This window comes from Pseudochaenichthys georgianus, chromosome 18 (assembly GCF_902827115.2).
Source record: "Pseudochaenichthys georgianus chromosome 18, fPseGeo1.2, whole genome shotgun sequence".
NCBI classification, from domain to species: domain Eukaryota; kingdom Metazoa; phylum Chordata; class Actinopteri; order Perciformes; family Channichthyidae; genus Pseudochaenichthys; species Pseudochaenichthys georgianus.
This window is the reverse complement of record NC_047520.1, coordinates 918293-990381: the sequence shown is the minus strand read 5'-3', so window position 1 is coordinate 990381 and position 72089 is coordinate 918293. Positions and strand designations below refer to the sequence as shown.

The 72089-nt window shown below is 41.6% G+C and overlaps 2 protein-coding genes and 1 pseudogene across 2 annotated transcripts; all 3 read right to left on the bottom strand.

Moving 5' to 3' along the window:
* Positions 1 to 24847: 24847 nt before the first annotated feature.
* Positions 24848 to 29035, bottom strand: LOC117463590 (zinc finger protein 253-like). Its single transcript, XM_034105910.2, has 2 exons — positions 28559 to 29035; positions 24848 to 27215 (listed from the first exon to the last, which is right to left on the bottom strand). Exon 2 carries the CDS (start codon positions 26101 to 26103, stop codon positions 25204 to 25206), a length of 900 nt encoding a protein of 299 aa, XP_033961801.2. The 5' UTR covers positions 26104 to 27215; positions 28559 to 29035; the 3' UTR covers positions 24848 to 25203.
* A 646-nt stretch (positions 29036 to 29681) lies between these two features.
* Positions 29682 to 40487, bottom strand: LOC117463572 (L-amino-acid oxidase-like; annotated as a pseudogene).
* Positions 40488 to 48143: 7656 nt separating this feature from the next.
* Positions 48144 to 62807, bottom strand: LOC117463574 (L-amino-acid oxidase-like). Its single transcript, XM_071206486.1, has 8 exons — positions 62702 to 62807; positions 61270 to 61511; positions 55641 to 55753; positions 55269 to 55470; positions 54932 to 55000; positions 54634 to 54770; positions 50578 to 51061; positions 48144 to 49952 (listed from the first exon to the last, which is right to left on the bottom strand). Exons 3-8 carry the CDS (start codon positions 55661 to 55663, stop codon positions 49647 to 49649), a joined length of 1221 nt encoding a protein of 406 aa, XP_071062587.1. The 5' UTR covers positions 55664 to 55753; positions 61270 to 61511; positions 62702 to 62807; the 3' UTR covers positions 48144 to 49646.
* Positions 62808 to 72089: the final 9282 nt, after the last annotated feature.

Here is a 72089-nt window from a genome sequence, read left to right as displayed (position 1 = left end):
GCTGCACCCTCGCTGCGAGGGGGATCCAAGTTCCCATCAGCAAAAACACGTGGGTTTGCTATCCTGGCTCCAAAATGGTGGAATGAGCTCCCCATTGAAATCAGGACCGCAGAAAGCTTACACACCTTCCGGCGCAGACTGAAAACTCATCTCTTTCGACTCCACCTCGAGCGATAGAACTATTAACAAAGCACTTATATACTAATAAAGGACTGGCTTATCTAAAGCCAGTTGAGTAGCACTTGAAACGATTGGCTCTTTGAAACCTGATGTTCTTATATGATTCTGTTTTCTTCAAGGTTGTGTCTTCCTGGTCGAATGTACTTATTGTAAGTCGCTTTGGATAAAAGCGTCAGCTAAATGCAATGTAATGTAATGTAATATCCTCACTTCCTTTAACACAGCATGTGACCTGTAAAATACTTCCTGTAAAATACTTTTTCATCATGCGGTGATGAATGATAACTGAAACCATGAACTCAGAAAGCAGAACAAGTGACCGCAGCAACATCTGCATGAAAAACTCTCAACAGACATTATTTGATCAGACATCATTTTAAAAGATGTCTGTCTCTGATATTGTGTCATTTAAAAATAGAGTAAAAACACAATATTGCTGCAAAAAAATACTCACAGGATTTCCACATCATTGTCTGAGGATCCATCAGCTCAGCTTTCTGAAGAAGGGAAACAGGAACTAAAGCAGACAGACATCATTACATCCTGTAAATGTACAGTATCTCATCTTGTAAAGTGACGAGACAAACACCGTTTACAGTTATTAAGAAACACACCAGAAGGATCTTTCAGCCGCAGTATTACCTGTGAGTGTGTGTGTGTGTGTGTGAGTGAGTGTGTGTGTGTGTGTGTGTGTGTAGTATATATATTTAAAAGCATATATTGGCTTATGTTTTCCTTTGTTTATCTTGTTTTATACATTTAATGTTTTCATATTCCTCCTCATATATATACATTTATGTTTTCAATAAAGCTTTTAATATTTTATTTCTATTATGTTTACACCAACTCTCCCTTCAGGGTCTGGTTACTTCCAATCTAGGCTGTGTCATCTTTATAAATTAATCTAAGACACATCTTGCAGATAATATATCAATATTTTAACAAACTTAATAACAAATAAAAGTAATCTTACCTTTGTTGGAGCCTAAACAACAGCCGGTGCCGTCACAGAGAGCGGAGGTGGAATGAAGCCCTCCTTTATACCCCAGTCTCCTCTGACCTCAGAGGGCAGGACCTTTGCATCGGCCAAGGTTCTCTTTCCCAAGTCTTCACATTTATGATACATTTAGCAATCAAGTTGATGTCCTCTCGTGTTAACAATTATATTTCTTTAACACCTAGCATGCACTAGAACATCAGTGGAAATGTATTGTTGGGGGGGATTGAGGGTATTCAAACACAAATCAGCCACAAATTATATAATACAACAAAATGATGTGAAAATATTAATATTTTTATTTTGAAGAAGTTATTATTCAACCTCTAGTTCCCTCTATATATCCAAATATATATAATATATTTATATATTGACTTTGTTTTACTAACTATACAACAAAATCAGTCGAATAAAAAACTTAAGATATTGTTTCTATTTACTTATTTTGGAAGACTTTAGTAACTCACTGAACAAAAAATGTAATTCTTACAAAGAAAGGAAGAACAGGTATTAAAAACCTCGCTCAGTAAAATGTTATTTAATCCATGTTATCTTTGACTTGTTTGTATATGTGGTGAAAAGTGCAACTGTTAAAGGACTGCATTATTACAGAGCTTAGATAAATCATTATCAATACAAAATCCCTCAAACGTTCATGTGAACACCTGCTCTTAGTCACCTTTCAAATATAAACTTTTAACACTCTGGAAGCATCATTCAACGTTCACTTTATTAATTAAATATACGTTAAAATCTGGGTTTGTTTTTTCTCATATTGTACTCTCATCAGCTGGTCGACATGTGTTCTTGGTAATTTCTCCAAAAAGTGAACTGAAAAGAGGAAATAAAGGGCAGATTTATTTTATTATGAGTCATTTGGGATTTCCTCCACTGACCAAGAGTTTTTTCGTTTCCTATTTACTTTATTTTTCATTGTGTTTTTTTTTTGCTTATTTATTGTTCTGAGAAAGAATTGTTTCAGTCCTTTTGAACTGGTTGCTCAATATTTTATATATATTATATAAGGATTAATATATAGATATATATATATATATATATGTGAAAATAGGGAAAAACTGTTCAAGTTAAACTGAAATGGTTAAAAGCAATTGTGTGAATTTATCAATATCGAAATACGTGAAATTGAATTAAATAAAAAACCTAAAAAAGGGAAATTAAATTAAGAATGCGCAATAAAAATAAAAACAATTAAATACATATTTTTATTCAAACATAAGAATTACAAATGTGGAGTAAAGATTTGAAAAAAAAGAAAGAATTATACCAACATATAGTACGTTTTAATAAGTTGAATATTTGTAATACAACTATTAAATATATCACGTTTAGATGAATACCATATTGTTATTACTAATATTAGAAATAGGAGTAGTAATTTATATGCAGGAATAAATTACATCAATTCATTTTGCTTTATTGTATTTTTATAAATTAAAAGTCAGTTGACTAAAACACCGCAGATAATACAAACATGAATTGCATTTATAAGATCAAAAATCATCCGTTTGAATTGATTTAAATTCTAAAGTACATCATAACACCAAAAGCCGTAATACAGAGAGAGAAAGAGAGAATACTAAACCCCATTTCGCCATCTTCAGTGAAACTAAAACAAAGTGTTTTTGGAGCCCGTCCCAGAACCAGACGGCTCAGAAATATAATTAAAACATATCACCTTAAATTAAACATTACTCTCACGGGACATATTTAAAGTTAACATGGCCGTAAGCAAATATCAAAAGTGTACATCAGCATCATGTAAATACAAAAATAAAACACATTTTTTCATCTTAACTACATAGACTTGAATAGTGAATTATATGTAGGCAATATACGCCGTCGGAGTCTTTCTGTTCCTGTGAGTAATGTTCAGATATGTTATAATGTTGTAACTTTCTCTCATGTGTTTTTGCTGTTAATCTGCTCCGTCACTTCACACATCGTCTTCACCGAACGGGGACAAGTTCAACAATAACTCCAGCTATGTGTTGCTAGGCAGACAGTGAGCAGAAGTCTATCTGCCCCTTTGATAGATGCAGGGTAAGATAAGCACAATGAGAGCAGAAAGGAGGGTAGTTAAAATATGTCAGGTGATGTTACAACCAGAATGAATCGATGGTGAACCACAGTCTGTCTCCGGTCTTCCAGGGCTTCAGGTCCTTCCACTCCAGCTCAGTGTTAGAACGATTGGGACCATAACCGGCTGCCCACATCTGTCAAATACAAAACCACAGACTTACAAGCAGAATCATTCCATCAAATAAATGAATGCAGGGAAAATGCAACAACACAACGTGAGACAACAAGAAGGACTCACAGTGACACATCTTCCAGCCTTGAGTTTGAAAGATCGATCAAATGTGTACATGCAGGTTTTGGTGTCGTTAACCTGCAGATGTACTTCGAGCCTCCCAGATGTTTGTCCTGAAGGAAGTGAAATCAGGGGAGGGAGGATGAGAGACAGAAAGAGACAAGAGAAAAGGGTTCTTAAGGTTCAAAGGTCATTATGAGAGTTTGAGAAGAAGAAGAATTCAACGGCTCATTTGGAGGATGTTTAAATGATAGTATTCCCTCTCATAAAGCTCTCAGAGATCATCCACACAACATTACCTCAGTCGTAATGTTCTTCAGACCGATACAGATGCCCTGTTGGCGGACCTCAATATGAATCCTGGACGAGGGTTTCTGTGGCAGTAACACAGAAACCCTCCGATGATGATGTGTGGTTCCACAGATTGAGAATTATAAAACTCCTCACATCTTCCTGCCTGAAACTAAGGGGGAGACAACACAGAACATAGGGCACCACTTTACAATAGGACTACCCTTATAAAGGATTCACAAAGGGTTTGTAATTAGGTTGTAAACACTATTAATCTTTAAGAACCATTTATAAACCAGTTCTAACATCAACACAGGCTCACTATTTGGCAAGATGACTAAGCCTTATATTGGCTACTGAGCGAGAATCAACTCAGTGAGCAACAGATACCAAGGATGCTGGCTGATGAAGGAGACGAAGTAAGCTAGGTAGCCAATATAAGGCTGAGCAGTACAGATACCTGTGGGCTCACTATTTGGCAAGCAGCAGTCACAGTTGCCCTGTTTATCGCATGTCTTATAAAAGCTTATTCATGATTTATAAAGTGTTCACAACCTGATTAATAAAATTACAAACTATTCGTAAACCCTTGATAAGAGTAGTCGTATTGTAAAGTGGTACAGAACATATCCATCTCTCTCTCTCAAGGTTAGTTTGATCACTTAGCCTCTTGAAGAATCAATGTCTTTTGGAGAGAGGAAGTAAAGATTTGAATTAAGTTGTCCACCTTCTTGCAAAACCCCAAGCTTCCTTTCCCCTCCGCTTCTTCTCATGGAGGTGCTGGTTGCCCTCGGAGACACCATATAAAGGAGATGAAGCACTGGGAGGAACTGTGAGCTTCGGGTCTTTCTCAGCGTCCTCTCTGCTGGTCTTCTCCTCTGGGACCATCAGAACCTGCAAGATAAGAGAGATACAGACATTTGAACTTTTAACTAATTTAACATGATCCTTGTCTGGGTGAAAGCATATCCTGCTCTGCATCACATTTTCTCTCACAGGACAATACATAATTGATCTGCTTCACAGTAGCGTTTCAGTACAGTTTGAGTTGGTTAGTTTTATCACTTTGGCCTCAGAAAAACATCTGTGTAATACAGAACATTCAAAAATAGTTTTGGTAAGAAGAATAAAGTCTAGGAAGCACTTTAAACTGACTGTGTGCTTCCGTCTTCCTGCAAGCTGTGTCTGAAGGAAGCTGACGGATATGTGAAGCCGCAGCAGCAGCCTCTTCTAAAGGGCGCTGGACGTCTAGTTGATCCTGAACATGAGGCACTGCAGGACCTCATGCTGTGTGTGAAGGACTTTCAGAGGAGACGACAAACCTTTTTCTGCAGCTGCTCCTCCAGGATGTGAACTTTCCTCTCAGCTTCCTCCCTCCTCTGCTCCTCTCCTCCTCCTCAAACTTCTGTCTGGGCACCAGCAGCCGTTTTAACTGAAATACAGAGAGGCCGAGATCAGGAACATGTTGATTGGAGAATGTGACTCAACATGACAAATATCAAATATCAAGGGGTCTGACTTTGTGATTTTTTTTACGATTTTTCGATACAGTTGAGAATAGTTCTACAGCTTGAACAGAAACGGGTTGCTGCGCCCTTAGCATTCGCCTATACTGCCTATACCAAGGGCCGGCCCTGGTGAAAACAATTTGACATCAACAAAAAATAAGACAGACAACTACAGATAGCACCACACACGATGGTTACTTGTTATTATTTAGGGATCAGGTTTTTGCCAAAGCGAGCCCTTTTACTAGAATAATAATATGTTATGTATTATATCAACCGTATTGGTACAATGAGCGACATCTAGTGGCGGATTTTGGAACACTGATCTGATATTTCTCATGGCAGTTAGACTCTCGAGACAAACCAGGGGACTTTATTTTATTTTTTAATCTGTGTCTGTCCATTGATGTAGTATTTGATCCAATATTACATTTGGTTTATATATTAGTCACTTTCTGATGAAATGCCAGGTTTTAGGCCCTGATTTAAACATTCAATCCTGAAAATAAAAATCAACCAGATTAATGTGACTTTAATCCTGACTAGAGGTAAGCAAATCTGTATAGGAAGACGAGTTAAGGGATAGAGGAGAAAAGGTTATAGTAAAATTACAGAGCCTGTCAATTTATAAATTGAGGAAATCAATGTTAGTCTGTTAACCAAAGTGCAGCCATCTATCTATCAACTATCTATTATTAAAGATCAGAGGAAAAGAACGAGAGGGGTAAATCCGGAATAAAAATAAAGAAGCAAAGAGATTGTAGAGCAGTGAGAAGGAAAAAAGCTTGGTGTGTCAATTCATTACATTGCCAGTATTTTTCGTTGTTGTGAAAAAAGAATTGCCCCCTCGGATTTTTAACAGCCCCTCAGTCATTTCATCCTGGAGCCGGGCCTGGACCGATCTGATCGGAGCAACTGTGACAAATAATCCAACTGAAACGGCATGGACAATGACTATGTTTTAAAAATGCGCTTATCCAGAAAAGCCTGGTTTGGACACTTTACGGGCAGAAGAAACATTTATATATATTTATATTAAAGAAGGAATTACATTTCTGTCTTTGTATGCCTTTAATAGCTACCAACTTGAATTTTTATTCAAATGAATTAATCAATTATGACAATCATGTATTGCGTTACAATTATATGTAATAACAAATGTTGTATTTGTAATTGTGATATTTGGCCTCAAATCATCTGGGGCCTGGCGCCCCCCCCCCTCGCTACACTCTCCATCATGACAACACTGCGTGGCACGCTCACGCTAAATACACAGCCTACACGTCACCGCGGCCCGCCCGTCCGTCTAACTGCCTCACAGAAACTAGCTAAACTCCCCTAGTCTTCAGGTGCTAATTACGGCTGGTATTTACGCACTTACTACCGCAAACACCTGCAGCCTCAGCGTGCTCCCGAGCTAATAGCTCCAACCACGTTCACACCACACTACAGCCTCTCATTCACAAACAAGCTGCCTGCTAAGTCACACGACAACACTTACCCTCTTCATGGCTACTCCCAAACAATCAGTTGTGCGCTCCATCATGGCCCGCTGCCACACCGGCTACAGCTGTGTGTTAAGTTCTTCCGCTACACAACAACGGACTCCATTTGCGAAAAACTACCTCCGAATTGACCAGGTTCAAAACCAACGAGGCCCCATGTGTTACAACCCGGCTCTTGCGCTGTAACAAAAAGCTGGGAGGCGAGATGAGGAATATAACGATCCTTTATTAGTGGACACAAAGTAAACAGGCGCGGTGGCTAGCAGCTGCCCAGGAGCAGCTCGTCAGTCCACATTGCCACAATCACCCAAAGCACAGAGAGAGAGAGAGAGAGAGAGAGAGAGAGAGAGAGAGAGAGAGAGAGAGAGAGAGAGAGAGAGAGAGAGAGAGAGAGAGAGAGAGAGAGAGAGAGAGAGAGAGAGAGAGAGAGAGAGAGAGAGAGAGAGAGATGTGAGAGTGTTCTTTGAACCTGAAAAGGAGATGGCTTTGTTTTTGTTACTTTCATTGCAACATGTCTTGCAACGTAACTTCCTGTTTTATTTAGACGTGCTTTTATCTTGAAGGTGACTTTGCGCTATTAGCAGGAAGTTACTGTTCCCAAAGCAAAAACTTGACGGAGAAAAAGAACGGAGATAAAGTACAGATATTAACGGAGATATTGTAGCGCCAGGAAAAGGGAGTCGGAGGCGGTGTATTCAGAACGGAGTTCCACTCTTTATTATCCATTAAATATAGAGAGGTCAACACATCGTCTGCTCTGCTTAATGAGCTAGCAGGAATGGAGGCTAACTCTCCCGGTGTTCCCACTAAAGGGTCCGTGTGGCAACACAATAAGAGAGGTGAATTATGTCCCATAACGTGTCACCACACAAGCCCCCCCAGAATTCACGTGTAAACAAAATCCGTATGGCGGGGAGGAACAATCCGCCTGCCCCCACGAGACCTGCGCACCGGAGTCGGTACAGCGACCTCCGCCCGTGCAACCCCTGACAGAGGAGGGACCGGAACAACAGGTCCACACTCCCTGACAGGAATCAAAGCCGGGGGTCGGCCCCGTCTCGGCGGCCGAGCCAGCACCACCGGCCGGTCCACGTCCAAGTGAGCAGCCTTCACCCGGTCAACCGAGACGTGCTCAGCCTTACCGCCCATGTCGACCACCAGGTGTTTTTCACCGTGTTCCAAAACCCGGAAAGGTCCGTCGTAAGGGGGCTGCAGGGGGCCTCTGTGTGCGTCGTGACGGATGAAGACGTGCCCAGCTGAGCGTAGCTCCGCGGGAACTTGAGACCCTGGCGCACCGTGCTGAGTAGTCGGGACTGGAGCGAAAGCCTCCGCCGCGTCACGCAGAAAAACTCGCTGGGCCGTGGCAGACCAGGGAGCTGAAGCATTTGGGAGGAAATCCCCCGGAACTCTCAGCGGCTGACCGTAGACCATCTCCGCTGTAGAACACTGCAGATCTTCCTTATGTGCGGTCCTCAGGCCCAGCATCACCCAGGGCAGCTTGTCGACCCAGTTACCGTCCGTAAGGCCGGCCTTGAGGGACGCCTTCATGGAGCGATAAAAGCGCTCGCAGAGGCCGTTAGCCTGAGGGTGGTAAGCGGTAGTCCTGTGCAGCTTGACCCCCAAACCGCCTGCCACAGCGTTCCAGAGCTCGGACGTGAACTGAGAGCCCCTGTCTGAGGAAATGTCTGACGGGGTGCCAAAACGACAAACCCACGTTGCAATGAAGGCCCGGGCAACGTCTGCGGCTGATGTCGAAACGAGCGGAACTGCCTCCGGCCAACGGGTCGTTCTGTCCACCATGGTGAGGAGGTAGGAAAACCCCTGAGAGGAAGGCAACGGACCAACCAGGTCAATGTTGACGTGATCAAACCTCCTCTCAGGCACCAGGAAACGCTCCAACGGGGCCTTCGTGTGGCGGTGCACCTTAGCGCGTTGACAAGCCACGCACTCCCTGGCCCAAGTCCTCACATCCTTTTTCAGCCCATGCCAGACGAACTTCGCGGCCACCAAGCGCACCGAAGGTTTAACGCCGGGGTGTGACAGGCCGTGCACCGCTTCGAACACAGAGCGCCTCCAGCTGGCAGGGACGACAGGCCGCGCCAGGCCCGTGGAAACGTCACACAGGAAGGTAATGCCCGCGTCGCCGAACACTACGTCTTCCAAGCGCAGCCCCGCGCCCTCCACCTTCAGAGCCTGGACGCCGGGATCTGTGACCTGGTCCGCCGCCATGCGAGTATAGTCCAGGCCCAACTGGACGGCACCGATGACGACTCTGGAGAGGCAATCAGCAACCAGGTTCGACTTGCCAGCCACGTGCTTAATGTCCGTAGTGAACTCTGATATGTAGGAAAGCTGCCGCTGCTGACGTGCCGACCAAGGCTCCGCCACTTTTGACATGGCGAAGGTGAGCGGCTTGTGGTCGACAAACGCCGTAAATTCACGGCCTTCCAGCATGAAACGGAAGTGCCGCACGGCCAAATGAAGTCCAAGGAGCTCTCGGTCAAAGGCGCTGTACCTGCGTTCTCTGGGCGTCAGCTGGCGGCTGAAAAAGGCGAGCGGCTGCCAAGCGCCCTCCACCCACTGCTCGTGCACTGCGCCGACCGCGTAGTCCGACGCGTCCGTGGTGATGGAAATGGGAGCCGTAGATGATGGGTGTGCCAGCAAAGCCGCCTGAGCCAACGCGGTCTTGACCTCAGCAAAAGCGACGTCCGCCTCTGCTGTCCAGTCGATCGCCTGGACGGGGGTCTTGCCTTTCAACGCTTCATACAGCGGCCGCATGATGTGTGCGGCCCGGGCGATGAAACGGTGGTAGAAGGTCACCATCCCCAGAAACTCACGGAGCGACCGGTGAGGCTGTGAGGGCGAGGAAAAGCCGCAACAGCCTCCACCTTCGCTGGCAGAGGTGTCGCACCGCCCTTGGTGACGCGGTGCCCCAGGAAATCAATGTCAGACACCCCGAACTGGCACTTTGCCGGATTGATGATTAATCCGTGTTCGTTGAGCCGTGTGAAAAGGGCTCGGAGGTGGGACAGGTGCTCCTGCACTGAAGCGCTGGCGCCGAGTATGTCGTCGAGGTAGACAAACACAAACGGCAGGTCCCGCAGTACCGAATCCATCAGGCGCTGGAACGTCTGAGCGTCATTCTTGAGTCCAAAAGGCATCCGCAGGAACTCAAAAAGTCCAAAAGGCGTTATCACTGCCGTCTTGGGAATGTCCAGGGGGTGCATGGGCACCTGGTGGTATCCACGCACCAGGTCCACCTTGGAAAACACCCCTGTACCGGCCAGATGCCAGTGGGCAGCGACAGGTCAACAGTCTGAGAAACGTGTCTGCCCCTGACAGCGAGCCCGACAGCCCGTCGTACGCTGCGCTGCCAAGTGTGCACACGAGGGAAGAAAACGTCAAGGCATCAATCAAACGCCTATTCTTAACGTCCACTAAGAGTCCATGAGCACACAAAAAATCCGCTCCGAGGAGGGGAAAAGAAATGTCCGCTGTCACGAAATCCCAGCTGAAACGCTGTCCTCCGATGCACAAACACATAGGCCTCACGCCGTACGTGCGAATGGGACCGCCGTTAGCCGTCGTCAATCGCGGTCCGTGCCCTCCCCGGGTGACGTCTTCACTCGACGCGGGAACTACGCTCCGTTGAGCGCCCGTGTCACACAGAAACAGGCTCCCCGAAACGCTGTCGCTGACGAAGAGGAGCCTGCACGTGCCGCCGACGCTCAGGGCCACTACCGAGCGCCGGCCCCTCCGTTTCCCGGGGGTTTGTAGCTGCACGGAGCGATGCATCTCTTCGCCCTTGTCCCGAAACGTGCGTGGTAAGAGCACTCTCCGGTGTCTCCACGCCGGCTTGCCACAGCCGTGTCCGGCCCCCGCCATGCTGTCTTGACTGCAGATGGGCTGCTGCGCGTCGCGGCTAACGTCGCTGCACTGGGCTGTTGTGTAGCCAGGAAAAAACGATCCGCTTCCTCAGCCAAGGCACGCGGCTCCGTGACAGGCGTGTTGGCCAGCGCCGTCTGGACCCGGGGAGGCAAGTGACGCAGGAAAATCTCCGTGAATAAAATCCGGGGATCTTCCCCCCCTAGCAGATTTAGCATTTTCTCCATTAGCTGAGATGGCTTGCTGTCTCCCAGGCCTTGAATGTCAAGCAACTGGCGGGCCCTCTCCTTAGCAGATAAGCTAAATGTCTTAAGGAGAAGGGGATTAATCGCCTCATATTTGCCATGATGTGGGGGGGCTGCGATGAATCCCACCAACCTGGACGACGTAGAGCAGCCCAGCGCTGCTACCACATGGTAGTATTTCAGGTCCCCGTCACGGACCTGTCGGCAGGCGAAGTGCGCCTCCACATGTGCGAACCATGCCTCCGCGGCGTGCTCCCAGAATTCCGGCAGCTTTACGAACACATCGCGTTCAGCCATGCTCGTTAATTTTCCGGAAACTTTCTCGGAAATGTCAGGGTCACCAGTGTAGCGCCAGGAAAAGAGGCGGTGTATTCAGAACGGAGTTCCACTCTTTATTATCCATTAAATATAGAGAGGTCAACACATCGTCTGCTCTGCTTAACGAGCTAGCAGGAATGGAGGCTAACTCTCCCGGTGTTCCCACTAAAGGGTCCGTGTGGCAACACAATAAGAGAGGTGAATTATGTCCCATAACGTGTCACCACACAATCAACATTTAAATACAGTGATATCAAAAGTCTATATCTCTGTCCCGCGGGCCCACCACCTACGGGAAACATCGATGGGGTCGGGTGCGCTGCCAGACGGGTGGCAGTGAAAGCGGAGGGTCTCGACGGACCAGACCCGGGCGACAGAAGCTGGCTTTGGGGACGTGGAACGTCACCTCTCTGGGGGGGAAGGAGCCGGAGCTTGTGCGGGAGGTGGAGCGGTACCAGTTGGATCTGGTTGGGCTCACCTCTACGCACAGCGTCGGCTCTGGAACCTTACTTCTGGATAGGGGTTGGACTCTATTCTTCTCCGGAGTTGCTCAAGGTGTGAGGCGCCGGGCGGGTGTGGGGATACTCACAAGTCCCCGGTTAGGTGCTTCGTTGTTGGAGTTTACCCCAGTGGACGAGAGGGTCGCCTCCCTACGCCTGCGGGTTATGGGGGGGAAAACTCTGACTGTTGTGTGTGCTTATGCACCCAACAGCAGTTCAGAGTATTCGGCCTTCTTGGAGACCCTGGAAAGAGTCCTGTATGGGGCTCCTGAAGGGGACTCCTTAGTCTTGCTGGGAGACTTCAACGCACATGTGGGCAATGATGGAGACACTTGGAGGGGCGTGATTGGGAGGAACGGCCCCCCTGATCTGAACCGGAGGTGGTTTGTTACTGGACTTCTGTGCTAGTCATGGATTGGCCATAACAAACACCATGTTCGAACATAAGGATGCTCATAAGTGTACGTGGTACCAGAGCACCCTAGGCAGAAGGTCCATGATCGATTTCGTTATCGTATCATCGGACCTGAGGCCGTATGTTTTGGACACTCGGGTAAAGAGAGGGGCGGAGTTGTCAACTGATCACCATCTGGTGGTGAGTTGGGTCGAGTGGCGGGGGAAGCCTCTGGATAGACCTGGTAAGCCCAAACGTGTAGTTCGGGTGAACTGGGAACGTCTGGAGGAGGCCCAAGTTCAGGAGGCCTTCAACTCACACCTCCGGCGGAGCTTTTCGGGCATTCCTGTGGAGGTTGGGGACATTGAACCAGAGTGGTCGGTGTTCAAAGCCTCTATTGCCGAAGCCGCGGTGGGGAGCTGTGGTCTCAAGGTCTTAGGTGCCTCAAGGGGCGGTAACCCTCGAACCTCCTGGTGGACACCGGTGGTCAGGGAAGCCGTCCGACTGAAGAAGGAGGCCTTCAGGGATTTGTTATCCCGGGGGACTCCCGAAGCAGTTGCAAGGTACCGACAGGCCCGAAGGGCAGCAGCCTCATCCGTGGCCGAGGCAAAGCAGCGGGTGTGGGAGAAGTTCGGAGAAGACATGGAGAAGGACTTTCGGGCGGCACCAAAGTTGTTCTGGAAAACTGTCCGACACCTCAGGAGGGGGAAGCAGGGAACCATCCAAGCTGTGTACAGTAAGGATGGGACGTTGTTGACCTCAACTGATGGAGTGTTGGGACGTTGGAAGGAACACTTTGAGGAACTCCTGAACCCGACAACTCCGCCCTCTATGTTAGAGGCAGAGCTGGAGTATGACGGGGGATCAACGCCAATCTCCCGGGGGGAGGTCACTGAGGTCGTCAAACAACTCCACAGTGGCAAAGCCCCGGGGGTGGATGAGATCCGCCCGGAAATGCTGAAGGCTCTGGGTGTTGAGGGACTGTCATGGTTGACACGTCTCATCAACGTTGCGTGGAAGTCGGAAACGGTACCGAAGGAGTGGCAGACCGGGGTGGTGGTCCCCCTTTTCAAAAAGGGGGATCAGAGGGTGTGTGCCAATTACAGAGGCATCACACTACTCAGCCTCCCCGGGAAAGTTTACTCCAAGGTACTCGAAAGGAGGGTCAGGCCGATTGTCGAACCTCAGATTGAGGAGGAACAATGCGGATTCCGTCCTGGTCGTGGAACGACGGATCAGCTTTTTACTCTCGCAAGGATCCTGGAGGGGGCCTGGGAGTACGCTTATCCGGTCTACATGTGTTTTGTAGACTTGGAGAAGGCGTATGACCGGGTTCCCAGGGAGTTACTGTGGGAGGTGCTGCGGGAGTATGGGGTGAGGGGGTCTCTACTCAGGGCCATCCAATCTCTGTACTCCCAAAGCGAGAGCTGTGTCCGGGTCCTCGGCAGTAAGTCGGACCCATTTCCGGTGAGGGTTGGCCTCCGCCAGGGCTGCGCTTTGTCACCAATCCTGTTTGTAATATACATGGATCGGATTTCGAGGCGTAGTCGTGGGGGGGGGGGGTCTGCAGTTCGGTGGACTAAGGATTGCACCACTGCTTTTTGCAGATGATGTGGTTCTGATGGCTTCATCGGTCTGCGACCTTCAGCACTCACTGGATCGGTTCGCAACCGAGTGTGAAGCGGCTGGGATGAGGATCAGCACCTCCAAATCTGAGGCCATGGTTCTCAGCAGGAAACCGATGGACTGTCCACTCCAAGTAGGGAATGAGTCCTTACCCCAAGTGAAGGAGTTCAAGTATCTCGGGGTCTTGTTCTCGAGTGAGGGATCAATGGAGCGTGAGATGGGCCGGAGAATCGGAGCAGCGGGAGCGGTATTGCAGTCGCTTTACCGCACCGTTGTGACGAAAAGGGAGCTGAGCCGGAAGGCAAAGCTCTCTGTCTACCGGGCCATTTTCGTTCCTACCCTCACCTATGGTCATGAAGGATGGGTCATGACCGAAAGAACGAGATCGCGGATACAAGCGGCCGAGATGGGTTTCCTCCGCCGGGTGGCTGGTGTCTCCCTTAGAGATAAGGTGAGAAGTTCGGTCATCAGGGAGGGACTCGGAGTTGAGCCGCTCCTCCTTCGCGTCCGAAAGAAGCCAGTTGAGGTGGTTCGGGCACCTAGTTAGGATGCCACCTGGGCGCCTCCCTAGGGAGGTGTTCCAGGCACGTCCAGCTGGGAAGAGACCAAGGGGTAGACCTAGGACCAGGTGGAGGGATTATATCTCTTCGCTGGCCTGGGAGCGCCTTGGGATCCCCCAGTCAGAGCTGGTTGATGTCGCCAGGGAAAAGAAAGTTTGGGGCTCTCTGCTGGAACTGCTACCCCCGCGACCCGACCACGGATAAGCGGGAGAAGATGGATGGATGGATGGATATCAAAAGATAAAGTTTACAATTAAGTATTAGCAAGAGGCACAAGGTTAGTGTTAACTATAATATAAACATGTGGTTTGTCTTAATTCGTTTATATACTGTATTATAACTTCGCTAACTATGTGAAGTTCACTTAAATGGTATTCTAAAGTAATGCTCACATGGATGAAGCGTATAGAGGTATTTGGTTTTGGTGTTTCTGTAGCTCTTACGTTGGTTTTTGGAGTTTTCAATAAATTACAATCATCAGTCAAGTGTAACGACCATCTTTCGGAGGGATATGCTACAGTTTATAATCATAAAATATCGATACTTGGTATCCATGTATCGATACAATATCGCCACGCAAAGTATAGCCAGTACTCAAGTTGTAAAAAAAATCAGGGGGGATGGTGGATTTTATGGGGACATAATTTGTGCTGATAACCCGCCGAGGATGGGAGGACCAACCAGCATTACAGATAATTATTATACTCCTAAAACAACATGCATGTTATGGATGTTCAGATACTCCTTTCATTGCTCTTGACCAAGGCACCTCAGAATTAGAGGCGGGTCCCCGGGCTGCCATGGCACCACTAACATTTAGGTCAAATGCTGAGGACAATTAGTGCAAAATCTTTTTTTTCACTTTAATTTAAAGGGGGGGAGGGGATACAAAAATGTGGTTATAATGGAAGTATATGGTACAAATCTTGTAGGTTAACAGTCCCTCATTTATTATTCAGATGGATCAGCTGATTATACTACTAATAAAGTCAAAATAGTTTTTGAAATATTGAATTATAGTGTATTTTTTCAAAAAAGCAGTTACTAGTATACGATCAAAGCTGGTATCTAAAGGGTTACATTTGTATCGTAATCAATTAAATCATTATGTAAATTCTTCATGAAAAATTTGAGGGAAACAATTAGAAAAAAATTAATCCGTCATCATTTTATTGCAGTTCAAATACAAATATTTTATGTTAACATTCCCAATGTTACTTTTTTTAACAGGGCATTAAGTGCAAATTGAAATTGTTTACAAAATATGAAATATATTAAAAGATTATACAGATAATACAAAATAGGACCAATGTTGTCAATGGCTGCCTACTCCACTCTCCCCCATCTCATAGAAGTTTCCAAAGATTTTCATAATCATGCTTTTTGGTCTCAATTTGTCTGGCTCTTGCTTTCGGATTGTTAGCTAAGCAATGGCTTTGAAGCCAAGTCTTGACATACCTCTGGTCTGAACTTGTTCAGTGGAGGGCCAACACTTGATGAAAAGAAACCTGACATGCTTTTTACCTCTAGGGAGCTTCTACAGTAGTTGTGGTTAAAATGTTCATCTGACTAAACCCACGTTCACACTCAGCTGTGGAGATGACCAGAGTGTTCACTGCTCGAAGGAGGGGTTTCAGCTCTTCTGGTGCTGGTGGTATCATTTCATCAACTTTTGAGTCTTACCAGCTAGCTAACACGAGAGAAAAACGAAGTTCTTATTGCTGCTTATGTCCATAGATTCCACCTTTGGTGACTAACGTAGTGAGTAATGACTAAGATTACTGACTCTTGACTTCCCTGAAATGTTATTTTTAGTATTATTAAATATGAAGTCCCTCAGATCGCGTTGTCCTCCTGGTTGCTTGGCCATTGATGACCGTTACCTGTGCTTCTGGCATCGATCAAACAGGCGCATCACGGCGCTCTGGCGCCCTCTAGGGCACTCGCATAGTATAGCGTCAGTGACTTGGTAAAAATGTCATTGCGTGTGTGCGTCCTCCCTCGCCCACAGTATTTTACTCAAAACGCGCAAAATTAATGTTAAATAGCAGTAATACCAGTGCCACGTTCATTGATAACATTACATAAGGGATGGAAAGTGGGAATGGCAGTTTTAGAAGGGGGATGATTTTGACCGTTTTTATTTCAGGGGGGATGCCATCCCCCCTCATCCCCCCTCAACTCGAGTACTGAGTATAGCGATACTATGCTGTATCGATTATTTCCCCCACCCCTAATGTATAATATATACCTCTAAATTACATAAATGCAGCTTTTCAATGAAACATTTTCTAGCGTAACTTTATTTCAGGTGGTTGAAAAAATGGGTATTTAATTGACTTATTTAGATTATTTTCTACTGATCATTCGTCAACATATCAGCCTTTTAAACAGACTTATTACAGTAATGGATTTCCTTTATGTTGTGGTTGTAATGTATGTTGTACATTAACAACATTTATACTGTATATTTTATATAGTGCATATTATATAAATCTCTCAACTTACTGGAATATATTTGGAATCATAGTCGAGGGCTGCTTGAGCTTTCTCCAGCTGGGGGAAGGAAAAGGACATGTAGAGACAGATGAGTACCACATGAAACACTACGGCAGTGATAATGATAACATGTAAAGCCACAGTTACACTGAGTACAAACAAAGTAGCTTCAGTGCAGTGGGTCCTAAACATGGTGATGATTGAGTTTCTCTAACAGCTTCCTGACTGTCTGCAGGTTTACAGATGATCACATGAGAGGGGTCAATGAACCCAATGTCTCTCTCTCTATTCACATGAAAAATAAAGTTCAAAGATGAAGACGTGAACCTCTCTGTTCTTGTTCTCCAGATCTCCCTTCAGGCTCTGCAGCTCCTTCTCGTTCCTCTGTTTCTCTGCATGGAGATCCTGCAGCTCAGACTCTTTAGATGCAACCTGAAAGAACAGCTCAGATTGATTTTTCTATGAGAGGAACAGTCACGTTTCTTTAATGATCATTTCTTAAGGTGCCACACAATGACACCTGTTTTCATGCATTTCTGGCAGATCCTGTATCTTGATGTGAAAGTCTTCTGTGCTTCTTGCTCAGACTTCACTTTTCATGTTGTTGTTTCTCTACTTACCTTTTTGCTCTTCTTTCCGATGTTTCCCTTCAAAGCCTCCATCTGCACAGCGTCAGGTTTCATCAGCTGTCCTCTTTCTCCGTCATTGAGAAACTGACCATCATCTGAATGCTTTCTCTTTGTCTCTGTGTGAAATGAAACGTGTGTTAAGATGTGATGAAAGAGAATTAGAGGAACTTTAGGAAGGGATCGGAGCACATAAAACTTTTCAGGCTAAATGTAGCTGAACAGTTGGTGATTAGATGACAATGTACCAGTGACTGAGCCTCCGTACAGTTAGTGAAGGCAGACCTGCCTTGGCATACAGGGTACAGTGATGAGTTAATACTTTACAGTTAGTCACACATCTCAGTGCACTGTGGTACGCGGCATCTAACTTGATTAGGTAATGGGCAGGTGCATTCATATAGACCAGATCCCCATAGTCCAGCACAGGTAAAAAGGTCACAGAGCCTTTTCCTGGCCTCAAGCGAGAAACAGGACTTGTTCCTGAAAACGAAACCTAGTCTAACCCTCAGCTTTTTAAGCAGGTTATTGACATGAAGTTTAAAAGAGAGACAATCATCAAGCCAGATACCAAGGTAATTATAACAGGTAACCACTTCAGGTACTCAGGTCCTTGCGTACTAACAATATCCCAAGTGGTCTCCGGTGTCTTTTTGACTTTTGAAAAAAGCATTACTTTAGTTTTATCAACATTTAAAATAAGTTTAAGCTCCGCGAGCTGCGTCTCTATAATATTAAAAACAACCTGCAATTTAACAACAGCCTCCTCAATGGAGGGACCTGCACAATAAATCACGGTATCGTCCGCAAAAAAATGAAGTTGCTCCATCCACTTGTTGACCGAAGCTTTTGATGTAGATGGAGAATAAAAGTGGACCTAAAATAGAACCTTGAGGAACACCATTAGCATTGTTTAACCACTCAGAAGACAGCCCATCAAAGTGAACATGGGACCTTTCAGAGAGGTAGTTCACAAACCACCCACTGCATGGCTGGATATGCCAATACTGAGTAGCCTCTGCTTTAAGATATGATGATCAACGGTATCGAACGCTTTGGAAAGATCAATAAACAGAGCTGCACAACTTTTTGTCTAAGATATCTGCAATATCATTTACTACTTTCATTGTGGCAGTGATGGTGCTGTGTTGCTTTCTGAAGCCTGACTGATGTTTACACAGGATGTCATTGTTACATACAAACACATTTACCTGTTCACTCACTAGGCGTTCAAGAACCATAGCAAGAACTGACAATTTAGAGACGGGCCTATAATTATTTAATAAATTGGCCTCCCCACCTTTTAGTAAAGGCAGGACAAAAGCTGACTTCCATATCTTTGGAATTGCATTTGTGCTGAGGGAGAGGTTAAAAAGAGAAGTAAGAGGTGGTGCAATACAATCGGCAGCTATCTTTAAAAAGAAAGGTTCTACGTTGTCCGGGCCAGCCGGTTTCTTAGGATCTAACTTGGTTAAGGCTTCATGAACAACATTAACAGTAAAAGGAGAGAAACTAAAAGGGTTTTCCAAATCACATTTTTCAGAGTCTGCTTCGGTGGTGTTCATGGAGCGCTGGAAATGAACAGAAAACAGATACAAGCTGTGTTAACTTCCAGGGAAAAAGAGAGTAGTCAAACTAAAGGCATTAGTTATAATCGTTTGAACAGTACTAGTGCTGGAAGCTCCAATAAATGAAAAGAAAACTTTGCTGCCATCTTCTGTGCTCTACCAATAACTACACACAAATGAATAAGACTACACCTGTTGGGTTTATTGTTAGACTAACAGTCTATCTGTAAATATGGGTCTATAGGTTCTATAGACTATTATATTCAACAATGTGAATACTGTATACATTGTAAATCAATGCAATTATAATCAACGTACAGTTGAAATGCAGTTTGAATCTGCACAACGTTTTCACTCTGACACAAAACACATTTTGTTATCTGTTCTTCTCTAAAGTTTTGGTTGACCGTAACTCATAATGCAGACCCACTTTCAAAACAAGTTTAATAATCTTTTTAATCTTGTGTTAGACGACGACCACGTACCTGTTGGGTGTTGCTTGTCTCCGTCTCAACGTCTGTAAATCATTAACAGGCTCAACGTCTGTAAATCATTAACAGGCTCATGCAAAATCAGGCAAATGACCACCCAAATCATTTCTTAAATCAAAGTTCTTAGAACCCAATATTTTGATATTCTTTTTTGCAACTGTCAGTGCAACTGTCTCAGCAAGAGACATGTCTTGCAAAAGCAGTATAATAGATTAAATGTTAGTCCATGTGTATTCACCATATTGTTTCCGACTTACACTTTGAGCGTCTCCGTTCATAAACATCTGGACTTTGCTCTCACTTGCTAGGTTATAAAATAATACAATGCAATAAAATGTGTTCAGTTGAAAAGCAAATGTTCAATGATGAAGATGAGAGGCCTGATCTTTTACTGCAAGGGGCAGGATATCTCAGGTTTGATCAAATCTGCCAGGCTTTCTTTTATTGTGTGATTGGACAAACAGAGGACATCTTGGAAAGACTGCATCATGGGAGGACGCGTTGGAAACCCAAACCACATCCTCTGAGAGGAGGAAACCAACCAAGCTACAGATCAACTGATAGAAAATACCCCCAAGGATGCTGAAGCACCAGCTGCACCTGAAGTCCCTGGTGGAGGAGTTCAATGTCACTCGGGCCAGAAAAGTTGTGCTGTACATGGACTGTGGGGCAATCACTCTACAAAGCTCTTGCACTGGGCATGACTGGAATGAAGAGGAGGAAAGCCACCAAGAACATCACAGAGGCAGCGAAGAAAGACTCAAGACGGCTCTGGGTCTGGAAAAAAGGTGTATGGGGAGGAGCAAATGTCTTCTGAACAAGTCAAGTCGTGATCTGATCATTAACGCTGAACACAGTTTTCAAAGATGAAACAATTTTGTATCTGAACATTTTAGAAAAAACTGAATTTATCAATTAAATGATCAAATCAGGGAATATTAAACAATATCAATATCTATTCAGACGATACACTACTCTATGTTACTATTTAATTTCTGATGTATTGATCATGTAGTTCTGTTTATTTCTGATATTTTCATTCAGTATGTGTATGATGCCACATTTTACATTCACTGAATATTCAGGATGGCATTTCTTCCTTCTGTCACATTGCATTTAGCTGACGCTTTTATCCAAAGCGACTTACAATAAGTACATTCGACCAGGAAGACACAACCTTGAGGAAAACAGAATCATATAAGTACATCAGGTTTCATAGAGCCAAACATTTCAAGTGTTACTCAACTGGCTTTAGATAAGCCTGTCCTTTATTAGTATATAAGTGCTCAGTTAGCAGTTCTTTGTTAGTAATTCTATCGCTCGAGGTGGAGTCGAAAGAGATGTGTTTTCAGTCTGCGTCGGAAGGTGTGTAAGCTTTCTGCTGTCCTGATGTCAATGGGAGCTCATTCCACCATCTTGGAGCCAGGATAGCAAACCCACATGTTTTTGCTGATGGGAACTTGGGATAATCTCCTATTCTTTATTATAAATAACCCCAGATAAGACTAAACATTTGATCCCGGTGTTGTTCAGGTGGCTCTGTGATCCTGGAGAGTCCTGTGCTTCCTGTGATGGAGGGAGAATCTGTGACTCTGATGGCTGCTCCTGATGTATCGGCCATCTTTATAGAAATCAGCTGAGAGGATGGAGGAAGTCTTTGTCTTGTTTCTGCAGCTCAGAGTCACAGATTATTTAACATTATAAAAGAGTAGTTTAGTAAAATATAAAAGCAGTGGCAGCAAAATAAAGTCAGGTTTGTTCACCTCAAAACATGTTTAAACTGTTAAATAAACTTGAATAGTAAAAGTAAAGTTTGTGATTCTACAATTATGAAAAGTAAAACAGTTTGCAGCCCTGATGAGAATTAACTTTATTTGTTCTATTGAAAATCCATAACAGCTCAAAAAAAACATTGATTCATGGTTAAGAATTACGAGTCAAAGCATCTCTATGTTGAAACATTTAATGAACAAATTCAAAAGAAGTTACATGTGCACAGCGTCAGATATTAAAGCAGACGGCAAAAATCACGCAGTCATGAGAAAACAATATAAATGTGAAAATAGAGAATTTAAAATAAGGACAAAAACATAGTTACTCTTAGAAGAATTAAGTGACATCTGCCACATTCATAGGAAGAACAAAAACTAGGCTACTTAAATACAATGATTGTAAAAACTGCTGAAAAATGCAACACATGTAGTAGTAGGCAATATATGGAAAACTGCTGATAAAAAGTATAAGACCATACCCTTAAAAAGTCAATATATGAGCAGAAATCTGGCTTTCATGTCCGGCATTCAAACTGTCATGACCTCCTGATTGCAACAAGGCTTTCTGTCTTTGAACGTGGCACAATTGTTGATAAACCTGCCATCGCTGCCGAGGTTGGACACAGGAATTATTTTATGTATGCACCAGAGATGGAGTACTCGAGTCCTGGACTCGGACTCGAGTCGGACTTGAGTGCCGATTTTCGGGACTCGTGACTCGACTCGGACTCGCGCACTGATTGACGCGACTCGGACTTGGACTCGTGAATTCTCGCACAGGATGACTTGGACTCGGACTCAGACTCGTGAATTCCCCCCCCCACGATGACTCGGACTCGACTCGTACATTGACGCTCCGACTTGGACTCGGACTCGAGCACATTTTCTCTGGAGTCTGATGTCCTCTATCCTGTATGGCGAGTTCACTTACTGGGCCCCGCTATTCCAGTCTAGAGATGTCTACAGACACACCCCGCATCGTGCTGTATGCTTTCACACATTCTGCTTCCACATTGGAAAAGAGCAGCGCAAAATGCTCGTTATGTGGAAACAATATAGAAGAGAAGGCTCCGTAACACATTACTCTAAGGATCGAGTTCAGACATATAGGCTGTCTTGAACACTATCATCAGAGTAACGTGATCTAATCAATAAATAAAGATTCAGCTGATAACGAAAGCACATGGCTACTTAACATGCAGAATGTAGCCATGTGCTTTCTGGGGATAAATCTTTATCTGTAAACTGATTTAACCCGTAAAAGTTCCTTCAAAATAAGAGTCCCGATCTTATTACTATCAAAATAAAAGTGCAAAACGAAAACTTTACCATAGAAAAATATTGGCATACAAATATAATCACTTCTCTAAAAGGTAACTCATTTTAAATATAGTTTATTTATATATAATAATAATATTAATATTAGAAATAAGCTTTATATTTGTATAGCAGCTATTACAAGAATTGTAGCCAAACTCGCTTCACAGCAGTTCAATAGACAGGATAACAGCAATGTAGAGGAGCAGCTACATTTCAAAACATATATCCACGAAGATTAATACATGAAGACTTGTGACTCGGACTTGACTTGGACTCTTCTTAAGTGACTCGGAATTGGACTCGGACTCGAACACAGGTAATGATGACTCGGACTCGGACTCGACTTGGACACTCCTTGGGTGACTCGGACTTGGACTCGGACTCGACTACGACTCTCCCTTGGTGACTCGGACTTGGACTCGGACTCGAAGAGTGGTGACTTGAGGGTGACTTGGACTCGTGAATTGGTGACTTGACTACAACACTGGTATGCACCATGACATAAAGTCAAATTCCTAGTATGTACGAACCGACCTGGCAATAAACCTGTTTCTGATTTTTGATCTGATTCTGAGGAAGACGGTCATTTTACATTTCTTAAAATATCCTGAAGGTTACAGGACATAAAAGTCAAGACCCCAAAAACATTTACACTGCAAAAAATGATCCTATGGGCTTTCCGTAAAGACACAGGCTAACCCTACCCCATATTAAGGCCGTCAAGGATGCTGACTGCAGCCCAATAACCAAAATAGTTCTCTATATGTGTTTTTAATTTCTGTTTTACTTTAAATGTATGCACCAAGACATCAAGTCAAATTCATCATATGTGTCAACCTACCTGGTAATAAACCTGATTCAGCTTATAGAACAAAAAAAAGTATTCGAATGCCACGTCTTTCCCAACTTGCCCGTCTGGAATGCTGGAAGAAGGTTTTGTGACATGGATTGTCCTGAAGGCTTCCAACTTTAGGAGAATCCATTATGATCTGGGGTCCTTCTTCCTTTAATGGTGGTGACTGGGTCTTTAATATATGATTAGAGAAACTACTCAGAAGATTAATGAACAGTAAAACAAAATCCCTTCAATCCAGCTTAACAAGGCTAGAAGTTTAACCCGGGACATTGAATATGTTAAAAAAGGAAAAAAAGTACTGAAGCATAACAAGGCTATAAGAAAACCATGGTTGAAACACAGCTTAGTAGAACATTTCTTTATAGATCAGTAACTATTACAAACATGAATTAAATCACGAGAAGCAGCATCTCTGTGGCCTTGTGTGAATGCTGGTTAGAAAAGTAATAACTGTTGGTCAGATTTCCATTTACAAAGACTGTTAAAATATAACAATACAGCTCTCAGGACATCAGGAGGAGGAAACAGCTAGCTTGGCTCTCAGAGCGGCAATGTGAGCACTCATGGATTACTACCTCTAGAAAAGGTTTTCCCACACTCTGCACACCAGTATGGTTTATCTCCCGTGTGAATAGGATGATGTGTTTTAAGTTTATCTGATCTAATGAACGTGTTCCCACACTCTTCACACCAGTATAACATTCTGAAAATAAATACAATACTGATAAAAAGTCATTTCTGATTCTGAAGTACAGATTCTGAAGTACAAATTCTGAAAAAAGTAAAATTTCTAAGAAAAAAAAACTAATTTGCTCTGCAGCTCTAACCCTAAATATAACCCACATTCAGACCCCTTCCCACTTCCTGCAGACCCTCTCCTCCTTGGGGAGAGACGTGTGATCTGAGGGTCTCGGATGTATGGAGCATGCATTTAGAAATGTAAATGTGAAGTAATTCTTATGTAAGACTTAATGTGAAACCTTATACTTCAATGGTTTTGTCCCCCCTTTATCTCCTATCCTCTCCTGAGACAACCCCCCCCAGACTAATCTTGCAGATACTTTAGCTTGAAATGTGCCAAACCATTTTATGGGCGACATGCAGGAATGAAAAACCCCAACAGTATAAAAACATTCAGTAATGAGCAATAGAAACAGAGAATATGAATGTAAAATAAAACATGCTCACTGAAAATTAACATGAAGATGAAACATGATGAGATTCCGATTGAACACCAATGTCTTCTTTTACTCATTCTAGCAGCAGTAAAAAAAAAGACCATTCATAAAAATCCGAATTCAAAGTGATTGTGAGTAATTATAAAACCGTAAACAGTTTCTAATGATGAGTCAAAGAGTCTCTTTGCGTCGACAAATTTAATGAGAAAATAGAAAAAAAGTTTTAAGTTTACAGCTCAGATTATTACAGCAGCAAGAATCACATTTACTGAGAACACAGAATACTAACGGGCATCACAATGAAGTCAAATAATGAACATGAGATGATATTATATCAGAGTTTCATTCGAACAAGGTTTGTTCCAACAAAACAAGAACGTCACAAATGTATCTTGTTACTTCTCATACCTAATGTGTCTTAGTGTTTTGAATATAATTTGTAAATAAAAAATGTAGTCCATAAAAAACATGTTTATTAGAATTTTAAGTCACTGTTGGTCAGCTTTACATTTGGAAAAAACAGGGGGAATGCTAGCTTGACTCAACAAAGTATCAGATGGCGAGTGCGCAGGTGGGATCTAAGGGAACTATTCTGAATAAACTATTCCCACATTGTTCACACCAGTATGGTTTCTCTCCTGTGTGAACACGATGATGGATTGTGAGTTCATTTGATGTAGTGAATTTTTTCCCACACTCTTCACACCAGTATGATTTCTCTCCTCTGTGAATACGATGATGGATTGTGAGATTACCTGATTGAGTAAACGTTTTCCCACACTCTTCACACTGGTATGGGTTCTCTCCTGTGTGAATACGATGATGGCTCTTAAGATGACTTGATGTAGTGAATGACTTGTCACACTGGTTACAGCTGAATGGTTTCTCTCCTGTGTGAACACGATGATGGATTGTGAGTTCATTTGATGTAGTGAATGTTTTCCCACACTCTTCACACCAGTATGGTTTCTCTCCTGTGTGAATACGATGATGGCTCTTAAAATGACTTGATGTAGTGAATGACTTGTCACACTTGTCACAGCTGAATGGTTTTTCTCCAGTGTGGATTCGTTGGTGGGTTTGAAGGTGATATTGTTGAGAAAACGTATTCCCACACAAGTCACAACTGTATGATTTCTCTCCAGTATGAATGCGCTGATGAGATGAAAGGTGACCTTTCCGAGCAAAGGTTTTCCCACACTGGTCACAGCTGTACGGTTTCTCTCCAGTGTGAATGCGCTGATGAATCTTTAAAGTATTAGATGTTGAGAACGATTTGTTACACTGGTCACAGATGTGAGATTTCTCTCCAGTGTGAATACGACAATGTTTTTGGAGATCACCTGATGTATTGCACATTTCCCCACACTCTTCACAGCTGTATGGTTTCTCTCCAGTGTGAATATGATGATGGGTTGTGAGTTTAAGGCGAGACACGACAGGCAAAAACATCGTTTTTCAAGTACTGGTCAATTTTGAGATTTTGTGCTATTTTGATTCTATAACATGTTTTCTTTCAGGCTTTTGGAGGGAAAACGTACAAAATACACATTTAAGTGTTTATTTTACTATAGTTTGTCTATTTGGGTCTGTAGATTTCTCCTAAATTCACCAAGAGTTAGCATTCTAACGTAACATAAAGTACCGCTACCGCTGTGTGCACCATGTCAACAGAGATATTGTTGGAAAGCTCCAACTCTCCTGCACAATCTCATTGGATCCAAATATGGTCATTTCCTTTGTATCAGCAACCAATCGTGAAAGCACAAAGGGGTCTTAAACCAAGAAACGAAATTTCATTGGCTGGTGTCAATTTCTGACAACGTGATTCATTCAGATGCGTCACGTGGTGTGCTAAAACAGTTCCTGGTCTCAAAATGGCAAAAGAACGGGGAAAAAAACGTTCACAGAGAAGACGACAACAATTGTCACTTGCACGAAGCAAGGTTATACAAAAAACAAATGACCCCGAACATGAAATACTTTCACGGAGTGCGTCAGTCATCCAAAGAACAGGAGGGTTTAGCTAGCGCCTCACTGCAATCTTTAAAGGTCGTTTTCTCAAAATGAGTTTTTTCTCCTACTCTGAGTTCGAAATTTCAACTTCAGTAGCACGTAGAGACACCAAACCTTCCAGTTATATTCCTATAAATATTATGAAGGCTTGTACAGAAGGGTTTGTTCATATATAATTCATAGCCTGAATTATACAACATTGTACATCTAAAAACATGGCGGAAATGGATATGTTAGGGCTGTTGACAGTATTTTCTGATTTATGGAGTGATAAAAAGAGGTATCCAATATCCCTTCTGTAAAAGCCTTAGATACTAATATGACTACAAAATGAAACAATAATTTTTAATCTGGCTTTATCCAAAGTTCAGATTTCGATTCCTGAAATGTGTTAAAATATGTGCATATTTAATGAGATAATGGTCACAGCTGTACGGTTTCTCTCCAGTGTGAATGCGCTGATGAATCTTTAAAGTATTAGATGTTGAGAAGGATTTGTTACACTGGTCACAGATGTGAGGTTCGGTTTGCTTTCTTCTTCTCCGTTCCTAAAATATACAGCGAGAGACAAAGAGTCAGTGTGAGACCATCGAGACAAGTCTATTTCATTGCATATGACCAAATCATACTTAATCTAATTTGATTATGTTTTCTTTTATTTCAAATAAGAAATGTGACCTTGTTTCTGAATTTTGACTTTCTCAATATTTTTTTATTTTTGAATTTATTTCTGAATTTAATTTAAATTGGACTTTTCTCCACATTTTCCTCAGATTTTTTTTATCTGATTTTTCACATTTTGCAGATGTAATTGATTATTTTCGGAATTCGGACTAATTATTTTGACTTTTTTCGTAATATTGTATATCTTTTCATAATACTTACCTTTCTCATGATTTTGACTTTTTCCTCATAACACATTTTGGTGACACTTTATATTAAGGTACACAAATTAACCATCAACTAGTTGTTAATTAACATGCATATTAGCAGTATATTGGCTCTTTATTCGTCATTATAAAACACTTATTAATGCCTTATTCTGCATGACCATATTCTACAAGTAATAAGCCATTAGTTGAGAGTTTTTCCTCAATAACCCTCTAATTAGTGCAAAGTACAACTGGGATTTCGAAGAAGAAGATATGTTTGGTCAATTCTTAATAAAAAAGAAAAACCAACCAATTGAGCACTTGAGTTTTCATTAGCCTAGCTACAGCTGCAGAGCTTCGGTCAATACCACTAACAGTCTATTTCCTTAAATGGTACATATCGCTGAATCTATATTTCATCTTCAGGTAAGGAAATGTAAGACCAGTAAATATTGATTGATTAAACAACACTAAATAAAATTGTAGGGTTTTCTTCAAACTCAGACTCTCTGCTGCGGCTGTACCTCAAAGACAAAACAATTGTCTGATGATCTTTGTTGAACAAGGTCTGATTGTCCTGTACATGTACAATGTGGGGTATTTTTAAATACTTTACTAAACCACGTTCATTGCTTCCCCTAGCATTGTCTTGGAGGGGAGCTGCGCCCCGCCAACGAGCTCCGCGCCCCCCCCTGAAATTCAAGGTGTTTAAAAAAAAAATTATACATATCTTTTTTAATTATAATTTTTTTTAAATATATAGCACCAAATTGCAACTCATCTATATCTACAGTCACTTTTCACATTGAACATGAGCTCTTTTATTAAATAAACTAAACGCTTTCATTTTAAGTTGAGTTTAATGTTTTTGACCCTAAGAAACACTGATGCATTAATCAATAACAAGAATCCACAGCTCCTCTCTCTGCTCCAGAGGATTTAAAGAATATATCAGCAGTAAACCTAGGGGAAACACTGATATTCAATATTATGTTAGACACAAGTTAGTTATTACTCACATATCAAAGTATTTTCATCTGCAAGATGGAATAATAGCTGGGTGCTGCTTGGAGAGACTGATGAGAGGGACACAGGCTGGCGTCAGCAGCTTTCCACACAAAGCCATCACATCTTCTCTTCCATAGTCTTCACTGTCCACTGGTGCTCTGTCAAAAGAGTGAACATCACAGCTGTCATGGTAACCCTTTGTTACACAACATACAACCAACATGCTTCAAAAGTGACCCGAATTAGTTTTAATTGTAAATATCTTTGCAATAAATTACTTCCAGGATTCCAGGTATTCCTCAATTAACTTGTTTTTGATCAAAACCAAGTCTAATTTTAATTCATGTTTGTATCACTACACTTCTAAGGCATAACATGAGTAAACAATTACCCGTATTATTTTCCTATCTTATTTCATGCATGGCTAAGTGTTTCTTTAAATACATTGTTTTTGATTACCACAAATCATTATTTTAATTCTCCTGTTCTAATTGATGAACTAAAATAGTTTATGCCAAGTGTGATAGAAATGCAAAAAAATTAAGATACTCTAATGATAATTTTGTTAAAAATAATAATTGTAGCAGAGATGTGGACCAAGCATGTATGATGTAGTAATACAACAACTATTTTAGTTCACACACTGTTACATTAGCTAGTCATGTTAGTTTGTAATATATAGAGCAGAGCTAACAAGCAAGTTAGCCAAACGTTAGTGGTTAGCAGTTTATGCTATGATAGCTGTTGGCTACTGAACATTAACAAACTGGATTCCGCTGTAAAAAAGCTGTGAAACTTTACAATAAGATTGGCGACAACACTGTGACACCCTGCTGAAGATTTATGTGTAATCGTCCCGCGTTGGAGACGAGAGGGTGGCGGCAGCACTGCAATAAGCTTTAAGCTAACGTTAGCAGCCACCTTGTTAACCTGTAAAGCCCGATTTTCCCGCCGGTGGGACATCTTGCAAGAAACAGCATCTCAGGACTTCTTAAAATGTAACAACCTATTAATGATGCTTACCCACTTAATGATAAGAAACCCATGAGTTCTTAACCATTTGCCCTTCCTGAAAGGTCAAACATGTCCCTGTTAAACACACATAGGACTAAAACTACAATTTAACCGAGTAAAGGGCAATCAGACTATAACACATAATCTATGTATATGATTTGATTGATTATATGAAATGTTACACAACAAATAACAAACAGAAATAAAGATAACGTTAGGCTATAAAGGAATTACAGCACGGTCACAGCTTTTCACTTGGTGGTGTTAATATGTGGAGATTACCCTGCTGAACAAAACCAAGAATCATAAACGTTTGTTTGTAATTTCTTTAATAATCAAAAATCACATGGAGAAATCCCATAGGCTTTTTGTACAGGAAACCAGCCTTCAGGGTCAAACATAGAAATATGACATCCTTGCACCATATTTATTATATCTTACACATTTGTTACTGATGTTAAGAGTGAAGACACATAATTCATGCTTTGGGATCATTTTGTTAGATTCAGATTTGTTTTAAGGTTTTTTGGTTTGTTAAGTGTTTTCAGCTAGTTACTGCATAATATACAAACTCTCTTCAATTCGCAAATGTCCTCTATAATATCTCCATATTATCTTATGATTGTACCTGTATTTCAAACTGTTAAAATGACTGTTGAATTAAAGGATATAATTAGTTATTAGTGGTGTACTAAGTAACAAAGTACTGTACCTAAGTACAATTTATTTTTTAATTCACAAGCTACCCTGCAGTATACAAAGTCCTTCAAACTAGCTGCACCTTTACAAGCTTTGAGAACACTTTCATGATCAATCATTATAAAACATATCATATATATTATTCTGAAATGGATCAATCTACACAACGACTACTTTTACTGTCGCTACTTTCACTATATTTTGATGAGAATACTTTTCTACTTTCACTCGAGGAACATTTTGAATGCAGGACTTTTACTGTAACAGAGTATTCCTACACTCTGGTACTTCTACTTTAACTACGGTAAGTACAAGATCTGAGTACTTCTACTTTTGCTCAAGTACAAGATCTGAGTACTTCTACTCTTACTTTAGTTTTTTCTGCTATTGCATCACTCATCTAAAACTTTGCAGGATTTAAGATGCTACACCTCATCCTGCTGTTGAGTTTTCGCTGCCTCTTTGTTAATATTTGTAGCCGCCCTGATCGCGGACTTCATGGCCGTCTCGATCCAGGCATGAGGGAAGGCGGTGTGTTCCCCGGCAAAGTGCACCCTGTCTTCCTTTCTGAACAGCTCCTCGGCGTAGTAGTCTATATGCTGGTAGGGAGTGAAGATAGCAAAGGCGCCCCGGCTGTGAGGATCGGCGCTCCACTTCTTCACCACCACCCCGGTGCAAAGAGACCACACTTTCTTCCCGTGGATCTGCTCCAAGTCTCTCAGCGCCAGCTCCTTTTTCAAAGATTCAAAGGTTTTATTGTCATATGCTCAAAGCTGCAGTGTAGAAATTACAATACAATTATTCTGACCTGAGCTCCTCCAACAATGCAACATTTATAATAAAACACAAAATAAAAAGTAGTGCAAAAAGTCTATATACATGTCAATAGAATATATAACTATTTCGATAAATAATATAAAAAAATAATTACGCTGACAATATACTTTTTTTTAACAATTTATATTGTGACTTTTTTTCCAAACATAATGTATTATTTATTGAGTTTTTACGACTTATTTCATTGTGTTTTTTTATAAACTATACTAATACGGTTTATTGCGGTGATAACTATTTATATAAATAAGTATATTGCAAGATGACAAACAGGAATGTTTATCGGGACACTTTACAGACCTTGAGGTCTTCGTCGCTCGCTCCCAGGAAGAGGAGGGAGTCGTCGGACCAGGTGTAGGAAGCCAGCAGAACCCCGATGGTCTTATTGTTCGGGAAACTGTGACTCGGGTAGTAGATGAACCGAGAAGGACCGTTGGTGATGCTCTTCCCGCCTTGGATGCCGTCCTCCAACCAGAACTTCTCTTTAAAAGTGAGGATGATCTTAGTGGAGCTTTCGTAGTGGACGGCCCTCAGGACTTCCATCTTTGTAATGGACAGAGGCGGATCAAAGTCCAGGAAAAGGGCAGCTTTGGCCGTGGTGGTCACCAGGACCACGTCAGCATGAAGGTCAGTAAGAGGAAGTTCTCGATCGGTCTGATAGGACACGATGACCCCTCGCTCTGATTGGCGGATACGTTTGACCTTAGAGTTGAGGAGGATTGGGACGTGGAGGACATTGAGGAAAGCATCAGTTAGCAGATCAGACCCGCCCGTCACCTCATAGTACCTGTAAGAGAAAACATTTTTAGTCTCCTTGTATCAGCCACACATGTAAGTAATATGTGATAGATGCCCTCCAGGTATCTATATATGAGTGCCGTTGGATAGGCAATTAAACACATGTTGATTAAGTCTGGACCTCCAGTAAGTAAGTAAGTAAAAAGATAATGTTGGGCTATAAAAAAACTGCAGCACGGTCACATGACTTCACATTACCACCGCTAAGCTAAAGGTGGCTAATGTAGGGCTATAAAGGAACTACAGCACGGTCACATGACTTCACGTCACCACCGATGATGAACCTGGGGGCTGTGTTGTCTGGAACCTTGTGTTCCTAGTAGGGTCTCCCATGGCAAATTGGTCTCAGGCAAAGGGTCAGACTAAGATTGGTTCAAAAGACCTCATGAAAGATGACACACAAAGTGAGGATACCCGGCCCGGAGGAAGCCCGGGGTACCCTTCTGGAGCCAGGCCCAGAAGGAGGACGCGTCTAGTGGCAGGTCTTAGCACGGAGCCCGGCCGGGCACAGCCCGAAAAGGCAACGTGGGCAACACCTCCGCTTCTCCGTCCCGCGGGCCCACCACCTACGGGAAACAGCGATGGGGTCGGGTGCGCTGCCAGAAGGGTGGCAGTGAAAGCAGAGGGTCTCGACGGACCAGACCCGGGCGACAGAAGCTGGCTTTGGGGACGTGAAACGTCACCTCTCTGGGGGGGAAGGAGCCGGAGCTTGTGCGGGAGGTGGAGCGTTACCAGTTGGATCTGGTTGGGCTCACCTCTACGCACAGCGTCGGCTCTGGAACCTTACTTCTGGATAGGGGTTGGACTCTATTCTTCTCCGGAGTTGCCCGAGGTGTGAGGCGCCGGGCGGGTGTTGGGATACTCACAAGCCCCCGGTTGGGTGCTTTTTTGTTGGATTTTACCCCAGTGGACGAGAGGGTAACCCTAACCCATAACCCTACGCCTGCGGGTTATGGGGGGGAAAACTCTGACTGTTGTGTGTGCTTATGCACCCAACAGCAGTTCAGAGTATACGGCCTTCTTGGAGACCCTGGAAAGAGTCCTGTATGGGGCTCCTGAAGGGGACTCCTTAGTCTTGCTGGGAGACTTCAACGCACATGTGGGCAATGATGGAGACACTTGGAGGGGCGTGATTGGGAGGAACGGCCCCCCTGATCTGAACCGGAGTGGTGGTTTGTTACTGGACTTCTGTGCTAGTCATGGATTGGCCATAAAAAACACCATGTTCGAACATAAGGATGCTCATAAGTGTACGTGGTACCAGAGCACCCTAGGCAGAAGGTCCATGATCGATTTCGTTATCGTATCATCGGACCTGAGGCCGTATGTTTTGGACACTCGGGTAAAGAGAGGGGTGGAGTTGTCAATTGATCACCATCTGGTGGTGAGTTGGGTCGAGTGGGGGGGGGAAGTCTCTGGACAGACCTGGTAAGCCCAAACGGCCGTGGCCAATGCAAAGCAGCGGGTGTGGGAGAAGTTCAAAGAAGACATGGAAAAGGACTTGCGGGCGGCACCAAAGTTGTTCTGGAAAACTGTCCGACACATCAGGAGAGGGAAGCAGGGAACCATCCAAGCTGTGTACAGTAAGGATGGGACGTTATTGACCTCAACTGATGGAGTGTTAGAGCGTTGGAAGGAACACTTTGAGGAACTCCTGAACCCGACAACTCCGCCCTCTATGGTAGAGGCAGAGCTGGAGTTTGACGGGGGATCAACGCCAATCTCCCTGTGGGAGGTCACTGAGGTTGTCAAACAACTCCACTGTGGCAAAGACCTTCCGTCCTGGTCGTGGAACAACGGATCTGCTTTTTCCTCTCGCAAGGATCCTGGAGGGGGCCTGGGAGTATGCTTATCCCGTCTACATGTGTTTTGTAGACTTGGAGAAGGCGTATGACCGGGTTCTCAGGGAGTTACTGTGGGAGGTGCTGCAGGAGTATGGGGTGAGGGGGTCTCTACTCAGGGCCATCCAATCTCTGTACTCCCAAAGCGAGAGCTGTGTTTCCGGGTCCTCTGCAGTAAGTCGGACCCATTTAAGGTGAGGGTTGGCATCCGCCAGGGCTGCGCTTTGTCACCAATCCTGTTTGTAATATACATGGATAGAATTTCGAGGCGTAGTCATGGGGGAGGGGGTCTGCAGTTCGGTGGACTAAGGATTGAACCACTGCTATTTGCAGATGATGTGGTTCTAAAGGCTTCATCGGTCTGTGACCTTCAGCTCTCACTGGATTGGTTCGCAACCCAGCGTGAAGCGGCTGGGATGAGGATCAACACCTCCATATCTGAGGCCATGGTTCTCAGCAGGAAACCGATGGACTGTCCACTCCAAGTAGTTGTAATCCTACAAGCAGCCGAGATGGGTTTTCTCCGCCGGGTGGCTGGCGTCTCTCTTAGGGATAAGGTGAGAAGTTCAGTCATCCGGGCGGGACTCGGAGTTGAACCGCTCCTCCTTCGCATCGAAATGAGCCAGTTGAGGTGGTTCGGGCACCTAGTAAGGATGCCACCTGGGCGCCTCCCTGGGGAGGTGTTCCAGGCACGTCCAGCTGGGAGGAGACTGAGGGGTAGACCTAGGACCAGGTGGAGGGATTATATCTCTTCGCTGGCTTGGGAGCGCCTTGGGTACCCCCAGTCAGAGCTGGTTGATATGGCCAGGGAAAGTACAGTTTGGGGCTCTCTGTTGGAACTGCTACCTCCGTGACCCGACTACGGATAAGCGGGAGAAGATGGATGGTTGGATGGATGTTGCACTGCTCTAACCCGTAAATGAATTCAGGAAACAGTAAAACGTTACGTGGTGTTGTCGTTGATGTCGCTCTCGAGGTACATCATCTCGGTCAGAGCGAGGTGCATCAGGCTCTGTTCGTTCAGTAAGTCTCCGATCATCCTAATCGCCTCCAGACTCACGCCACCTTCTGCCTTCAGATACTCCTGGGAAACAACACAGGGAGGGTTTCTACAATATAGTCATTACATATTCTGTCTGACAGCTAAACACAATTGAATTGTCCTACCCTCGTAAAACGTGTGAAGTACATGAAATACTGTACATTTTTGGGTGAATTACATTTACCTTCACAGAGTAGTGGTCGTACTTCTGTAGCGCAGTTTTCCAGCCATGTGCCTCCACTTCATCTTTCACCTAGAGAGAACATAATTAACATCTCAGCTGTTATTTGTTATTTGTCTGCATATTGTGGGTGAGGAGAAATACAAAGCAATAATAAATTAAAAATCAATCTGTGTAGCAATTATTCAATATTGAATATTCTCTTTTTTGGATATTGGGTAAATTATTGAAATTGTTATCATTATTATTACCATTGTTTTTTTACTTTTATATATAATCTTAATACAATTGCACTCGTATTTTTATTCCATTGTATTGTGTTTATGTACAATGTACCTTCTGCAGAGCTCCCTGCATTAGCTGGTCTGCAGACTTCCCCCTCTCGCTCTTCCGACACGTTATACTCCAGGATGTTTGGATCAGCCTTCACAGCGTACGTCTTCTTCAGCAGCCCATTCACCAGGTAGAACGTGTTCAGGTCCTCCATGACGAATGGATTCAGCTTCACCCCCAGTTCTTTAGCAAACCAGAGGACGATGCTGCCAACAGACGCATTTACATTTTTCAGATTTAATGTTAAAATGCACTTTTTAATGTCTTTTATTCATAAATGTGTCCACCGGTGTGTCCACCGGTGTGTCCCCGGTGTGTCCACGGTGTGTCCCCGGTGTGACCCCGGTGTGACCCCGGTGTGTCCCCGGTGTGACCCCGGTGTGTCCCCGGTGTGTCCCCGGTGTGTCAGGAGACTCACAAAGTGTCAGAGAATAAAACCTTCTCTCTTTTCCTCCGTACCCACATCTCTAAAAAGCGAGAACAACGGAGCTGATCCAGATTTGCTGCGTCATGACGACATTACTAAAATGTGGGCAGGCTTTATACCCACGGGCCAATCAGAAAAGTTGCTGTCAGAAACAATGAGACGTATTCTGGAAGTAATATGCGGCTGTGTTTACATTAGCATTGCTAACACTCAGAGCTAACCTGTACTGGAGAGAGCATGTGTAAAGAAGCAGGAAATAAAAAGGAACTCACCTTGTGGTAAACCTGAGAGAGAGAAATAGTTTGAGCTCCATACTGTTTCAGAAATAATGCTTGATGTGGTTTTGATTTTAAATCTACAGACCCAGAATCAGCACTTTAGTAACAGCTGAAATAGAGGGGTTTGAGGCTAGAATGGGTGATTTGTTTGGTATTTTGAGCAAAACACTTCAGAGACATGTTTTTAATACATTTTGATATATCTGAGACCTATAATATTCACCTTAATAGGAGACCTTTAAGGCGAATACGATTTATTTCTTCAAACTTGTCTTGTCTGAACTCACCGGTGAAAGCTGGGGATCCTCATGGCTCCAAGCTCAGCGAACCATCCCTCCTCCTCGTTCCTGTGGGTATGCACCCGGCCTCCAACACGCTCACTGGACTCTACTATGGTTACCTTGTACATATAAAAATAAAGTCATTAAATGTGTGATTTCCCCCAAAAAACAACCTTTAAATTAAGTCTTTATTCAGTCTTCAGTGTGTTGCATCCTTTAAGGAGCCTTGGGGGTTTCCTTGTGCATCTGACAAGAAAAGCTTCAAATCATGATCAATTGTTTTTTAAAGCAAATGTAATTGATTAAATCTTATTTTAGAGTCTTTAGATCATGAGAAATAGATTTATAAAGTATATTTAATTAATCTCGTTTTATTTTAGAGCCTTTAGATGTTGAGAATTTGCACTTTTTTTCTTCTTAACCTGTTAAGCCCTGAGCCTGTTTTTCAGTTTTCAGGCTCAAATAGGACATTCCCAGAATCTTTTTTCTCAAAGTAATGATAAACCTGTGAGTTGGATGTAGACAAGTCAGAATCAATATAGATGTTTTTATTTCAAAGTACATTCAGATTGAACATAGTACACAAATGTAAATTATAGTGTATAGCTTTATGAATCCACACTAAAACATATGATAAGTACCCTGTATCAAGATTGATGCAAAACAAGTGACATTTGACCTTTTTAGAGAGGTTTAGAAAAAGAAAACACCTCTGGGGTCATTTGGGTGGATTTGGGTTTATTTGCCATATCTCTGGAAACCATTGGTCGATTTTGATTATTGACATCTCTTTTGAAACGTTAGAGCCAATAGAATCGAGGGGAACTTCCTAAATTCATCTAAACATTACCATTGGTGCAGCGCAGCCATCATGCCCAAAACCGGAAACTCTAATACACTCTCGTGTTTCTCATAGCAGCTATATATGAAAACTCCGGTTATTGACATAAATGTTATGATGGATTATTAGTAATCATTTCAAAGTGACACAGAGAGATTGGATTAACCTTCAGCAGCGTTTATATGCGTTGTAATGCCCTTGAACACAACTTTTGATTAGAACAACAGCAAAGGTAAGACGTATTAAGTGAAGTTGTGTGTTGTCTTTCCTGGCTTTCGCTGCCACGAGATTTGGTCGCGGCAGTGATGCTACTTATACCATTGGAATCCGTAGAATCTCAGCTTTCATATGATATGTAGTTTGTGCAGATCCGGTGAAGTATACAATATTTATACAGTGAGTTATGTGCTAAGTGCGTTAGCACTCTTTCACTTAGTGCTAATTCAGAGGCTCGGTGTTAGATTTGTGTTTTTATTTCGTTAAAAATGGTTCATATCGTCAGTTAGCTGAGTTTCTTCCCGTTAAGTGGGTATGACACATTCATAGTTTTTTAAATGTTTAAAAGCCCTGAGACGCTGTTTCTTGCAAGATGTTGTCCCGGGCTTAACAGGTTAAATCCTAGATTCTTTAAGTCATGAAAAATAGTTTAAAAGGTATATTTGGAGCATGCACCTTGTTTTAAAAGCCATTTATTTTCACGACCCAAATTTCATTTTAGAGCCTTTAAATCATGATACATAATTTTATAAAGCACTTTTTTCTCCTTAACTCTTATTTTAAAGTCCTTAGATCATGATACATAGTATATAAAGTGTATTTAGAGCGTGCACCTGGTGCCCGGCGTCCTGCAGCAGCTTTGCAGCCGTCAGTCCTGCAGCCCCGGCCCCGACGATGACCACGTGATGGGAGGAGTTGATGTGAGGAAGGCCGCTCTGCACCGTGTTCAGGAGAACATCGTAGTCTGTGTCCTGAAGACAGTCCTTCAGATGTGTCTTCCGATGATCCTCCAGATGATCCTCCAGATGATCCTCCAGATGTTCCTGTTCATTCACACTCTCAGTTCCCATGACGACACCTAGAAACATAGGTATTATTATTAATATGTATGTTGATTTATTATTATTATTATTATTATTATTATTATTATTATAATAGTTAATGAACAGAGGGACATTTAATTTGAGCCTCTGTGCTTCCCTTAGTGCTTCAAAGGAGTGGGGGGAATAATCGATACAGCATAGTATCACGATACCTTGCGTGGCCAAGCCGATATCACGGCAAGACTTGAACATGTGACGATTTACCATGCTGGGAGACGTGAAGATGTCACGATTTCGTCCCTTCAAACGTGACAGTTACACGGTATTGTTAACCCATGTTAACCAGTGGAGAAATACCCGGAAATGCCAAGCAAATGCTACCCCGACATAATTATTTACTTTGTAATAGTCACACTCGATTACGCCGATTTTCTTGTTGCCCCAGCTGGTCGACACCTCTTTTAGCAGAAACAAAGGCCACATTAATATATTAAATCGATGTTAATCCATGCGTGTGGATGTGGAACCGGAAACAGACATAGGCAAGATCCTCAGCTCGATGATTGGATGGTTTAGCCGCAATGCATGCTGGGATATGGTGTTTATGTGATGTGAAATCTGAAAACGTTTTAAAAAAAGAAAATAATACTTTATTCCGAGTGTTCTTGCTTTTCTCTTTGAAAGTCATCACATAACGGCATTGTAATACACGGTTCGGCTGCATTAAATATTACAGATCTGCCGTAGTTCTCTACTTATAGAGCCCTGCTGAGAAGACTTCTAGACAAACAGGAGAACTGCCGCCAACACTGAAAACGTGACGTGGATCATAAATATATCAGCAATTAAACAACATCTTACATTTATTTTCACACAATACGTCTCCTTGCAGTATCAACACTAATTCGGCTGAATTTTATATTTGATCCAAATGGTGTGTGTGGCGATATTGTATCGATACACGGATACCAAGATTCGATATTTTATTATATAAACTTTTATTTTTATATATATATATTTTTATATAAACTGTAGCATATCCCACGAAAGACGGTCGTATATAAAACAGGAAGTTACGTTAAGACATATATACAATTGCAATGAAAGTAACACAAACAATGCCATCTCCTTTTCAGGTTCAAAGAACACACATTGGGTTATTTACATAAACTATTCATATTGCAAATACATGTTTTAACCAGGAAGGGAAGACAGACATGGATATGCCCCATGTGATTTGCAATATTGCAATATATCGTATGGCAATATTTAGCATATCGTAGAATCGCAATACTATCGTATTGTGGCTTAAGTATCGCAATAGTATCGTATCGTGGGGAGCCTGGTGATTCCCACACCTAGTGCTTTACAAAAATAAATAAGAATTTAGTGCAAAAGAAACATTAAAAAAATGATTTATTAAACAAAGAACAGGTGTATCAAATATGGCAAAAAAGTAATTAAAGAACACTAATTTAATAAACAAAAAAGACTCAGATTTATCAGTTCAAATGATTATTTTCAAAGTTTCTAAAGGGTTATAAAAAAAAATATGGCAAAATAATAAGAAAGAAAGTCGATTTAATTAACAAGAATACTTGTTATTAATCATTAATCTGATGATTTCCTTTTTTAATGTGGATAAAATAAGGCAAAAGCCTGAATACATGTTATTTATTTTAACAGTCAATACAAAGTCAAGTCTACATTTTTAATGACTTGCAGTTAAACCTAGTGGGTTTATATTCTCACTTCTTTTAACAGCATGTGATCTGTAAAATACTTTTTCATCATGCGGTGATGAATGATAAATGAAACCATGAACTCAGAAAGCAGAACAAGTGACCGCAGCAAAATCTGCATGAAAAACTCTCAACAGACATTATTTTATCAGACATCATTTTAAAAGATGTCTTTTTCTGATATTTTTTCATTTAAAAATAGAGTAAAAACACAATATTTCTGCAAAAAAATACTCACAGGATTTCCACTTCACTGTCTGAGGATTCACCAGTTCAGCTTTCTGAAGAAGGCAAACAGAAACTAAAGGAGGCAGACATCATTAAATCCTGTAAATGTACAGTATCTCATCTTGTAAAGTGACGAGACAAACACCATTTACAGTTATTAAGAAACACACCAGAAGGATCTTTCAGCCGCAGTATTACCTGTGTGTGTGTGTGTGTGTGTGTGTGTGTGTGTGTGTGTGTGTGTGTGTGTGTGTGTGTGTGTGTATGCTCTGCTGTCTCTGATCATCCAATCTATTTATTACCAGATTGTATAAGCAATATCTTTTTTTCATTAAATGTAATAAACCCCTTCAGGGTCTGGTTACTTCAAATCTAGGGTGTGTCGGAGGAAAATCTCGGACTAGGCTAGTCAAAAAAGTCTGGACCTCCCTCCCAACATTATAACTTATTAACTTTCTTCATGATTTACAATTCTAATGGGTTCTGAAGAAATCGCTGGAGGCAGACACAGTTTGGTAAAATGTAACTTTTCTTACGTCAAAAGACATAAATCAAAGAGCGAGGATGCGTTCCGTCACAGTTGACCACTTCTTGAACTTCCCCAAAGTTCACTATCAAGTGAGGGGAGTTTTACCACTGGTCTCTTTCCCAGTTGTAACCTTGCATCTCATTAGCTTCAGGCAATGTGGATAATGATTGACCTACCCTACAAGTGGCCTTTTCGTTCAACCTGACACATACACATACGTACAGAAACATGGTCAGAGCGAGAGAGTGGGACCTATATACCAACACACTCTCTTCAGTCTGCGTACAAATGGCACGACATTACACATTGGAAATGCATGCAATAGATGAGCAGAAGTCCGATTTTGTGTGCATATGATACGCTAACCATTCCCATTGAGATCTGATGCCGAGTTTTGCGTGCATATGATACGCTAACCATTCCCATTGAGATCTGATGCCGAGTTTTGCGTGCATATGATTCGCCATGTTTTGTCCATCGGGTCTTGGTAGACCAGAAGCTGTGCGGTTGATAAAAACATTTTCTTACCGGTTCTTACTCAATATCAAGCCACGATTATTGTTTTTATTTCAAATCTTATAATGTCGGACTTTTTTGCCGTCTGTGAGTAAAAGAAATAGGGCTCGGAGCCTCAGAATAATGAAATCTGTATTTTTTTAAATCTTTTTTTCCTTCTAATTTCCTTCTAAAAATCTCGGACTAGGCTAGTCAAAAAAGTCTGGACCTCCCTCCCAACATTATAACTTATTAACTTTCTTCATGATTTACAATTCTAATGGGTTCTGAAGAAATCGCTGGAGGCAGACACCGTTTGGTAAAATGTAACTTTTCTGACGTCAAAAGACATAAATCAAAGAGCGAGGATGCGTTCCGTCACAGTTGACCACTTCTTGAACTTCCCCAAAGTTCACTATCAAGTAAGGGGAGTTTTACCACTGGTCTCTTTCCCAGTTGTAACCTTGCATCTCATTAGCTTCAGGCAATGTGGATAATGATTGACCTACCCTACAAGTGGCCTTTTCGTTCAACCTGACACACACACATACAGAAACATGGTCAGAGCGAGAGAGTGAGACCCATATACCAACCCACTCTCTTCAGTCTGCGTACAAATGGCACGACATTACACATTGGAAATGCGTGCAATAGATACACAGAAGTCCGATTTTGCGTGCATATGATACGTTAACTGTTAGGGATTAATTTTGTCTTTACTTAAGATATTTGACCTTTCGGCCTGTTGACGTTTTACGACGGAGCCAAAGTCTGTTATCTGTCTTAAGGAATGGGAACTGTCAGCTATTGCTGCCATTATCAGTTTTATGACCGGTCAACTCTCGGTCACAAGAGCCATAGAGTCAGATAAAGTGATTCAGTTTCTCCAGGTGTTCACAGATGCCTTCCCCCAATATGTGGGTTGACTCCCTGTAAACTGGTTAAAAGGTCTACCAAGATGAGAGGCTGATTCAGATCCGTGCAGTCAGACCCTTTGACTGTGTGACTTGTGATGTGAATTTCTCCGGCCAATGCTGGTATTAAATCTCAGTGTTTGACATCAGAACTCCTGCTTGACCTGTGTCTCCTTCATGAGTCGGTGACTCGCACTGCATTGCTACACAAAAGTTTCCTCCACAAATTGGCGTTGTCGGCAGGATACCAATACATCTTCAGAGACTGTTAAGTGTAATTTCAAATCCACATTTGGACATTGCCTTACCAAAATCTGTGATTGACGGTATTCTAAAATTACCTGTGAAACTGAGCGGTTGTCTTTCATTTTTGGTTAATGAACATTTGGCTGATTGCCTCTGTGCATGCTGCTTGGGACTACATTACCAGACAAGCATGCACAGCTTATGTTCAGAGTAACCTTAAAGAAATACATCAGTGAAGTGAAGCTTCTGTATGAAAGCAATGTAAAGATTTGTATTGGACAAATCGCCGAATTCTGGGGGTTTCAGCGGCCAACACAGCAGTTAAAAATAAGCAGCCAGAGATATTCCCCCTATCGCCTCTGTGAGCAGGGCTCCAGCAGAAGTCGCGGGTGTGTGTGTAAACATCCCCCGTGATTGGGTTGCTGCAGCCGTGCAGCTGAGAGGAAGAAAGTCACAGCTTTTGTCTATAAGCTTCAACTCACACCACCGCCATCTCTATTAAAAACGAGATGGTCTAAAAGCACTCGTTGTTTGTGACCATCTTCTGCATTGCTGGTAAGGCTGGGGCAGTGTGAGGTGCGTGCATCACCTGATGCGCCACAGCTCTCTACTCTGCTGGAGGAACATTCTGTTGCTTGGAAGCATTCCCTACGGTGCTGGACATAGCTGGTGGCGGTCCGGGTGCATACATAACAGTATAGGCTAATTGATCACAGATTGGCAGTGGCAAGCAAGCGTAGAAAAAAAACTGTGCTTCATCGTTGTGATGAACTCGATGGCGGGTGTATAGGCTGGTCGTGTAGGACTACAATTAATTGTGCTGTTTTTGGAGAGAAAGGGTAGCGAAAAAAAGTCTATGTTCTCCTGGTCGGGGGATCATAGTGCCACTAACTAGTGGTGTCGCAAGAGGATAAGATAGTTATCGCTTTTGGACGGTCTTCAGGCACGATCTTAGCACTTGTACAAGGGTGGATGCGCGAGTCAAGGTGCTCCATTTCTATAATTCCCTACCCCCTCTGAAACCTCTTAATTCAGACTAAATTGAGCTGAATGAACTTTGCTGTCACGCTGGTATTTATTGCGAGTTCATGTTTGTTTGTCTAAATTGCAGTGTTTATTTTCTTGTACTAACCATACAAATGGGTAATCATGTGTCCACACCTGAGCCAGTTGTTAAAGCTAAAACACACACACACACACACACACACACACACACACACACACACACACACACACACACACACACACACACACACACACACACACACACACACACACACACACACACACACACACACACACACACACACACACACACACACACACACACACACACACACACACACACACACACACAATAAAGGACAGACCCAAGCTAGACTAGTGCACCCCCCACAATTCACAACAGACAACCAGAATTACCAGCCTGATCTCACCAGAATGCGTGACTCCACCACGACTTCTTAACACCACAATGCGTGGTGGAGTCATGAACTTTGTTACATTTACGTGTCGGCACCACGCAAACAACCCCAATGTAAAGCGAATGAGGCTCCTTTGTCGTGGTGCACACACGCATTTCTACAACGTCCCGCAGTGAGATTGTATTCTATAAAACGTTTTTTTAAATCTACTTTATAGCTTGTAGTAACTCACGGGAGGCTTCTTTTATTTTATTTGTATTCATAATAATTTTTATTTTTCGTCAGAATGTAAAAATTACATTAGTTACGAATTTGTGTTCTCAAAAAACAGTGCATTGTGTGTAATGCAACTGTGATTTTTATTAAATTAGTTAGTTTTTAAGGAAGGCCAGAGCTTCAGCTGTGTTAACGTTATTTAAAAGATAATGATCATGTCCCCTGTATTGTATTACGAGTGTCCATTCCCATTGGATAACGGAGAATTGTACACCCGGAAGTAAGTATTCTCCTTACTGTCGATTGATTTTACAATGATATCTGCACTACTTATCGACTAAAAAACACCAGATTATCCTTGTTAATTACACAACATTGATTGATTTGAATTGTGTGCAATGCTTTTGTATTTTCCCCCTTCGATTCGGAGAAACAAATGTTTTTTCGGAGTTTTAGGATGGCCGAAGACACTACACTACCCAGAATCCTCAGCTATCGTTTGGGACTACACCATGTGCTTAGCTTGACAAACCCGTGATCAGTCCTCAAACTCTGTGATTGGATGTTGGAGTGGCAGTGTGAGAAGTTTACACAGAGCGTCAAAAAGGACTTTGAAATGGAATGAAACCCATCGACGGCACACTATTCAAAACAGGAATCGAACATGTCGTACCCCCCCCCCCCCCCTTAGGTCACAGGCTCCTCCAACAGTGCTACGCAATAAAACAGATAGGCCTACACAGAAAAAATTGTGAAATAGTGCAATAAGAGTCTACACATGATTGGAATATGATATATTAAATAAATAATTTCTAAGTACTGTAGCAGCCAGATGAATGTTATGGATGTTGTTTCTAAGTTCAGGTGTTTAATAATCGTATAGCCTGTGGGATGAAGCTGTCTCTGTGTCTGGTGATTTTAGTCCGGATGCTGCGGTACCGCCTGCCAGACGGCAGCAGACAGAACAGTTTGTGGCTGGGGTGATGGGGGTCTTTTATAATCCTGAGGGCTTTCTTTAAGTTTAACCTGGTATTTTTACTCCACTACATTTATTTTAGTTACTTTACAGATTTGGATTAATAATGTGAAATATAAACAACCCTTAAATCAGACTTTAGTTACACATCAGTGAAATTCAGTGAAGGTGATTGTCAAGTGCCAACAATCAGGCGAGATATTTGATAGTTGGTGCTTGAGAAGACTAAATATGTATCTGCAGATCCATTTAAAGCATATTCATTACTTGTTATTCTCTAATAGTTAATTGAAGACTGTATATAATTGCTATTTTGCACATCCCTTTCAATATTTCAAGATTTCTATGGTTTATTGACATATCATATACACAATAGTGTAGTTATGCAATGAATGCAAAACTTGGGTCACAGGTTCCTCAACAGTGCATTCCAAGACATCTATCAATATGTGTGTATACTTCCACCATTACACTGTCGTATTCTGCACATTTCTTATACTATCTACATACATAAGATTATAATTAATCAAAATAAGTGCTTTAACATAGTTACATTGCAGGAAAGTTGATTGTCAAGTTCCAAAACAAACCATGCAATTTAGACTTTGTCAGGCTTAATATTTATCTGTAGATAGATACCCCCAAAGCTTTTTTCCTATTTAAAAGAAGACCTTAACCTAAAGTATTCTTTAATGTTTAAATAAAGCCTTATTAGTTAGCACATCCTCCTATCAGGCACTAAACTGTTTTATTCTAGATATCATTTGAGTATCTTCTTGATATTTTCTATTCTATATTTATATCATTGACCTTCTACTTTCCCACTATGTTGTATGTACTCTTAATATTTAAATGTTTTCATAAAATATAACACATTCAAAAGTGCTTTACAAAAATGAAAGACATTAAGAAAAAGGCATTTTAAACAGTCGTTAAAAGGAACACAATCTTCCTGCATTGCAATTACTCTAAACGTGCAATAACGTGCTTTAACCAGTAGGTGGTTTGGGTTAAAAAGCTGTAAAGTTTACAGTGTTAACAAAATAAAATATACTGCTGTTTCTGGTTTAGTTTACGACGAATAATATTTTGATATTTGTAACACAAAAGCGATGGAAAAACCCCACAGCAACACAGAAAAGATGGTCTTAACATGACCCAGTGGTCTAGTAGTTAACAAAAAACAATAATATCAAAACAAAATATGACTACTAACTTTATTGTGAAATTAAAACAGAACGGTAAAAGATTAGTGTCCGGTCTATTCTGAGCCCGATCTCTGTAGATAAATAAAGAACTACGACAGATGTGTACTATTGAATGCAGCCAAACCATTTATTACAATGCATTCATGTGATGACTTTCAAAGAGTAAAGAAAGCATTGCTGAATAAAGTATGATTTTCTCTTTTACGAAACGTTTTTTATATGGAATGCAGTTGGAGGTCAATCAATCAAAGAGCTTGAGGACTGATCACGGGGTTTGTCAAGCAAAGCACATGGTGTAGTCCAAAACGATAGCTGAGGATTCTGGGTAGTGTAGTGTCTTCGGCCATCCTAAAACTCCGAAAAAACATTTGTTTCTCCGAATCGAAGGGGGAAAATACAAAAGCATTGCACACAATTCAAACCAATCAATGTTGTGTAATTAACAAGGATAATCTGGTGTTTTTTAGTCGATGAGTAGTGCAGATATCACTGTAAAATCAATCGACAGTAAGGAGAATACTTACTTCCGGGTGTAAAATTCTCCGTTATCCAATGGGAATGGACGCTCGTAATACAATACAGGGGACATGATCATTATCTTTTAAATAACGTTAACTAAAGGGTACAATCTATTTGACACAGCTGAAGCTCTGGCCATCCTTAAAAACTAACTAATTTAATAAAAAATCACAGTTGTATTACACACAATACACTGTTTTTTGAGAACACAAATTCATAACTAATGTAATTTTTACATTCTGACGAAAAATAAAAATTATTATGAATACAAATAAAATAAAAGAAGCCTCCCGTGAGTTACTACAAGCTATAAAGTAGATTTAAAAAAACTTTTATAGAATAAAAGCTCACTGCGGGACGTTGTAGAAATGCGTGTATGGACCACGACAAAGGAGCCTCATTCACTTTACATTGGGGTTGTTTGCGTGGTGCCGACACGTAAATGTAACAAAGTGCGTGACTCCACCACGCATTGTGGTGTTCAGGAGTCGTGGTGGAGTCACGCATTCTGGTGAGATCAGGTTGAGAATTACACACACATGTTTTCCCCAAATATACCGTCCGGGAAAGTCGGCAGAGCTGTAGGCTGGAATCATGTGATGCCTTTTACAGCGCTGATGTGGGCATTTTCACAGCGGAACAATCAGAGAGGGAAAACCCCGTTTGAATGGCCATACACAGGCACTTTTAACATGAGTGTGCTGTGGCAAGCGTTTCAAATTGTGGAGGATGAACCGAATCCCTCTTGGGACACAGTGTACATTGGTGTGGATGTAGAAGAGACATCAAGAAGAGGGGACACATGTTGATGTAGAAGAGACATGAAGAAGAGGGGACGCATGTTGATTTAGAAGAGACATCAAGAAGAGGGGACACATGTTGATGTAGAAGAGACATGAAGAAGAGGGGATACATGTTGATGTAGAAGAGACATGAAGAAGAGGGGACACATGTTGATGTAGAAGAGACATGGAGAAGAGGGGACACATGTTGATGTAGAAGAGACATGGAGAAGAGGGGACACATGTTGATGTAGAAGAGACATGAGGAAGAGGGGACACATGTTGATGTAGAAGAGACATAAAGAAGAGGGGACACATGTTGATGTAGAAGAGACATGAAGAAGAGGGGACACATGTTGATGTAGAAGAGACATGAAGAAGAGGGGACACATGTTGATGTAGAAGAGACATGGAGAATAGGGGACACATGTTGATGTAGAAGAGACATGAGGAAGAGGGGACACGTGTTGATGTAGAAGAGACATGGAGAAGAGGGGACACATGTTGATGTAGAAGAGACATGGAGAAGAGGGGACACATGTTGATGTAGAAGAGACATGGAGAAGAGGGGACACATGTTGATGTATAAGAGACATGAACATGTGGATTTTGTATAATAGGTGACCTTTAAAACGCTTTGCAGAAATCTCCACATAGTAATGTGGAGGAAATTCTTAAGAGAAACTGATAAATGATTAATGGACAAAGTTTGTCTTTTGTTATATTTAATAAAGTAATAAAGAAAGTCCATATAGAATTAAAATCAATCCCAAATGCAGGAACAGAGCAGCTTCATCATCAGGATGAAATGGCTTTGACCCCAGAACACAGCTTACAGTCTCATTATATGTAGAGAGAATATCCAACTGGTCCCACCCTTAAATTCTCTCAGGCATTATCTAAACATCCCCATCATTAAACTAAACCATTAAACCTCCCAATGCTCAACCATTTGCAAATCCACATTTTGCCCTTCCTGAAAGGTCAAACATATGTCCCTGTGAAACACACACAGGACTAAGACTTCAATTTAACAGAGTAAAAGGCAATCAGAGTAAACAACATACTCTATACAAATGATTTAAATGATTATATGAACATTTCACCCTACAAAGAAACCCACTTTATGATTCTTGAAGCTTACTTACAATCAACAAAAATACAGAGATAACGAATTAGAGCACGGCCACAGCTTTTCACTCCAGAAATCAAGAGGTGGTGTTAATATGGAGATTACCCTGCTGAACTAAACGTCCAAGTATCATAAACGTGTGTTTGTATTTTCTGTAATAATCCAAAATCCCATTGGCTTTTAGTGAAAGGAACCAGCCTTCAGGGTCAAACATAGAAATACAACATCCCTGCACCATATTTATTATATCGTATACATTTTTTACCGATGTTAAGAGAAATAGAATTCATGTTTTGGGATCATTTTGTTAGGGTCAGATTTATTTTAAGGTTTTTTGGATAATTTTAAGTGTTTTCAGCTTGTTACTGCATAATATACAAACTCTCTTCAATTAAAAACGTCCTCTATAATATTTCCATATTATGTTATGATTGTAACGGTTTGAGAAGAAGATAACAGTTTAATTAAAGGATTTGATTTATTTTTTGACTTTTTGCCAGTGGTGTACTTAGTAACTTAGTATCTCAGAGGTACTTGTACTTGAGTATTTCCATTGTATGCTTCTTCTACTCCACTACAGTTCAGAGGAAAATGGTGTACTTTTACTCCACTACATGTATTTAATACCTTTAGTTACTTCACAGATGTGGATGAATGATGTGAAATATAATCAAGTGTTAAATCAGACTTTAGTTCCACCTGGAGTAAATCCACCAGCTACCCTGCAGTCTACAAAGTACTTCAGACTAGCTGCACCTTCACCAGCTTTGAGAACACTTTCATGATCAATCATTATAAAACATATCATATATATTATTCTGAAATGGACCAATCAAACAATGACTACTTTTACTGTCGCTACTTTCACTATATTTTGATGAGAATACTTTTCTACTTTCACTTGAGGAACATTTTGAATGCAGGACTTTTACTGTAACAGAGTATTCCTACACTCTGGTACTTCTACTTTTACTCAAGTACAAGATCTGAGTACTTCTACTTTACTTTTGGTGTTTCTGCTTATTGCATCAGGGCTTTAAAACTAAAGTGAGCTCTAGTATTTTGCAGGATTTAAGACGCTACATCTCGTCATGCTGTTGAGCTCTCGCTGCCTCTTCGTTAATATTTGTAGCCGCCCTGATGGCGGACTTCATGGCCGTCTCGATCCAGGTGTGAGGGAAGGCGGTGTGTTCCCCGGCAAAGTGCACCCTGCCTTCCTTTCTGAACAGCTCCTCGGAGTAGTATTCAGAATGCTGGTAGGGAGTGAAGAGAGCAAAGGCGCCCAGGCTGTGAGGGTCGGTGCTCCACTTCTTCACCACCACTCCGGTGCAAAGAGCCCACACTTTGTTCCCGTGGATCCGCTCCAAGTCTCTCAGCGCCAGCTCCTTTTTCAAAGATTCAAAGGTTTTATCATCATATGCTCAATGCAACAATGTAGAAATGACAATGAAATTCTTCTGACCTGAGCTCCTCCAACAATGCAACATTTATAATAAAATACAAAAATACAAAATAAAAAGTAGTGCAAAAAGTCTCTATACATGTCAATAGAATATGATATGTACAAGAACAGAATATGAAATTAAATAATGTACATTAAGACAAAATTAAATACGGTTTATTGTGGTGATTTCTATTTCGATAAATACTTCTGTTTTATTTAATTACGCTGACAATATAGTTTATTTTAACAATTTATACTGTGACTTTTTGTATTATTTATCGACTTTATACTTTTTCCCGACTTATTTCATTGTGTTTTTTTACAAACTATACTTTGACTTTTTTCAGAAATATTTTTCATTATTTTTCAATAGTTTAGAGATAAACAGTTTTTATCATGTTTCTTTCGATATTTTTTTGGAACTAATTTCTATTTCAACTTGGATGAAATTAAATAATGTAAAGTAAGACAAAATCAAATACGGTTTATTGCGGTGATAACTATTTATATAAATAAGTATATTGCAAGGTGACAAACAGGAATGTTTATCGGGGCACTTTACAGACCTTGAGGTCTTCGTCGCTCGCTCCCAGGAAGAGGAGGGAGTCGTCGGACCAGGTGTAGGAAGCCAGCAGAACCCCGATGTTCTTATTGTTCGGGAAACTGTGACTCGGGTAGTAGATGAACCGAGAAGGACCGTCGGTGATGCTCTTCCCGCCTTGGATGCCGTCCTCCAACCAAAACTTCTCTCTAAAAGTGAGAATGATCTTAGTGGAGCTATCGTAGTGGACGCCCTTTAGGACTTCCATCTTTTTAATGGACAGAGGTGGAACAAAGTCCATGAAAAGGACAGCTTTGGCCGTGGTGGTCACCAGGACGACGTCGGCCTTAAGGTCAGTAAGAAGCTCTTGATCAGTCTGATAGGACACGATTACCCCTTGATCTGATTGGCGGATACGTTTGACCTTAGAGTTGAGGAGGATGGGGACGTGGAGGACATTGAGGAAAGCTGTGGTCAGCAGATCAGACCCGCCGTTCACCTCATAGTACCTGTAAGAGAAAACATTTTTAGTTTCCTTGTATCAGCCACAAATGTAAGTAATATGTGATCAGTGATCTCTGGATTTCTCTATATGTGTGCCGTTGGAGAGGCAATAAAACACATGTTGATTAAGGCGAGACACCCCAGGTGAATAGGGTAATTTTTTTAACTTAAAGGTATCAGCTAGAGATTTCTCCAGTCAATTACTTACAATAAGGCAATTGTCTTTTGTATTACAAGTTTTCTGAAATAGCATGTTTAAATATGCAAATTATCCATTATCTTATTAAATATGCACATATATCGAAATCTGAACTTTGGATATAGCCAGATTCAAAATGCTTGTTTCATTTTGTAGTCATATTAGTATCTAAGGCTTTTACAGAAGGGATATTGGATATCTCTTTTTATCACTCCATAAATCAGAAAATACTGTCATCATCCCTCAAATATCCATTTTCGCCATGTTTTTAGGTATACAATGTTGTATAATTCAGGCTATGAATTATATATGAACAAACCCTTCTTTAAAAGCCTTCATAATATTGATAGGAATATAACTGGAAGGTTTGGTGTCTCTACGTGCTACTGAAGTTGAAATTTCGAACTCAGAGTAGGAGAAACAATTCATTTTGAGAAAACGACCTTTAAAGATTGCAGTGAGGCGCTAGCTAAACCCTCCTGTTCTTTGGATGATAGCTTGCCCCTCGACGCACTCCGTGAAGGTATTTCATGTTCGGGGTCATTTTTTTTGTATAACCTTGATTCGTGCAAGTGAATGTCGTCTTCTCTGTGAACGTTTTTTTCGGCGTTCTGTTGGCATCTTGAGATTTCAATTTCTAGCGGAAAGCTAACCAGGAAGTGTTTTAGCACACCACGTGACGCATCTGAACGAATCACGTTGTCAGAAATTGACACCAGCCAATGAGATTTCGTTTCTTGGTTTAAGACCACTTTGTGCTTTCACGATTGGTTGCTGATACAAAGGAAATGACCATATTTGGATCCGATGAGATTGTGCAAGAGAGACACAGCTTTCCAGCGATACCTCTGTTGACATGGTGCACACAGCGGTCAGCGGTGAATTTAGGAGAAATATACAGATGCAAATAGACAAACTATAGTAAAATAAACACTTAAATGTGTATTTTGTACGTTTTCCTTCCAAAAGCCTGAAAGAAAACATGTTATAGAACCAAAATAGCACAAAATCTCAAAATTGACCAGTACTTGAAAAACGATGTTTTTGCCTGCCGTGTCTCGCCTTAAATCTGAAACTCCACATATTCACACCACTTTATGATCTTTGAAGTACAAAAGCTAACGTTAGGCTATAAAGGAACTACAGCACGGTCACATGACTTCACGTCACCACCGCTAAGCTAAAGGCGGCTAATGTTGGGCTATAAAGGAACTACAGCACGGTCACATGACTTCATGTCACCACCGCTAAGCTAAAGGCGGCTAATGTTGGGCTATAAAGAAACTACAGCACGGTCACATGACTTCACGTCACCACCGCTAAGCTAAAGGAGGCTAATGTTGGGCTATAAAGGAACTACAGCACGGTCACATGACTTCACGTCAACACCGCTAAGCTAAAGGAGGCTAATGTTGGCTATAAAGGAACTACAGCACGGTCACATGACTTCACGTCACCACCGCTAAGCTAAAGGAGGCTAATGTTGGGCATTAAAGGAACTACAGCACGGTCACATGACTTCACGTCACCACCGCTAAGCTAAAGCCAGATAATGTTGGGCTATAAAGGAACTACAGCACGGTCACATGACTTCACATCACCACCGCTAAGCTAAAGGCGGATAATGTTGGGCTATAAAGGAACTACAGCACGGTCACATTACTTCACGTCACCACCGCTAAGCTAAAGGAGGCTAATGTTGGCTATAAAGGAACTACAGCACGGTCACATGACTTCACGTCACCACCGCTAAGCTAAAGGCGGCTAATGTTGGGCTTTAAAGGAACTACAGCACGGTCACATGACTTCAAGTCACCACCTAAAGGTGGCTAATGTTGGGCGTGATGACGTTTAGTCGTCTCGTTTAGACACTTGTTAGCAAGCGCCCTTTTTTTTACCAGTGGGGTATTTACTGACGTATTTTATGTCGTAGAACAACACATGAACATTTGATAAGCTTGTCTTTGAGAGGAAGAACAGTAAGAGGTTAATTGCCTCATTAACCCTTGTATGGTATTCAGTATTTCATTATTCAGCTAAAGAAAAATGATATGAGAAATGATTTGATCAAACCCACACTCAATGGCCTTGGCTCATTTTCTGTGAAGCACATATATCAGAACACATTTTCAATGACCACTCACTGTAACCCCCATTTACATTACATACAGGGTGTTTGGGTCCGCTGGACCTGGGGCTAACAAAAGTGTTGCACCTATCTGGGCCGTGTGTGGGTGTATGTGTTAGTGTGTGTGTGTGTGTGTGTGTGTGTGTGTGTGTGTGTGTGTGTGTGTGTGTGTGTGTGTGTGTGTGTGTGTGTGTGTGTGTGTGTGTGTGTGTGTGTGTGTGTGTGTGTGTGTGTGTGTGTGTGTGTGTGTGTGTGTGTATGTGTGAGACTTTTGTGTTTCTGCCCCTGCCATTCTCGCACAAGGTTGCAATATTGGGACACCTGTCTGCTCTCACATTCCCGCATTATGTTTTGCGGGAACCAATCTTTATTTTTTTCACACTCTATCCCAGCTGAACATTTGGGGCTAGACACAATAAATAAAGCTTTGCCAGTTTGGGTCTTTTTCACAACTGATCAAGATGGCCAAACGATTCTCTGCTCAGAGAACCTTTGGAGAAAAAAAAAATTCGGGCCCCCCCAACACAAGTCAGGCTCAGTGGTGGCGCCAGAGATTTCTTTTGGGGGTGCTGTGGGGTAGCTTGACGTTTCATAGAGGCTGCTCAAACATTAATGTACCGGGCGCTACATGGGAATTTTCTACTGCAACACTCCCCACGCAAATACACTCAGTGACAGTTACAATGAAGGCTCGAGGCACATAGGTGTAAGCAGGGGTAAAGTGCTATTTTTATAGGTGGGGAGTGGACCTAACCTCCTCTAGGGGGGTCCGGGGGCAAGCTCCACTTTGTTATTTTCGAATCAATAATTGTTCAAAGGAAGAGGTTTCAGAATGTGAGGATCACATTTCTGAGAATTCTGAGTCTGACAGTGACTTTGAAGAAGAGGATGAGATTGAGCATCAGCTAGTAACAAAGGAAAGATTGAGCCATAGGAACAGCCGGTCAGCAAAAAAACGAGTAGCACTTTAATTCATTAATGTGATCTAACAAATGTAAAAGGGCAAATATTAACCATATGTACTGTTTATAGTGATTGTAATTGAGATGAAGTAAATATCTGTTGAGTATTTTAACATAAAATAGTTTGATTGTGTTGAATTGAAGCCTAAAAAGGCAGGGGGTCCACCAGACCCACGAACACTGGCTGAGTAACAGAAATATGAACACCACACAAGGGTTAAACACTCATTGCTGCACCGTTCTGTTACGTAAATGAATTAAGGAAAAGGTGAAACTGTAAAACGGTACCTGGTGTTGTCGTTGATGTCGCTCTGGTCGTAGATAATCTCGGTCAGAGCGAGGTACATCAGGCTCTGTTCGTTCAGCAAGTCTCCGATCATCCTAATCGCCTCTGGACTCAAGCCACCTTCTGCCTTCAGATACTCCTGGGAAACAACACAGGGAGGGTTTCTACATTATAGTCATTACAAATTCTGTCTTTCATCAAAACTAAAATGTGTTCTACCCTTGTAAAATGTGCTTTGGAAGTAAATCAAATACATTCTTTTTACAATGAACACATTTACGAAATAAAAATGACATTCACCTTCAACGAGTAGTGGTCGTACTTCTGTAGCGCAGCTTTGCAGCCATGTGCCTCCACTTCATCTTTCACCTGGAGGGAACATAATTAACATCTCAGCTGTTATTTGTTATGTATCTGCATATTGTGGGTGAGGAGAAACACCAAGCGATAACAGATAACAAACGTTCAGAGAAAATCTGTGTAGCAATTATTCAATATTGAATATTCTCTTTTGTGATATTGGGTAAATTCATTTGCCATTATTATTATCATTATTATAATTGTTTTACTTTTATAATCTTATTACAATTATTATTAGTATTATTATTACAATGTATTGTGTTTATGTGCAATGTACCTTCTGCAGAGCTCTCTGCAGCAGCTGGTCTGCAGACTTCCCCCTCTCGCCTTCCGACACGTTATACTCCAGGATGTTTGGATCAGACTTCACAGCGGACGTCTTCTTCAGCAGCCCGTTCACCAGGTAGAACGTGTTCACGTCCTCCATGATGAATGGATTCAGCTTCACCCCCAGATCTTCAGCAAACCAGCGGACGATGCTGCCAACAGACGCATTCACATGTTTCAGACTTAAAGGTCTCCTATCATGCAAAATGCACTTTTTGATGTCTTTTCTACATAAATGTGTCCCCGGTGTGTCCCTGGTGTGTCCCTGATGTGTCCCGGCGAATAAGATTTATTTCTTCAAACTTGTCTTGTCTGAACTCACCGGTGAAAGCTGGGGATCCTCATGGCTCCAAGCTCAGCGAATCATCCCTCCTCCTCGTTCCTGTGGGTATGCACTCGGCCTCCAATACGCTCACTGGACTCTACTATGGTTACCTTGTAGAACAAATTAAGATAACGTCATTAAATTCCTGATTTCCCCCCAAAAAACAACCTTTAAATGAAGTCTTTATTCAGTCTTCAGTGTGTTGCATCCTTTAAGGAGCCTTGGGGTTTCCTTGTGCATCTGACAATGAAAGCTTCAAATCATGATAACAAAAAGCAACTTTAATTTAATAAACCTTATTTTAGAGTCTTTAGGTCATGATAAATAGATTTATAAAGTATGTTTAATGAATCTCATTTTATTTTAGAGCCTTTAGAATTTAGATGTTGAGAATTTGTTTTATAAAGCACTTTTTCTTTCTTCTTAACCTGTTTAGCCCTGAGCCTGTTTTTCAGGTCTCAGGCTCGAAAATGACATTCCCAGAACAAATGACCATAACTTCTAAAAGGGTTAAATTAATAATCTGTGTTCTCAAAGCAATGATAAACCTGTGAGTTGGATGTAGAAAAGTCAGAATCAATATGGATGTTTTTTATTTTAAAGTAAATTCAGATTGTAAAACAATTTAAATTATAGAGTCCGTCCAAAAATAAACCATTACTTGTAGTGAAAACAACCCTTGAATGATGGGATAGTAGACTAAGAGCTTTAGGAATCCAAATATAACATATACTAAGTACCATGTATCAAGATTGATGCAAAACAAGTGACATTTGACCTTTTTAGAGAGGTTTAGAAAAAGAAAACACCTCTGGGGTCATTTGGGTGGATTTGGGTTTATTTGCCATATCTCTGGAAACCATTGGTCGATTTTGATGATTGACATCTCTTTTGAAACGTTAGAGCCAAGAGAATTAAGGGAGGGGAACTTCCTAAATTCATCTAAACATTACCATTGGTGCAGCGCAGCCATCATGCCCAACACCGGAAGCTCTAATACACTCTCGTGTTTCTCATAGCAGCTATATATGAAAACTCCGGTTATTGACATAAATGTTATGATGGATTATCAGTAATAATTTCAAAGTGACACAGAGAGATTGGATTAACCTTCAGCAGCGTTTATATGCATTGTAATGCCCTTGAACACAACTTTTGATCAGAACAACTACCGGATATGTCTATAGAAGTCTCAGTGGGAGAATGCTTGCAGGGTAAGGTATACAACTATACAACTAACCATTGTTGTTCTCTACCGTCCACCAGGCGCTCTGGGGGACTTCTTGGAGGAATTAGATAATCTCCTCTCACACATCCCTGAAACTGGCCCTCCCGCTGTACTTCTCGGAGACTTCAACCTCCAGACGGGGAAGATAGACGAACTAACATCTCTGTTAACCACCTTTGCTTTCTCACTATCTCCGTCTCCACCGACTCATAAAGCTGGCAATGTCCTTGATCTCATATTCTCAAGGCACTGCGCTACTTCTAACCTCTCTGTAAACCCGCTCCACACCTCCGATCACTTCTTCATTTCATTCTCTTTACTCCTTTCCAAACATAACAAACTAATCTCTTCGCATCCTGCACTTGTCCGCCGTAACCTCCGTTCCCTCTCCCCCTCTACCTTTGCCTCCTCGGTGCTCTCAGCCCTCCCTTCCTCTGACTCGTTCCAACTCCTGCCTCCAAACTCTGCTGCAGAAACTCTCCTCTCTACTCTCTCATCCTCTCTGGACTCTCTCTGTCCTCTCACATCTCGGCAGGCTCGTCAGTCCCCTCCTGCTCCCTGGCTAAATGACGCACTGCGTGCTAATAGAACCGTCCTTAGGGCAGCAGAGCGGAAATGGTGGAAATCCAAACACCGTGACGACCTCCTAACCTATCAGGCTCTCCTCTCCTCTTTCTCTGCTTCGATCTCTCAGGCAAAAAGCACTTTCTTTCAAGATAAGATCCAATCTTCCTATTCCAATCCTAAAAAACTATTTTCCATCTTCTCCACCCTCTTGGACCCTCCCAAAGCCCCTTCCCCCTCCTCCCTTCTGTCAAGCGACTTTGTTAACCACTTTGAAAAAAAGGTTGACGATATTCGCTCTTCTTTTTCTGACTCACCTCTACTCACCGCCGGATCACCTGAGCCACCTTCAACCGGCACACTAACCTCCTTTTCCCCTCTCTCTCCAAGTGAGGTTCTTACCCTCATTACCTCTGCCCGCCCCACCACCTGTCCTCTGGACCCTATCCCCTCAAACCTCCTTCAGACTATCGCTCCTGATATTCTACCGTTTCTCACCCATTTCATCAACACTTCTCTAACTTCTGGTCACTTTCCAAACAGTCTCAAGGAGGCAAGAGTAAACCCTCTCCTAAAGAAACCCACTCTCGACCCGTCTGACGTTATAAACTACAGGCCTGTCTCTCTCCTCCCGTTCCTGTCTAAAACACTTGAACGCGCTGTCTTTAAACAACTCTCCCGTTATCTCCATCAGAACAACCTTCTGGATCCGCACCAGTCTGGTTTCAAGGCAGGTCACTCCACAGAAACTGCTCTCATTGCTGTCTCTGAGGAACTGCACACTGCTAAAGCAGCCTCCCTCTCCTCTGTCATCATCCTGTTGGACCTGTCTGCTGCATTCGACACGGTGAACCATCAGATCCTCCTTCACACTCTCCAAGAACTTGGAGTTTCAGGCTCTGCACTTTCCCTCCTCACCTCATACCTCAAAGACCGCACCTACAGGGTTACTTGGAGAGGGTCTGAGTCCGACCCTTGTCAATTAACTACAGGGGTCCCTCAGGGCTCTGTTCTTGGTCCTCTCCTCTTCTCCCTGTACACAAACTCGCTCGGATCAGTCATTAGCCCGCATGGTTTTTCATACCACTGCTACGCTGACGACACCCAATTAATTCTGTCCTTTCCCCGCTCAGAGACCCAGGTCGTCGCACGCATCTCTGCTTGTTTAGCTGACATCTCTCAGTGGATGTCTGCTCATCATCTCAAGCTCAACCTTGACAAAACTGAAGTGCTTTTCCTTCTGGGAAAAGATTGTCCATCTCTTGACCTAACTATCAACATCGGCCCCTCTGTTGTTTCCCTGACCCAGACTGCAAGGAATCTGGGTGTGATCCTAGATAACAACCTGTCGTTTACTGCAAACATCGCTGCTACAACCCGCTGCTGCAGATACAAGCTCTACAACATCAGGAAGATACGCCCCCAGCTGACCCAGAAATCGACGCAGGTTCTGGTCCAGGCTCTCGTCACCTCACGCCTAGACTACTGCAACTCCCTCCTGGCTGGTCTACCTGCATGTGCCATCCGACCTCTGCAGCTCATTCAGAATGCAGCGGCTCGTCTGGTCTTCAACCTTCCAACATTTTCCCACACCACGCTGCTCCTCCGCTCCCTCCACTGGCTTCCGGTAACTGCTAGAATCCACTTCAAGACACTGGTACTTGCGTACCATGCTGCGAATGGATCTGGCCCTTCCTACATCCAGGACATGGTTAAACCGTATACCCCAGCACGTGCTCTACGCTCTGCATCAGCCAAACGGCTCGCTGCACCCTCGCTGCGAGGGGGACCCAAGTTCCCATCAGCAAAAACACGTGGGTTTGCTATCCTGGCTCCAAAATGGTGGAATGAGCTCCCCATTGAAATCAGGACCGCAGAAAGCTTACACACCTTCCGGCGCAGACTGAAAACTCATCTCTTTCGACTCCACTTCGAGCGATAGAATGACTAACAAAGAACTGCTAACAGAGCACTTATATACTAATAAAGGACTGGCTTATCTAAAGCCAGTTGAGTAGCACTTGAAACGATTGGCTCTTTGAAACCTGATGTTCTTATATGATTCTGTTTTCTTCAAGGTTGTGTCTTCCTGGTCGAATGTACTTATTGTAAGTCGCTTTGGATAAAAGCGTCAGCTAAATGCAATGTAATGTAATGTAATGTAGTACCCATAGAGTCCAGTAGAGGGCTCCGCCTGTGCTAATATTTCAAGGGTTACAATACGTAACCCAACGTTTCCCCGACTCAGACTGCAAGGAATCTGGGTGTGACCCTAGATAACAACCTGTCCTTCACTGCAAACATCGCTGCAACAACCCGCTGCTGCAGATACACGCTTTACAACATCCCCAGCTGACCCAGAAAGCGACGCAGGTTCTGGTCCAGGCTCTCGTCACCTCACACCTAGACTACTGCAACTCCCTCCTGGCTGGTCTACCGGCATGTGCCATCCGACCTCTGCAGCTCATCCAGAATGCAGCGGTTCGTCTGGTCTTCAACCTTCCTACATGTTCCCACACCACTCCGCTCCTCCGCTCCCTCCACTGGCTTCCGGTAACTGCTAGAATCCACTTCAAGACACTGGTACTTGCGTACCATGCTGCGAATGGATCTGGCCCTTCCTACATCCAGGACATGGTTAAACCGTACACCCCAGCACGTGCACTCCGCTCTGCATCAGCCAAACGACTCGCTGCACCCTCACTGCGAGGGGGACCCAAGTTCCCATCAGCAGAAACATGTGGGTTTGCTATCCTGGCTCCAAAGGTCAGGACAGCAGAAGGCTTACACATCTTCTGGCGCAGACTGAAAACTCATCTCTTTAGACTCCACTTCGAGCAATAGAACTATTAACAAAGCGCTTATATACTAACAGAGGACTGGCTTATCTAAAGCCAGTTGAGTAGCACTTGAAATGTTTTAGCTCTATGAAACCTGATGTACTTTATGATTCTGTTTTCTTCAAGGTTGTATTTTGTTGGTCGAACGCACTTATTGTGAGTCGCTTTGGATAAAAGCGTCAGCTAAATGCAATGTGATGTCATGTTGTCCCGGGCTTAACAGGTTAAATCCTATTTTAGTTTAAAGGCCCTGACACACCAGGCCGAAATCGGCCGTTTTCGTTAGTCGGACTAAGAAAGGGGGCCCTGTCGCCCAAACTTTGGTGTGTCCCGCACCGTCGGCCTTTCATGGCGGATGCACGGCCGTGCGTCGGCCACAGGCAGTCGGACAAAGAAATCACTCTAATTGGCTGTTCAGCCAGCGAATCAGTGCATGAGAAGCGAAACGGTTGCTTGAGAATGTCTTCCACAAGCAACACTCCAATGGCTGATAGCTCCAGTACCGCACAAAACATGTTTTCGATGGACGAGAGTGAAAATGGAACGCACACGCTATTTGTTGTTTGTTTCGATCACGCAGTCTGTTCTTCTTCTCTGTCTTCCGGTTGTTGCCTCTTTTGAATGACGAATACACACTACGGCCGCCTGCTGGCAAGGAGAGTTATTGCCACTCACGCATGTGCAGTTCGTACGTGCTCGGCTGAAGTCTTTGTGGTGTGTTCCAGTGCGAAAACATGGCCAAGACGCAGGAGAACACGGCGACGTAACAGTCGGCGTCGGCGAGTTCTCTGGTGACTGCTTGGTGTGTCAGGGCCTTAAAAGGTATATTTGGAGCATGCACCTTGTTTTATAAAACAATTTTCACGACCGACATTTCATTTTAGCGCCTTTAAATCATGAGACATAGTTTTATAAAGCTCTTTTTTCCGTAACTCCTACTTTAAAGTCCTTAGATCATGATAAATAGTTACTAAAGTGTATTTAGAGCATGCACCTTGTGCCCGGCGTCCTGCAGCAGCTTTGCAGCCGTCAGTCCTGCAGCCCCGGCCCCGACAATGACCACGTGATGGGAGGAGTGGATGGGAGGAAGGCCGGTCTGCACCGTGTTCAGGAGAACATCGTAGTCTTTGTCCTGAAGACAGTCCTCCAGATGTTCCTCCAGATGTTCATCCACACTCCCAGCAGCTGATGATGTGTTTCTGAGGCACAGAGTGAGGAGTAGCAGCCGGACGACACCTGGAAACAGATATTATTATTATTATCTATGTTTATCTATTATTTTTACAATAGTTAATGAAGAGTGACATTTAATTTGAGCCTCTGTGCTTCCCTTAGTGCTTCATATGAGTGGGGGAAATAATCGATACAGCATAGTATCGATATTTTTATTATATACACTTTTATTTGTATATATATATATTGGTTTCTTCTATAAACTGTAGCAGATCCCACCGAAAGACGGTCGTATATAAAACAGGAAGTTACGTTAAGACATGTATACAATTGCAATGAAAGTAACACAAACAATGCCATCTCCTTTTCAGGTTCAAAGAACACACATTGGGTTATTTACATAAACTATTCATATTGCAAATACATGTTTTAACCAGGAAGGGAAGACGGACATTGATATGACCCATGTGATTTGCAATATCGCAATATATATCGTATCGCAATACTTAGCATATCAGAGAATCTCAATACTATCGTATTGTGGCTTAAGTATCGCGATAGTATCGTATCGTGGGGAGCCTGGTGATTCCCACCCCTAGTGCTTTACAAAAATAAATAAGAATGTAGTGCAAAATAAACATTAAAAAATGGTTCATTAAACAAAGAACAGGTGTATATAATATTGCAATAAAGTAATTAAAGAACACTAATGAAGAACATAAGTTAATAAACAAAAAAGATTCAGATTTATCACTTCAAATTAATGTTTTTAAAGTTTCTAAAGGGTTATAAAATATGGCAAAATAATAAAAGTGCAAAGCAAATGAAAGAAAGTCGATTTAATTAACAAGAATACTTTATTAATCTGATGATTTCCTTTTTTAATGTGGATTAAAAAGGCAAAAGCCTGAATACATGTCATTTATTTTAACAGTCAATACAAAGTCAAGTCTACATGTTTAATGACTTGCACTTGAACCTAGTGGGTTTATATCCTCACTTCCTTTAACACAGCATGTGACCTGTAAAAGACTTCCTGTGAAATCCTTGTTTTTCATCATGCGGTGATGAATGATAACTGAAACCATGAAATCAGAAAGCAGAACAAGTGACCGCAGCAACATCTGCATGAACAACTCTCAACAGACATTATTTTATCAGACATCATTTTAAAAGAAGTATTTCTTTCTTTCTGATATTGTGTCATTTAAAAATAGAGTAAAAACACAATATTGCTGCAAAAAAATACTCACAGGATTTCCACTTCATTGTCTGAGGATCCATCAGCTCAGCTTTCTGAAGAAGGGAAACAGGAACTAAAGCAGGCAGACATCATTACATCCTGTAAATGTACAGTATCTCATCTTGTAAAGTGACGAGACAAACACCGTTTACAGTTATTAAGAAACACACCAGAAGGATCTTTCAGCCGCAGTATTACCTGTGTGTGTGTGTGTGTGTGTGTGTGTGTGTGTGTGTGTGTGTGTGTGTGTGTGTGTGTGTGTGTGTGTGTGTGTGTGTGTGTGTGTGTGTGTGTGTGTGTGTGTGTGAGTGTGTGTGTGGATGTGTGTTTGTGTGTGTGTGTGCGTGTGTGTGTATGTGTGTTTGTGTGTGCGATTGTAAAAGCAAAATCTGTTTTTAATTAAATTAAAACGTTATAAAATTAAACACCTTTATATACATATATATATTTAAAAGCATATATTGGTTTATTATGTTTTCCTTTGTTTATCCTGTTTTATACACTCATATCCCTCCTCACATGTATTTAGTTGTTTAAGTAAAGCTTTTAATATTTGATTTCTATTATATTTACCTTTATCTCCCCAGAGTCTCCCTCTGACCTCAGAGGGCAGGACAGTAGTTATATGCATACCCCTTTCATCACATTGGTATGCATATAAAGTGACAGTCGTGACGATAAGGACGCCCCTTTAAAGTTGTGTTTGGGTAATAATTGACAGAGCTTAAAACCCCTTGATCCTACCCGTTTTTATTGTTTAACTGAACTGTAAAACTATATATCGGTATTGAATAGTTTCTGAGCTTTGATGTTCTTTAAGGCGCTCTGCAGCTGTCTTGGAAAAAGTGTTAAATGTTTTTGACGTCACATCCTTCTCCCCCTCGTCACCCTCACATCATTCTCCCCCACCCCCTTCATCCATTTTCCCCCTTCCTCTTGCCCCCTTCCTGGTGATAAAGAGATGTGTTTTCAAAATCTAAACAAAACCAAAAGGTATTAAATTAAGGGAATATTAGATCCAAAAGAGCATGTAACAGTCTTAACATTTGGAGACACCCCATCTCTAATCACCCCCCCCCCAACACACACACACACACACACACACACACACACACACACACACACACACACACACACACACACACACACACAAACACACACACACTAGACTTGTGCCACCTAATAGGACGTTTTGGGGATTTTAACACTTTTTTGACTGAATCTACGTAGTTTTTGATAACTTTACAGATTTTGCTTTTTTTCTCTCACCAAGGTGAGATACACTTTTATGTATATAAAACCTTAAAAAATAAAAAATAAAATACTTTGTCTGAATAGATTTTCTTTAATGGCACTTTAATGGCACATTTTAACGCTATTTCAGTGGAACAATCCAGTTTTGTTCAAATCAATGCTGTTTTCTCTTTTCTTGTGTTACAAAGATACTTTTAGATACACTTTTATGTAGGAAAACTTTACAACTGTTAGAATGTCAATTACTTTGTAACAAATTGATTTTCTTAAAGACTGTGACTCTAACGCCCGTCCACACAGCGGCGTGCGTTGAAGCTTCCAACGCTTCTGCCCATTCACTTTGAATGGGGTGACGTCACTTTTAGCCGAACTGCATTTTGGGAAGCGACGTGGAGCGTTGCTGGCGTTGCTCGCTTAAAAAGTTGAGCAATGTTCAACTTTTGACGCCAATGAAATCTCGTTTATGCAAATCTGCCAGTACAAGTGCTAGCCAATCAAACTGCGTGTATGCTGGAAGAGACTATGCAGGTAATTTCCTCATATTCCAAAAAATGGAGGGAAAATTCATTATAGCGGAAGTGAATCACCCGGTGCTGTTTGATCAGTCTCTGTTCATCTACCGGGATACAAACCGGAGGAGCGAGGCATGGAGGGAGGTGGCAGAGACAGTGGGTGAAACTGGTAGGTTTTCGCCTGTTTGGGGATTTTATATCCAGTTTACTTCGTTTTAACATTGCTATTGCTTTGTATGCCGGGGGCGGGAGATTCATGTGATTGGTTGTTGGTCGCGTTGCTCGCAAAAAATCCCCAAGCTTCAGACACGCCAAGCGTCAACGCACGCCGCTGTGTGGACGGGCCGTTAAAGGCAAGTTTGTGATTTTAACACTTTTAGTGGAACTAGGCCGTTTTTTTTATACGATTTTTGCTTTTTTTCTGCTACGAAGATACTTTTGGATACAGATTTATGTATGAAAACTGTACAACTGGTAGAAAGTACTTTTATTGAACAGCTTTTCTCTAATAGGGACGTTTTTGTGATTTTAGCACTATTTCGGTGAAACATGCAGTTTTATAGAAATAATTTTATCTTTTTTTCTCCTACAAAGATACTTATAGTTACACTTTAATGGATGCAACACTTTACAACTTGGTAAAATATGAATGAATTTGTAATGAATTGAGTTTCTTAAAGAATCCAACTCTAAATGGAAAGTTTGTGATTTTAACACTGTTCCGATGAAACAATGCACACAAACAATATTTTTTTAAATATATGCTTTTAGATGCTTTGCTTTTTCATGTTATTTTAACACAACATTACTTTTTTCAACATGCTGTTTTTTCATATTTTTAAACATATTGTGATACATATTTTAGTTTTTCTCTGGGACTTTTTCCATACATTTTTGAAAAACTACACAGTAATTTTTATCAACATACAACATGCAACTAATACATTGTATAATATTGTGTCTTTTTGTGATATTTTCAACATGATATACTTGTACCTTTGTTTTAGGGCTGCAGGATATTTGGCATGTCATGCATAAAACCTATGTCATCTTTCTTGAAACTGACGTTATTTTTCTGCTTCTTCATCCTCTGAATGTTCCTCGCACGTCTCTCTTCCTTTGGCCATCACAACAACAATCAAGTCAGATCTGTGAAATGAAACACCTCTTCCCAAAGCGTGACTTCCATATTGAGGGGGGCCCTACTAGGGCAGTAGGGCCTAACCCGATTGGCCATATATACTAACATGCAGAACGTATGGTATGTTTGAAAAATACTAACCATTTATCCAGTTCAAGCTGTCTTTAAGATGTGACATCGCGATAACAATAGGTTTTAAATATATTATGCAGCCTACTTTTTTTTATTTAGATTTTCAACATACTATTGTACACAATGACTTTTTAATTTTCGTTTTTACAAACTATACTTTGACGTTTTCCGGAAAATCGTGACAAACTATGACTTATTCTTGAATTTGACATACTAAAGTACGACTTGAAAATACTATATTGTGACATTTTGTTTTAAATAAAAAAGTGTCATCAGACACTTACAAAAGGACGGACATCAAAGGTTTATTATACCATAATAAACAACACCTCACAAACATCACACACCATAAAACAACACCTCATAAACATATGACACCTGTCATCACACATCATAAAGATTAGACACCTGTCACCACACCTCACATCAAAGGTTTATTAGGGGTCATACAATTAGTAGTAAGGATCATAAGTGTCACCTGTCATGTCAAGGGGTATGAATATAACTTATTTAAGTACAGTAACAAAGTATTTGTACTCCGTTACTTTCCACCTCTGGTCTTGTGTATATGTATGTTGTATTGTGGAGGAGCCTGAGACTAAAGATGTTAACTGCCATATCTAAGCCTTTGAATCTTTGAAAATGAAATGAGCATTTCACAGAAGAACTGGAAGATTCCAGGAAGATTGCAGAAACTTACCAAGCCAGTTCAACAGTTAGAGCACAAAGAGACGAATAGTTGAAAAAAAAAGAAGTTTTGTTCTCGACAACAACGAAACAATAAAATCCAACATATAGGTAGCAGTAAGACACGTCTGTCACACCCTGATTGGTTAATTTCAACACAAAGGAGGTCCAGCTGCTTGGGTCACATTTCACAGAGAAAAAGCCAGCAGGACTTTCTGGTCATGAATTAAGGTTAAAAAGGCAGAAGAATGATTTACAATAAAAATAAATAAATACAAAAGTAAATACATTTTTTTTGTAAACATTAGGAATAACATTACAAATGGGCAAAACAAATACAAATTGAATAAAGGACAAACGAATGTACCTATATGTTGGATTTTTGACAGCAGGTCACATGTAAAGATAGAAGGACATGCTTAAAGCGCTGCTTAGTAAGTCATGTCCTCTATCTGCCCCTTTCATCCCTTAACATCACTAATGTCCGTGGCTCAGTTAATAGGGACTTGGAACGTAGGGTTGCTGGTTCAAGTCCCCGAAAATACCTAAATATGGAGTTTGGACTGGTACTTGGAGAGTTCACCTCCTGCCCTTGAACAGTTTATTTGGCAAGTGGAGGTTGTTAAAGCTGGTGACGCTATGCAAAGTAAGGAATTATGCTTTAACCTGAAGTACTAACACATAATACGGCAATGTTGAAGCGTCCTAAAGCAGACAAACAGGCACATTTCACCCTGTGTGCTTTGTTACAGAGGGTTTCGTCCCTCCGATTCTATCTATCTAAAGCAGGGGTGTCAAATTAAATTTCCTCACGGGCCACATTCGCATTATGGTTGCACTCAAAGGACCGGTTGTAACTTTAAGACTATATACAAATATATAAATATTTTATACATATAAAATAATGTATTATATTTCATTATTGCCTCTGCATTGAATTATTATCGGATAGGGTAATAACTTCATAATTAACTATGTCTGAAAGCAGAAGTCGAGGGCAACTAATTGCAAGTCCCTTCAGTGAGAATGCCACAAAATGATTTTAAAAGAAAAACCACATTCTGGAAAAATAGTCACAAAAAAAAAAAAAAGTGACATTTAAAAAAAAGAAGTAACATTTAAAAAAATTCTGAGAAAAAAGTCAAATTTGAGATGCATTGTGCTACATGTACTGTATGGGCAACGTGCTTCTGTAAATCGACATGTAACCATATAATAAACATATTATATTATATTATTTGCAAGCTCTTGTGGGCCACATTAAATGAAGTTGCAGGCCGAATTTGGCCCCCGGGTCTTGAGTTTGACACCCCTGATCTAAAGGCACACCCTGGCCTAAAAAATACCTTTAAAAAAACAAAGAAATATTTTAAGCGTCTTACCTTGACTTTAGTGGACTCGCTCTGCAGAATGGCTCCCTGTGATGCGGCAAGCATTTATAAAGGGTGACACATTGGGAGTGTTTATCAGAAAATATTGTCTTATCTGATATGATATGTTAGCAGAAAGACACGTCTGTCACACCCTGATTTCAACACAAAGGAAATCCAGCTGCTCGGGTTACATTTCACTGAGAAAAAACCAGCAGGATTATCTGGTCATGAATTAAAGTTAAAAAGGCAGAAGAATGATTTACAATAAAAAATAAATAAATACAAAAGTAAATACATTTTTTTGGTAAACATTAGGAATAACATTACAAATGGGCAAAACAAATACAAATTGAATAAAGGACAAACGAAGACAAACGATCCGTCCTGATCATTAAAATGATATCTTTTTTATTTAAAGTTTGCTTTTACAATGGTACTGTTGATGTTTGTTAAATTAATAGATACACAAATAACCAGGCCCAGTTCCAGAGCAAAATGACTCAGGGTGCCTGAGATTAGAGAGGGTGCAGTGGTAAAGTGCTATTTTTATAAGTGGGGAGTGGACCTAACACCCTCTAGGGGGGTCCTCATCTCCTCTAGGAGGGTCCTCACCTCCTCTAGGGGGGTCTGGGGGCAAGCTCTCCCGGGAAGATTTTGTTTTTAAATATTGAAGTTAAAAGCATCAATCTGGTGCACTTTGAGAGCAACATGAAAAGATCTAAGGATATATGTGCTCTTTGCTTGATTCATGCCTTCCCAGTCCCTTCTCACGGACAAGAGCATGGCGCCAGTTGTTTTAGCCAGTTGTGGTGAAGGCATCTGACTTACTTGAACCAAAATGTCTACATGCATAGCAGAAGATGGCATCTTTTTTACATGAATATTCCAGCCAATCTCTATTTTGAAACCATGAGCTGCAAAATGAGCATTAGGGTTTGGGGCAACGAAGACGGCTGCTCCACCTCTGTGGGCGAGGCGGGCAAAGCCGGCGAGTCGGGCGGGAGGACGTTAGTGTCCACGACAGTGGCCGCGGGTAACGTAATGTCCCCATGATCTGAACTGTTTCTGCTGGTGATAAGGGCTTGTTGTTTTAACCATCTTCTGATGTCCATCATTGACTGCTGTGTAAGCAGATGACAAACGGGCAGCGGCACAGGTCACGCGCACCTGACATAATAACGTTACTTACCGTTTAAATGTACCAATATATATATATGCAGCAGACAATGTTATTTAACCACAATTATACTATATTCTTATTATTATTCTTATTATTCTTATTATTACTACTATTATTATTGTTATTATATATGTAATGTTTTTCAATTTTCATTTTTTTCACTTTTCATTTTTTTTTTTCACTTTTCATTTTTCAAATGAGGGTGCATAACGACTCAACTGATGGTGCAATGCACCCTTATGCACCCCCGTAGAACCGGGCCTGCAAATAACTGAACAAATGAATGAATCAATCAATCAATCAAACATAAGAAGAAGGAGAGGAGGAGGAAGATTGAGAAGATTGTCTATTTTCTGCTTTTGTTTGTGTGTTTGTTTTGTTTTTAATTATTATGTGTTATATGCCTATGTGAAGCACCTTGAACACTGTTGGAGTCGGGAGCCCGAGAGCACCCGGATTAGGGACCTGCGTGGTATTTTTTCACGACACTGTGTCTCAAACCTATTAATGTGTCATACTCACTTAACGGTTAGAAACTCAGCTAACTAAAGATGAACAATTTGTACCGAAACAAAGCACAAGTCTCACAAGAAACGTCTAAATTAGCGCATTAACACATTTAGAACATAATTCAAGGTAAAAATACCCTTATTACTCATCGTAACTGCACAAGATATCCGATTAAAGCTGAGATTCCACAGATTCTATGGGTATTAGTATAATCACTGAGCGATCAGAAGTCGCGACAGGGGAAGCAAACACAGACATCACAACACGTAGCATCACAGAGCATTCATGGGACATCTCGTACCTTAGCTGTTTCTGATCAAAAGTCGTGTTCAATGGCATTAAAACGATAAAAACGCGGCTGAAAGTTAATCCAATGTGTCTGTCACTTTGAAAAAAGTATTGATAATCCATAATTCCATTTTTATGTAAAAATCCGAGATTATATACTAGCTGCTAATGATAGCAACCAAAGGGTATCGCCGCTTCCGGTTCCGGGGAATTCTGGCTGCGCAGCACTCATTCACCAATGGGTAATGTTTAGATGGATTTTTAGGAACTTCCCCTCAATACTATTGGCTCTAACGGTTAAAAGAGGTGTCAATCATCAAAATCGACCGAGGGGGGCCAGAGATATGGAAAATCCACCCCAATGACCCCAGAAGTGGGAATTTCACTTGTTTTGCATCAATCTTGATACAGGGTACTTATTATATAATATAGTTTGGATTCCTAAATCTTTTAGTCTATCCCATCATTCAAGGGTGCTTTTCATTATAATTTAAAAATGTTTACTATGTTCAATCTGAATTTACTTCAAAATTCAAAAAATCTATATTGATTCTGACTTTTCTACATCCAACTCACAGGTTTATCATTGCTTTGAGAAAAAAGATTGTTCATTTACCCCTTTTCAAAGGGGTTCTGGGAATGTCATTTTCGAGCCTGAGACCAGAAAAACAGGCTCAGGGCTTAACAGGTTAACTCCTGACGAACCAGGTTCAATTAACTGCTGTTTCAATTCAGACGACCCGCTAAATCTGTTTAAGCGATCCCGAAGGATTTTGGTATCAGTAATAAGGTGTGGCCCTACCTAAGTGTGAGTGTGGCAGGGTGCAATCTTACCTTAAAGCAGGAGAGGAGAGCGCAGTTTTCCCAATCCAAAGGGTGGGATCAGTTTATTTGAAAAAAAAGTCCACACTTGTACAGGGTTTTTACCTTCTCTCGTTACAATATGACCAGTGGCGACTGGTCATTAGGGGCAGGTGGGGCACAGCCCCACCTAGTGTCAGCAGAAAGTATTAAAATAATGATTACAACAAAATGCAAAAAATAAATTAAAAAATATATAAAATATATTTTAAGATCATGTTTAATCATCTTATTCGTCTGTACATTGCTGTTTTAGTATGTGTTCTTCTAATTAGTGTCTACAGTGTGTGCCTATTGAGCTGTTTAGAGCCATGTGGGACAAAACCTGATCCTGCCCCTCCCTCTGACTGTCTAAGTGAACGGTGACTGCAAAAACTACACTGCGCATGCTCAGAGTATTTTCCTATTTAATGTGTGTGGCAAAAAATAATGACCATAGGGGCAAAGTGCTGCCATCCCCACCATACGTCATCTCACATAATTCAGAGCTGATTGGCTGTAAGTACGTGTGCCGCGAAAAGTGTGGTGTGTGAAGAGGAGGAGAGAGAGCTGCAGTGAGGCGTCCTAAAACCAGGAAGTAAGCTGCGCATGGCTTCCCTCCACAAAAAAGCAACGAGATTTCTCCATAGGATTTTAGAAAATAGCTCAAAATAAGATCTGTGGGAAACGTAGCTGTTAGATAAATGTACGTTTTGTTCAGCCGGATAATATCCACATGTCTACCCTACTTTTATCATTTTCGAATCAAACATCTATTGATTAGATTAGATTTATGATAGACTTTTGAAACTACAAGAAGATAAGGAGGACTTTCACAAAAAAGTAATAGAGATTTGTGTCCAGAAGGATAGGCAAATGGACTTCATCTCCAAGTCAAGGTAAGACTGCAATTTTATTGAAAATGGGATCTTAATAAGAGAGAACAATTCAATATTTAAATGATAAAATTACATTTTTTTGGGTATCCTTCTGTTGAACTGTCTGTTTAAAAGTCATTGAAGCATCAGACAAAAAAAGCTTTTGAAAATAATATTATATTTTGATTTAATATATTTGTAAACCTGAAGAGTCAGTGCCAGTGCCTCACCAGCCATGAACCTCTCTGCAGAAGCGTATATTATAGACATCTGAGTTTTTTGTGCCCCACCACTTTTGTACATATAGAAACGCCACTGAATATGACAATCATACAAAACATATCATGCTGTTGTCATTTTTCTAATATGAAACCTCAATTCTCAGTCTAACATTTATTTCACTAAATTGTAACTTCAACTGCCCAATTCAGTTGTGACATTATAATCTTCCGACAGAATCCAGAGGAATCTCCTCATAAATCGCCGGTGCTAAAAACACATTCAAGCCCAGAGTCTGAGAACATTTAGACTCTAGGGATTTCCTCGTAAATGGTCAGTGAGATCTAACAGTTTCAAACTTTCATTCTACAATTCACTCAAGGC

Bases quoted from the DNA above. Each gene is read 5' to 3' on its own strand.
- LOC117463590 (XM_034105910.2), bottom strand. From the start codon at position 26,103: ATGTTTTTGCCTGTCGTGTCTCGCCTTAAACTCACAACCCATCATCAT.
- LOC117463574 (XM_071206486.1), bottom strand. From the start codon at position 55,663: ATGAGGATCCCCAGCTTTCACCG. The intron at 55,471-55,640 runs GTGAGTTCAGAC...GTCTGTTGGCAG, and splicing joins AGGATCCCCAGCTTTCACCG to CATCGTCCGCTGGTTTGCTG. The intron at 55,001-55,268 runs GTACATTGCACA...TGTTCCCTCCAG, and splicing joins TGCAGAGAGCTCTGCAGAAG to GTGAAAGATGAAGTGGAGGC.